The sequence below is a fragment of the Sorghum bicolor genome, chromosome 7 (genome assembly GCF_000003195.3).
Source record: "Sorghum bicolor cultivar BTx623 chromosome 7, Sorghum_bicolor_NCBIv3, whole genome shotgun sequence".
Classification (NCBI taxonomy): Eukaryota; Viridiplantae; Streptophyta; class Magnoliopsida; order Poales; family Poaceae; genus Sorghum; species Sorghum bicolor.
Window position 1 is genome coordinate 2,471,325 of NC_012876.2, and position 60,948 is coordinate 2,532,272.

The 60,948-nt window shown below is 43.6% G+C and overlaps 8 protein-coding genes and 1 pseudogene across 13 annotated transcripts in view; 2 read left to right on the forward strand and 7 right to left on the reverse strand.

Moving 5' to 3' along the window:
- LOC8074063 (putative disease resistance RPP13-like protein 3) overlaps window positions 1-2,937 on the forward strand; it is a 3,868-nt gene extending 931 nt beyond the window's left edge. Inside the window, exons 1-2 of the mRNA XM_002443760.2 lie at window positions 1-84; window positions 815-2,937. The exon at window positions 1-84 is cut by the window's left edge and continues 931 nt beyond it. Of these exons, the coding sequence (XP_002443805.2) occupies window positions 1-84; window positions 815-2,750 (2,020 nt within the window). The 3' untranslated portion in view covers window positions 2,751-2,937. The remainder of the gene's footprint in view (window positions 85-814) is intronic.
- Window positions 10,996-12,820, reverse strand: LOC8066139 (UDP-glucose:2-hydroxyflavanone C-glucosyltransferase). The gene has a single exon (XM_002444941.2). It carries the CDS (start codon window positions 12,714-12,716, stop codon window positions 11,217-11,219), a length of 1,500 nt encoding a protein of 499 aa, XP_002444986.1. The 5' UTR covers window positions 12,717-12,820; the 3' UTR covers window positions 10,996-11,216.
- On the reverse strand, window positions 19,349-21,397 carry LOC8074064 (anthocyanidin 3-O-glucosyltransferase 2). Its single transcript, XM_002444942.2, has one exon. It carries the CDS (start codon window positions 21,047-21,049, stop codon window positions 19,505-19,507), a length of 1,545 nt encoding a protein of 514 aa, XP_002444987.1. The 5' UTR covers window positions 21,050-21,397; the 3' UTR covers window positions 19,349-19,504.
- Window positions 27,374-28,357, reverse strand: LOC8074066 (BTB/POZ and MATH domain-containing protein 1). The gene has a single exon (XM_002444944.1). It carries the CDS (start codon window positions 28,355-28,357, stop codon window positions 27,374-27,376), a length of 984 nt encoding a protein of 327 aa, XP_002444989.1.
- Window positions 28,699-29,685, forward strand: LOC8074067 (BTB/POZ and MATH domain-containing protein 1). The gene has a single exon (XM_002443761.1). It carries the CDS (start codon window positions 28,699-28,701, stop codon window positions 29,683-29,685), a length of 987 nt encoding a protein of 328 aa, XP_002443806.1.
- Window positions 32,182-36,192, reverse strand: LOC8066140 (F-box protein At3g03040). 5 transcript variants are annotated; one of them, XM_021464460.1, is made up of 5 exons: window positions 36,058-36,192; window positions 35,188-35,298; window positions 33,199-34,110; window positions 32,957-33,115; window positions 32,182-32,815 (listed from the first exon to the last, which is right to left on the reverse strand). In XM_021464460.1, exons 2-5 carry the CDS (start codon window positions 35,287-35,289, stop codon window positions 32,453-32,455), a joined length of 1,536 nt encoding a protein of 511 aa, XP_021320135.1. In that variant the 5' UTR covers window positions 35,290-35,298; window positions 36,058-36,192; the 3' UTR covers window positions 32,182-32,452. The 5 variants fall into 5 exon arrangements, with proteins under 5 accessions (XP_021320135.1, XP_021320134.1, XP_021320133.1 ...); XM_021464459.1 differs by having other exon boundaries at window positions 36,018-36,094; XM_021464458.1 differs by lacking the exon at window positions 36,058-36,192 and adding an exon at window positions 35,390-35,512.
- On the reverse strand, window positions 37,676-42,610 carry LOC8074068. The gene is made up of 6 exons (XM_002444946.2): window positions 41,925-42,610; window positions 40,981-41,232; window positions 40,735-40,796; window positions 38,844-38,934; window positions 38,671-38,755; window positions 37,676-38,595 (listed from the first exon to the last, which is right to left on the reverse strand). The coding sequence occupies exons 2-6, from the start codon at window positions 41,208-41,210 to the stop codon at window positions 37,909-37,911; spliced, it is 1,155 nt and encodes a 384-aa protein (XP_002444991.1). The 5' UTR covers window positions 41,211-41,232; window positions 41,925-42,610; the 3' UTR covers window positions 37,676-37,908.
- On the reverse strand, window positions 47,400-52,500 carry LOC8066141 (annotated as a pseudogene).
- LOC8074070 (protein CHUP1, chloroplastic) lies at window positions 54,791-59,816 on the reverse strand. Of its 2 annotated transcripts, none has more exons than XM_021464452.1 (8): window positions 59,655-59,816; window positions 57,738-58,567; window positions 56,686-57,642; window positions 56,442-56,573; window positions 56,165-56,346; window positions 55,947-56,058; window positions 55,367-55,510; window positions 54,791-55,117 (listed from the first exon to the last, which is right to left on the reverse strand). In XM_021464452.1, the coding sequence occupies exons 2-8, from the start codon at window positions 58,518-58,520 to the stop codon at window positions 55,034-55,036; spliced, it is 2,394 nt and encodes a 797-aa protein (XP_021320127.1). In that variant the 5' UTR covers window positions 58,521-58,567; window positions 59,655-59,816; the 3' UTR covers window positions 54,791-55,033. The 2 variants fall into 2 exon arrangements, with proteins under 2 accessions (XP_021320127.1, XP_002444993.1); XM_002444948.2 differs by lacking the exon at window positions 59,655-59,816 and adding an exon at window positions 59,211-59,611 and having other exon boundaries at window positions 54,811-55,117.

The window sequence follows — 60,948 nt, forward strand, 5'->3', positions numbered from 1 at the left end:
GAGTTCCCCAGCCATAGCTAGTATGGAGACATGGGAGGACAGCCAGTTCGTGGACAGGCTCAGAGACAACCTCAAGGACAAGAGGTTTGATTCTGGTTCACCACCTAGCCTAGCTGTACCTATTCTCTTCTTTTATGATCGAGTTTCAGTTGATGTGTAGGGACTAGAGACGCTCTGCAATTCCCTTAGTTAATTGGCCTAATTCGTTGGATTACTGAAACATCGATTGTCTGGGAAGGTTCAGTTCAGATTATTGCTTGAACAACAGCAGGGAGTTACAGCTGGATATGATATATGAAATAATCGGACTAAGTTACAAGCAAATCCTGCTGCATCCTCTACAAAATGCTTCTAACCAAAAATTAATTTACTACTTCTTATAAGCTGTGGCGTTTGCTACAAGCAAGCTTGCCGCTGAATGCATATGAAGATTTAGTACTTCATGCTATTTGTAGGATTAGTAACTTAAAAGAGTTAATCTGTAAGCATTTCGGTTGATTTTTTTTTTTTTAGAATAAGGAATGTAACATTCAGGCCTCCGCCTCCAACGTTCATAAGTGAATGAGTTTTATAGCCGCTTACAGTATAACCCATAGCACTTAGACTACGCTCCACCAATTGATTTTTTATTGATGTTTGTGTTGCAATGTTCCTATTTGTTTTTTTTACAACAATGTTCCTATTTGTTGAACAATTCGATTCATCCGCACATGGATATCCTTAATATGTTATACTTCGATTTATAGTTAGTCAAATATATGATTTCTTTCCTTTTTGCTCATCTAACCTCTGTTACGATGGGATGCAATTATAGGTACTTGATCATCGTTGACGACCTATGGGAAATACCAGCATGGGACCGTATTAGCCGCGCTCTCCCTGACAACTCTCTTGATAGCATGATTATCACAACTACTAGAAACGAGTCTGTTGCCAAAGCATGCTGTTCACGGCATCATCCTGGTCATTTCGTGTATAAGGTAGCATCTCTGAAGCACCTTGACTCAAGGACATTGTTTCTTCGTCGAACTTTTGGCTCCGAAGATAATTTCCCTCATGATTTGGAAGAATTGTCAACGAAAATCCTGAAAAAATGTGCTGGTTTGCCACTGGTCATAGTCTGCATATCGAGCATTTTGGCTACTAAAGGGAAAGAAGCAACAGAATGGGAGAAAGTGTACGACTCCTTAGGATCTGGAAGCAATGATGGTCTCTCTTGGTTGTGGCAAGCATTTGAGGTTAGTTATGATGATCTTCCTCAACATCTCAAGGTCTGCCTACTGTATCTTAGTGCATTTCGAGAGGACTACGCAATTAGAAGGGATCGATTAACACGCCGATGGATTACAGAAGGATTTGTAGATGAAAAACCTGGTATGAGCATGCAGGAAGTAGCCGATAACAACTTCACTGAACTAATTGGCAGGAACATGATCCAGGCAGTGGACGTTGATTGTTTTGGTGAAATTCATGCATGCAAAATTCATGATGTGATGTTTGATCTCATCACCAAGAAGTCATCTGAAGAGAACTTTGTTACATTCATACATGGTAAATCCACATCCACGCAGCGACAATTTGTCCGTCGGTTATCTCTAGACTATGGCACCACAACAGATGATTTAGACTTGACAAATTTCAATGTGACTCATGTTCGATCATTGACAATTTATGGGAACATTAATAAACTTGATTCTGTTCCACTTGGTAGATACCTAAGGATGTTGGATTTTGAATGCTGTGAAGGTGTGAACAGTAGACACCTGAAGGACATTGGTGAGTTAATCCTTCTGAAGTACTTGAGTCTTAAGAGTACATGGATCAGTGAGCTGCCCCGGCAAATTGGTGATTTAAAATGTCTAGAGACCCTGGATTTGACGCAAACAAACATAAGAGAGCTGCCAGTGGAAGTTGCCCGGTTGCAGAGGCTGGTACATTTGCTTGCTGGTGGTGCAGAGCTACCACAAGGTATTGGAAACATGAGACCTCTACAGATATTATGCATTAGGGTAGCCTGTAAGAGGTCTAAGGAAGCTGTGAAGGAGTTACTTAGATTAACCAATTTGAGGAAACTAGACATGACCTATGTGCACCTGAAAGGGAAAGAGGGAAGAAAGTACGAAGATGAGTGTGTGAATACTTTGTCTTTGATAATGAGTGAACTCTTCAAGTGCAAGCTCCAATCACTGCATTTGAATTTATTGGGAAATTATTCTATTAGTTCATTCCTACGAATCTATCTCACTCCATCTTTAATCACTTCACCACCTGATCATCTTCAAAATCTGAGAATAATAGGAGACTACGGTTTCCCTTACGTGCCAAGGTGGATTGGATTACTCAGTAAGCTCACTGATCTGGAACTAACTGTCAGAACTATGTTGGAGAAAGATGTAGAAATAGTTGCAAAATTAGACAGGCTTGTCCGATTCCGACTCACGGTGAAAGAGCCATCTACAACTACAAAAGGCATCATCGTTCTGGAATCCGGATTTCCTTGTCTCAAGGAGCTATTTATCAGTTGTAGGATCATGCCGGTGTCCTTCAATCAAGGTGCCATGCCCAAACTTGAGAAGTTTGTGTTACAGTTCCATGCTTACCAAGGAGATTCAAAACGTACTTGCCCAAGCATTGAGCATCTCAAATCTCTTATTAAGGGATTCCAATTCAGAATAGTAGTTGGCAAGGGTCTCAGTCATCGTGAAGTCAAAGATTTAAAAAATACCTTCAAGAGTGCTATTTTCATATAGCCCCCCTGCAGAGTGGAGTACTGGAGTAGCGGCAGTAAACATGGATGGGTAAAAATAAATAGCAACAAGTAAGAAAACATCACATTCCTTGTATTGTATCAACTGAATTAGCTTGTATCCTGTAACATGATATCCTACTTTCTTTCTTGAATAAAAGTTATGTCGGCATGTTCTGTGAATTTTGGTACCTAAGTTCCTACCGGTAAATGTATATATCCTTAATTCTAGAGATAGAGATATAGACATGAGAGTAACTACACGCGCGTGTAGAAAAACGCATCATATATTGTCACACCCTGGTTTTTAAAAGAAGACTAGAGTCGTCATATGTGTCCAGGAAGTCCACACATATAACAAAAGAATAGAAATATCAGAAACAATGTTATATATAGCGGAAAACATATTTGTAATAACACTTACAACTATCATAGTACGCGGAAACAGTAGCTAAACTTCTTAGGCTCCATGGCTGACGGGGGGCTCCGTACGCCAAGCACTTCTGACAAGCTTCTAGAAACTCCATGACATCTTTGTCCGTCTTCTGAGGTGTGGGGAAAATAGTAAGAGTGAGTTCATGTCGAACTCAACAAGTATAGGCGGAAAATATAATGACATGCAAGACTTAATCAAAGGAAAAAAGCTGACACTGTTTAACTGCAGGTGAGCTTTTTAAGTTGACAAACTTTTATTATAATCTCTTTTATTTAAACAACCTATTACTAAATATGAGTAAAGCATCCCAATCCGTAATAGATGAAAGTAAATTAACAATATTATTAGTCACCATTATAATTATTATTATTAAGATCTCAGATTTAGCAACCTCGGATAGTAACTCGGGGTAGCAACCCATTAAGATTATGGGATAGCAATCCCAATTAAAAACACAGGATAACAATCCTGCCAACACGGAATAGTCATTCCGCCAAAGCACCAACCTAAAAAGCAAAGAAAGCCGAGGATGGTGGTTGCGTGAGAGCTGACCTTGATGGAAAGGACGGCTAGGGTTTCCATATTGGTGCATGGGAACGAAGAGCAGACATGATGGGCACCAACCTAGGTCTGTGTCGTCGTCGGTGCCACCACCACACTGGCCATGGCACTAGGAGCCGCCACCACCAAAGCCACCGCCCTAGGGGCCGTCGCTGCCAGGGCCAATGCGGCTGTCTGGGCCAATGCGCCACCCACGCCGAGGTTGGCTAACCCGAGCTAAAAACCACGAGCGTAGACATCGGCGAGTGCCGGGAGAGGGAAGCTGCGAGAGGGAGAGGGAGAGGGTGATAGGAGCGAGAGGGAGAGACTGAGAGAGGAAGGGGCGATGGGAGCAAGAAGCGGAGGAGTCAAGAGAAATAATGAAGAAAGGTTGGACTGAAAGAGACGGGATTTTTGGCCACCACACGATCCCTTTTTTTTTGCTGGCCGGGACGCCGTACAGGACACGGGGGCACGCCAGCCTCCTGCCGAGCTTAGGCGTCTTAATAAGAGTAAATTTACGGTTTATCTTTCTTTTCCTATTTTTTTTCTCTGCTCGTTACATTTTTTTTACTATAAGTATTAATACTTTTTAATACTACTTCCGTTTGTGTTTATTTGTCACCAAACTTTCACTGTAGCAATTTTGACGATATTCTTTTTTCTAAAAAAGATTTTTAGATACATCAAGTTTTCACATATATAGTTCTTTATTGAACATTCATTAGTGTTATATATATTGAAGTATCTAAGATATTTTAGAAGAAAAAAAAGATGATCAAATTTGCTATAGTAAAAGGTTGGTGACAAGTAAACACAAACGGAGGAAAATATATATTTAGTTAAAGTTATTTCTTGGAAAACAAGAACAACAGACGGAGGGAGTACTTCCCGTTCACATGTTTGGTTTCTCGAGAAATCAAACTTTTTAAAATTTGACCAAATATATATATAAATAGGAAGTACACTAATATTTATCATATGTAATATATATTATTAGGTTGAGCATAAAATATATACTTTCATAATATATTTATTTACATATATAAATACTGATATTATTTAATATATTTCTAGTTAAACTTTAAAAAAATTGATTTTTTGGAAAGGCTGCATTTACTTATGGACGAAGAAAGTATGCTAGTTGGTGACACTGACACCTGCATTATCATCGTGGATTCCAAGGATATGCATAGCGATGCAGCTAACACATACCCCAGTCTTATTCAATTTCTTTTACAAATTATAAAATAAATAAATCATTACTAAATAATAATAAATTAAGTCATAACAAAATAATCAATATTTATATAAATTTTTTAAATAAGACAATTGACACGAGATCCAAAACATCACTTTCAAGGGGTAGGAGTAGCATTGAGCTCCAGAAAAAATGCAGAAACTATATATAATAAATATACATCCCAAAATAAGTATCACTTTTAGGATTCTTGAAAGAGATGAATGTTATTTAAAAGTTACATATTTACTCATCACAAGCTATTTCATCTAATAATTGCATTTTGGGCAACAATATCATCGACCGACTTGTCAGATTGGTTAGTACAGCTATAATGCAGCTCAATCTTCAGCAACTCAGACTCCAAATAAACAATTTGTAATTCCTTCTCCATAGCCTTATTGCGTAAACCTTGGAGCTTTGCCTGCAATGAAAGCTACAAAATAATAAGCATCATTGGATTATTTGCAGATTATATTTTTATAATAAATTAACTTAGAGACATAAATGTTAATAATATTTACTATATACTCGATCAAACTTTAACTTTTTTGATCGGGACATATCCCATAATTGTATTCTTTTATGGACGGAGAGAGTATCTAGATATAACAGATTAACAATATATCTAGATACTTAGAAAAATTGATGTGCCAAACAAGTTAGAGCGACTTATAATTTGTAATGAAGGGAGTAATTCATACACAGTTATGTCAGATCAACTGGGAAACAAAACCACACATATCTTGTTAGTCTGAAATAGATATTTGTAAAAATAGTTTAGCTATATATGGTACTGACTACGTCTTCTTAGTGAAACATATACTCTGAAATACATATTTTTAGAATAAAATTATAAATTGTTAAAAAAAAGCATCATGATTTAGTCCTTAATTAAGGTAGCAGAAAGTAAGGAACAGAAATTACTGGAAATCCCATCTCATGTTTGTACCAAAATAAAAAATGAGAGCCTAGGAGTAATAGGCTAACTAACATTATAATAAAGGTAGTAAGAAAGAATAAAAAATACACGGAAGAACTACTGGTCTTCTAAGGATAAAAATAGGTAGCTGTAATATATCAGTGTATATTTGCGGTGGAATTCTTAGAAAACTACATGTTTTAGCTGCAAACACCAGAGTAAATTTGGTAGAAATAGTAACATAAGTTTTATTAATTGAATTAAATTCAAAACTGTAGTATTCCATATATATTACATGAATTTGGAATCCAAATAAATTTCCAATAAACTGCATGCGGACATTGTGCTCAAATGCAATCCATTTGCATCCAGGGCAGAATGAAACTGAATGACTATTCCCTTGTTACCTCTTCTGACACGCTCTCTGTGTTATACTTGTCATTCCAGTACTGAGTGCATATTTCGTAGTGCTGCTACACACTTAGTACGTGGACAATACCATAATAGATTTAGTGTGCATGAGTGAGAACATGAGTCATGTGTGTGACAGAGAGCACTTACTAGGCAGAGTCATTGACAATCTTATCATATGCAATCCTGAACTTTTTGAATATGATCTAATATATCATATTGCTGTATTGAAAATTCATTTATCAGAATTGTCATATTGAGAATTGAATTGGAATATTGAACCAGCTGATTACCAAAAAGCAATATTGAACCAGCTGATTGAACCAGCAGGTTGTCATTTATCAGACATGTACAACCTAAAAGCAATATTGAACCAGCTGATTACCAAAAAGTAATATCAGGAAAAAGGTAACTAATATATTAAAAGATTCAAAGAAAAATATAAAATTCATGCTGAATAACTATTTTCAATAAAAAAACAGGCTTATGCAGCAGTATAATCTGGTTGCAACAAATGCAGCAGGTCTACACTACAACTTAGAGGAGCTAATGTACTGTTAAAAAGTGCCACTTTAAATCAGCTACAAATCTGAACATTTGTGCAGTATAACAATTTCATAAAGATATATAGATCTTAAATATGCATATTACCTCAAAGAAATATCATTTTGAAGATAACAATACTGATAGACCTATGTCACCAATAATAATTGAAAATACCACGCAGGATAATTGATAAATAAACTCATTAGATCTAAAATAAACAGTTCTGCAATACAAAAATAGCATTCATATTGAACAAAATAAGCACATCTGCAACCTACAATTTTTTTTATATCTGCAAAAGTGGTAGTATAAAATGAATGTTGGCAATTAATAGATGGCTCAAGAAAAACTTTTAAAAAAACTATCTGATACTAAATATGTGAACTCCTGATACGAGTAAAAGATACTAACACACTAGACCTACACCACCCAAAAATGGGAACTCACGCAGACAGTAGACTTGAAGCAGGATACAGAACTAACATCTAAGAAATATAATGTTGTTGTTTGAATTTAGATTTCTAACGACAATTAGTAGACCCCAGTCTAGAAAGATGTTGTATTTCATATAACATAAACATGACAAGTCAGATGAATAAAAAGAATGCAAAATGACAGTGCATGGGAGGTTGAGAAGAAATAGATTGCTACTGAAAAGTGAGTAGACCTAGGGATAATAATACGATTTTGGAACTAATATTAATGTCAATAATTCCTGCACGGACACCACCATTAGGACACCATTTTCAGTACAAAAGTGCGGATCTGACATGTGAGTCAATAAACATATATATATTAAACATGAGATGCATAAGAAATGAGACTGAATTTATTTCCTAATTTCCTACACAGGAATTTTAACAAGAAAACAATAAGCAATGTCAAACTATATTTACTAATTAGTGTTTTTTCGACTGACAAAGAAGCTAAATGGATGAAATTATGTGGAAAGTATACTAAGTTAAGGATACATGCTGTTAAAGCACACACACAAGTTCTGCATTGCCAGGAAGAAATATGAAATATTACTGATGGTAAAAACCATATTCACTCACGGTAAAAACTGCAGTGTTTGAACTACATACACAGATTTATGTCCTCTGAAGTGCAAGGACTATCCAGACGAAAAGAATAGTGAAAAAAACAAACAAGAATCAGTTCTGAATAAAAAAGCGAGGAAGCAAGAACTCAATAGGAAAAACCACCGACCACCGGATGCAGATCCAAACGAACCCAGGCAGCAGCATGCAGATCCAGTCCACCACGAATCGACCCAGTGTGAATCGAACAAGAAAATTAAAGGAGCAGCATATATTATGTTAGAATGTTGAAAAAAACCATGACCGAGCTAGAAGTGCATCTATTTAGTGACTTAGAAAAGAAAAGAATAATCTAGGGGAGATGAAGGAGCACAAAACTGTCGACCAAAATTCTGAAGAAAAAGAACAAAATCATGTAGAGAGAGTGAGAGTGAGAGTGAGAGTGAGACGAGTGTCGGATTCGGATCTGAAAGAGAGAGAGCGAGAGAGGGACAGTGAGAGAGACGGAGAGAGAGGGACGATGGGAGAGAGACACCGAGAGCTCTGTAGAGGGAGAGAGAGAGAGAGAGAGAGAGAGAGAACAAGAGTGCTGGAGAGAGAGGAACAAGAGTGTAGAGAGAGAGAGACCGAGAGCTCTGGGAGTGTGTGTGAGAGAGTGTGGCGACAGGTAGGATCGGAGAGATTGACGGAGTTTGGAACCACGGCGGCGGCTGGGAGACGAGAAAAGACTGTGATGATTGGGAATGGGAACTGTAAGGCTGTTTGGATGTAGTTAGATTCACATCAATTTATATGTGTTGGAGTGGATTGGAGTGAAATTTGAACTAAATTTTATCTCAATCCACTCCAACGGCATAGGATACACGTGAAAACCCGTGGATAGATGAAGGCGGGTGGTGTCCCCCTACTGACAAGCAATTTTGACCACCGTTGAATGCAGAATAGGAGAACATTCATACTGGTAGTTCTAAACCTATTTTTACTAGCACTTTTAACAACTACCAGTGTGAAAGATTAATTAAAGTCAGCTAATTTTATGGGCGTCATCTAAGAACCACCTTTGTAAATATTTACAGTAGCGAGTGAACCCTGTAAATCGATTTACAATCACCGTTGTGAATAAGGCTAAAAAGTTAGCAAAAAATTTATCAGGGAGAGTCGCGGTTGTGAAGGCTAAAAGATTAGCAAAAAAGACTCACTACCTCAGGTCTCGCGGGATACGTCGCCCCTTACCACTGCACCCCTAAAGTCACTTGTGTGACTGAGCACGAGAAACAATCCCTAGTATATTTACTCTGTAAAATTTTCAAATGAAGATTTGAAGCCTTAAGCGAATTTGAATGAAAAAAGTTTCAACTTTGTAGTTGTAGATCTTTTCGAATACTATAATTTTCATTTAGACCATGTATCCATTTGAAAAACTGAAAAAAAAAACTAACTGTATTTACACTGGTGGTTTATAGTAGCGCTAGGTTAAGAAAACAGTCCGTATAAAATTTTTACTAACCTGTATTTCTACTAGCGATAGACTTAAGAAAACAATCACTAAATGTATTTACACTAGTGGTTTATAGTTTGAGCCCACAGTTTATTTGTAATGGCGCCTATATATTATGAACCGCTAGTAAAAAGATTACAACCATTAGCAAAAATTGATTGTGACAAGTGGAAAAACCTTTCGGTGAGATAGTAAGAGAACCATATTCATGAAAAAAGAGTGTCTGGTTATTTTTTGTAGAATGTGTTTGGTTAGTGGTTACTCAGAGCATCTCTAAAAGTTTCCAGAAATTAGTTCCCAAAATTAATGAGTTTTCCAAGTCGTCAAAAAGAATTAGAACCAGCAAAGAAGGCTTTCTCCAACCGTTTCCGGCCTCTAATAATTGCTTGCCAATAATTTATATTTTTTTATTTAAAAAACACTCGCATATAGCAACATATGCAAACATACCATACAAGTCACTACAAAAATTCATTAAACGAGGGGTATATTGGACATCATGTTTAGATTTGAAAATTTTTGGCCAAAGTGGTAAAAATTTTTGTGGTCAGAACTTTAGCTCAAAAGTCTGACGCACGCGAAAAATTTTAGGTATTTAGTTTGTCAATTTTTTTCTGACACGACTTGGGCTGCATGCAGTTGTTATTGGTGGGCTTACATGGGAGTGCGTGCACAGTAGCAGGTTCTGCAGCCCAAAATTTTTGCCCCGTTTAGGCCTTGTTTAGTTCCGAAAAAATTTCGGATTTCGCTACTGTAGCACTTTCGTTTTTATTTGACAAATATTGTCCAATCATAAACTAACTAGGATCAAAAGATTCGTCTCGTGATTTACAGACAAACTGTGTAATTAGTTTTTGTTTTCGTCTATATTTAATGCTTTATGCATGTGCCGCAAGATTCGATGTGACGGGGAATCTTGAAACCTTTTTGGATTTCGGGGTGAACTAAACAAGGCGTTCCTAGACCCTAATTCCACAAAAAAAAATCTTTAGACCAAAAAATTTCAAATCTAAACAGACCCAAGCCATTTATCACCAAACTGGAGGGCAAATGCCTAACCAAAAAGTTTGATGAACGTGATGTACCATCCACTAGTGGAGGACAAATGCACAACCAAAATGTCCTTACCCAGCCATTTATCACCAAACAGAGAAGCTGTTCTATGACTTTTGTACCATCCACTAGTACAAAATACTTTTATAATTTGTTATTTGTTCAATTGTTCTTGTGTTATAACATATCAAAATTTTGTTTTTGTCTGAGTACAAAAGATATATTTTTTAATTGTCTTTGCGCCCACACAAATTAGATCTTATCGGATTTATGATTTTGTCTAACGTGTTTTTATTGTGGAAACCAAAAATTGCTGCCTACACAGATTACAATGACCTACAGCTGCAATTTTCATATAAAATATATGTAATAACCGTCGCACGAAAATAAATTCAAATTCAAGCACCTGAATTTTATTTACGTGTTAGCAGTTGATGGCTACTAGGTCAGCTGCAAGACAAGATGAGCGGTATTCGGCATCTAAACGATACAACACTCCCTCCGTGATCATATTCTCACTTATCAAGATAGAAATTAAACATTTTAAACTTTGAGCAAATATATCTACAAGAGAATATTAATATTTATATAATATAATTAGTAAACTTATTTTGGAGATACAGATATTGTTATAGCGACACTTACGAGAGGTAGTGGAACAATGAAATATGAGCTAAATAAGCACACATAATCACGACTATACGCTCCGGCTGTATACTGCAGAGCATTACTCCATTATATTGCACGACGATCATGCATGTACCGATCGAGATGAGGTAGCTGCTTAGGTAGTAGCCTTGAGCTTGCCGATGAACTCCTGCATGCTCCGGTGGCTGGTGCCTCCCTCGGCGACGGCCATGGCGGCCTCCTGGCTAGCCCTAGCCGCCCTTGCCCTGACCGCGGCGTCAGCCATCGCCGCCTTCACCTTCTCCCCGATCTCCCTGCCGCTCACAATCCCGTCCTCCCCGTCCCAGCTCCAGCGCTCCATCCACACCCCGACGCCGCCGCTCTCCAGCGCCATGGCGTTCACGCGCTGGTCGCCGCCCCGCGGCCACGCCAGCAGCGGCACCCCGCACGCCGCCGCCTCCGTCACCGAGTTCCACCCGCTGTGGCTCAGGAACAGCCCCACGGCGGCGTGGCGAAGCACGGCCTCCTGCTCCACCCACCCTTTCGTCACCATGCCCCGGCCCTTCACCCGCTCCAGGAACTCGTCGCCGAGGACGTCGCGCGGCTCCGCCGTGTCCTCGCGGTCGACCACCGTCGTCTTGAGCACCCACAGGAACCGGCACCCGCTCGCCTCCAGCCCTGCGCCCATCTCCCGGATCTGCTCGTGGCTCACGGCGATCCGGCTCCCGAACGCGATGTACACAACTGACCTCGCCGGCTGCTCCCCCAGCCAAGCAATGACAGGGGAGGCCGCCGCAGCCGCCTGCTTCTCACCGGCCTCGGTGAAGATGGAGCTGCTGCTGCTGCTGGGTGACGATGACGACTTGAGCAGGCCGATGGCGTACACCGGCGGGAAACCAGGGACCACCTTGCCATCTCTCAGGGCGGCGAGCGCCATGGGCTCCAGTGCGTCGAACGTGTTCACCAGAATGCCATCAGCTTGGCTCAGCGCACGGCCGTTGTCGATGAACTGCCTCGTGAAGAGGTGGTTCAGATCGTGCAGCGGCTGCGGGAGCGAGGACTGCCGGATACGACGCACGCCGGGGATGTCAACGTCGCCGACGCCGCCGCCGGCACCTGCGTCGTCGTCGTCCTGCTTCTTGTCGAGGTGGATGGGGAAGTAGGCGACGAGGGAGAGCATGGTGGCGCTCGAGATGTACAGGACGTGGCATGGCAGCTGCAGCTGCTTGGCGACTGGGATCACGTGGGAGGCGAGGGTCACGTCGGTGACGACGGCCGAGACGCGCGGGTAAGCGCCGGCGATGAGCCGGTCGAGGAGGTGCGCCGAGCGGCGCAGTGCCTCCCACCGGAGCAGGAACGGGTCGGTGCCCGGGAAGGCGGAGGCGTCCAGCGGCAGGAGGTTGAAGTCGACGCGCTGGATGCTTGGGAGCGCCGCGAACAGCGCCGCGAAGTGGTCGGCCTCGGCGTCGGAGACTGTCGGGAGGACGGTCATGACGGAGCAGCGGACGCCGTGGCTCGAGAGTGCCGTGATGAAGCGGAAGAAGGGGACGAGGTGTGCCATCCCGGCGCTTGGGATGAACATGACGTGCGCAGCAGCGCCGCCGCCGCCGTCGAGCTCTCCGGGGATCGCCATTGACCGTGGTGTAGAGGCGGGCATGGAGTGGTCGAACACGTACTCGTGGTTTTTTTTTTCCTTCGCGACGAGCTCGCCGTTTCGTTGTATGCGTGTGGTTTTTGTTTCCAGTGGCAGCAGAGCGTGGAACTATATATCTATAAATTAAAGTAGTAGGCGCCATATGCACACATGCGATTAACTTGTACTCGCTCTATCTAAAATATAAAACTTTTGATTTTTTTTAACCTCAAATTTGACCACTTATCTTATTCAGCAAATTTACACAAATATAATCAAATTTAAATTATTTTTAAAGAACTTTTATTAATAAACCAAACTACGATAAAAGAAATAATATCTTACATGAATTTTTGAATAAGACGAGTGGTCAAATTTGTTAAATAGTTTGAGGATGGATTGAGTACTCTTGTAGTAGGTCTTTGACTCTTTGCTGTGACTTCAAAAAAAATAGAATTTATAAATTAAATTTATGAGCTTAGCATTAGAAGTTGTTATATTTCAGGTGCCTAAATTGTTGACACACGCTGGCGGATTGAGCTATCCCGCATATTTTGTTCCGGAGAGCCCACGATGGCAAAATCCATTTCACAAATCATCATTCAAACGTAAAATTGCTCGACTTTATTTCTCTATAAGCCCTGAGGTAGTAGTTTGAGCAACAAATTTGATCGTAAACTTAAATTAGGTACCTTTGTGGGTAGAATAGAACTAAAAAAAGGCTAATTGTTTTAGGCCAGAAAAATCCTGACCATCCACGACCATCTCACTGGACAAGCTGGCCCGGTCTTAGACCAAGCATGATCGGGGCCATTCATGCAATTTCTAATGAGAAAAAAAAAGACTTGAAGCTAGGCCAAGCCAAGACCTGCCCGGGCCACACACACACACACACGTACACGTACTTGTGATTTCACGGGTAAGGCCTTTTTATTTCCTCCCAAAACCTAAAATTTTTCAAGATTTTCGGTCACATCGAATCTTTAGACACATACAATATTAAATATAGATGAAATTATTGCACAGTTTATTTGTAATTTGCAGGACGAACTCTTTGAACCTAGTTAATCTGTGATTAGACAATATTTATCAAATACAAACGAAAATGCTATATTTCTAAAAAAGTTCGTTAAGGAACTAAACACAGCCTAAAAATGACGACTGGTGAACGTTAGAAACTACCCCTCCATCCTGTTCAAAAGGTCATTTTTGTCTTTTAGATTCCTTATTTGACCGTTTATTTTATTTATTTTTATGTAAATAGTAAAATAACTAAATCATTGCTAAAGTATTTTTATTGACAAAATAAGTCATAATAAAATAAATAATATTTATAATTTTTTTTGAATAAGATGAATAGTTAAATAAGGAGTCCGAAAGTTAAAAACGATACTTCAAGTAGGACGAAGAGAGTAACTCGTTTCATTGCGCATGTGTCTTGGTTTCTAGGGCGAGCCGAGTGAAATTATGAATGTATTTAGAACTATTTCACAAACTTTATTAAAGAGTAGCTTCATAAAAAAATTGTGGAGTTTATAGAGCACTTATTTAGGTGATATCACTGACTCCACCTTTTCTTCGAGCAGAGAGTGCGTGAAGCTGATTCTGTTTAAAAAAAAATGAGGCGCAGTGGTGCCAAACACTAAGGCCAGTTTCGGTGATGTTTTATCAGAGTTTTATAGACATTAAATATGTTAATGTGACAATGTATTAATGAAGAGAGGGGTGATAAGAATTTTATGATAAAAGTAGAGAGAGTTTTACGTGAATAAAACTATTCTACATTGTTTCTAAAATATATATGTGTTAGAAACTGGATTATAAAACCCCACTGAGGATCAGACGCCATGTCTACATCTGGATTAACTCATAGTCTGGTACTACAATATAATGATTGTTATTACGATTTGGAGTAGAATAATGCTTATTTTTTTAGAAGTAGACAGTACAACATACTCCTACCAGATACTTCCTCTATATCCATAAAAAAAGTCGTTTTGAATAAAATTTCAATTAAACATTAAGAATATAAATTATGAATAACTTTTAGGTTGTTGAGATTGGAAATATGAAAACTATATGAACTAGGTGAATTCTCCGCGCGTTGCTGCGGGAATTTCTAAAAAATAAATCATTATATACATAACATTACTATATGATATTCAGTCTATTATGTATGTATACATATGAATTTGACTTGCATGTATTTTATTGTATTAGATCTAGTAAAAATTTGCTAAACTAATAGAACAAAAACTAATATATGGTTACATTATAGAGGAATTAATTGGTGATGAAACAAATAGTGTATGTACATGACTTATATGTTAATAGATTAAAGATTTAAAGTATTTCACATGATATAGATGACATGGTCTTTTTTTATAATTAATATAGGATGACATGGACTTAGTGGGGAATGATGTGGACACCTGAAGAGAGAATTCATCTAGTAGGGTTTAGCTTTAAGAGTTATAGATAGATTTGTTTTGAAAAATACTTTCATAAAAATATATATATACTGTATTTTGATAAATTTTTTTATAAAAATAAAAAGACAAAGTTAGATTTGGAGCGTCTGTTTGATACTGCTCCAAACAAAACGCACGCTAGTATTTAGGTGGTGCCTTTTATAGACTTCCCGTGATTACCCAACAGACAGATATGTCGATCGGTACGTCCCCACCTAATTATAATTATTAAAGTGCGTAGAACGTCCTTGTTGCGGCCGGTGAGACTGTGATAGTACACATTTAAAGATAAAGATGGGCAGATGCAATAGTAATGCACTATAATTATTAAAGTGCGTAGAACGTCCTTGTTGCGGCCGGTGAGACTGTGATAGTACACATTTAAAGATAAAGATGGGCAGATGCAATAGTAATGCACTATTGTCTCGTCTCCTACCGTGCCAGCAACAATTAATCACAGTAGGCCTACGTGATTTGGACGTATACGATAGTAGTATGCTGATGATGATTGTTGCATCTCGATTATAGGGAGCGAATTCGGGTACTCGCCCATAATACATCAACACGACATAGATCAACTAAATTAAGTTGAAATTTTTAAATGTATCAACACAAAATTTAAATTTTCAGTTGTGTACACAATTAACAGTACACATCAACTAAATTAAGTTCAATATATGTATGCATAGGCGCCGGTCTCAAGCAGCAGCTAGGATAAAATGCATCCTTACAATAGCATCACAGATCATCGATATAACTATTGTTGCTGTGATCATCAATATAACTATTGTTGATGAGACTACCAGCAGGGTCATGAAACGGACCATCTGGGTGGATGATTCACTCCAGAATGAATTTGGAGATCCTCTCTCTAATCTCGCCCATGCGAATAACCGTTGTGTTCAAGTCAAAGCCCTGTAAAACACCAGTAGCCAAAGAGATAAGGTTTTTCTTACAAATAAAAGCATTTATTCACTAGCATTTATTCTTTGATTAAAAGTAAAATAAATTAGAGACTTAGCACGTGTTTGCAAAGCAAGCAAAGCCCTTACTACTGTTGTTGGCACGTAGACCTCGTAACTTCTCGGTAGAGTATATTCCAATAGCCCCAAAATAAGTATCACTATACGTGGTCTACGTGCTAATCAAACTTTCTTAAATTTGACTAGTTTTATAAAAAATATTAGCAATATTTATATCTTTAAATAAATTTGTTATAAAAAATATTCAATAATTTATCAGTGATACTAATTAATTGTACATCATAAATATTAATATTATATATATGGTTAAAGATATTTAACTTCTCAAAAATAAGAATGTCACTTATATTTTATGACGCGCAAGTATATGGGTTGGGTTATATGAGCATAGCTCATTATATGATGCCTCTCATTTGGTTACATCAAACTCACAACATCAAGCCTTACATGTTGTTTTCTTACCGACTCAAAATCACTTCTTATTAAGTGATTGATACACTTACTTTGAATTCATTTTAGTAAATATTATAGTGTTATTTGATACTCTAAACAAATTCAATTGTAAAAACCTTAAAATAAAAAGTTTTAGAGTAAGGTTCATGGTTGGTCCTCTAACTTGTAGAGGTATGTCATCCTGGTCCCTGAACTCAAAAAGTATGTTATTTTGGTCCTTAAACTCTATTTTAGTCTCATATTCATCAAAATAGATCTGATCCCACATGTCAGCTATGTCTCTAACCTCTCATCATGGTCAGCTCATCGACACGCTGTTGTTCAGCTTATGCGGCTACAACAGCGGCGGCTCGCCTGCACACCAACAACAGCCTTAATGGCAACCCTAGCCTTGGCCTTATTCTCCTGATCGATGAGCACCATGGTCGACTCTTTCATCAGCCTTGAAGCTACGTTGGTATGGACATGTAGCCCGTGGCATGATGGTTCGATTCGAAACCCGCATTTTGGTCTGGCCCAAGCACAGCTCAACCTAGTATTTGTGCGGGCTCAGGCTAGCACAACCTGATGCAACAGGCCGTGCCTAGGCTGCACCCTAGCCACGCGGGCTGGCACGACACAACCCACATTTTAGTGGCATGTGAAAGGATCAAGATGTCTAAGGCCCTGTTTAGATTGAGAACGAAAATTTTTTGGGTGTCACATCAAATGTGTCGGAAGGATGTCGGGAAGGGTTTTTAGAAACTAATAAAAAAATAAATTACATAGCTCGTCAGGAAACTGCAAGACAAATCTATTAAGTATAATTAATCTATCATTAGCACATGTGGGTTACTGTAGCACTTAAGGCTAATCATGGAGTAACTAGGCTTAAAAGATTCGTCTCGCGATTTTGAGCCAAACTGTGTAATTAGTTTATTTTTTTATCTACATTTAATGTTCCATACATGTGTCCAAAGATTCGATGGGATGGATGAAAAATTTTTGGGTGAGTAACTAAACAGGGCCTAAGAGAAGGTGAATTGGGCTTTTCTTGCAATAATTAAGCCCTACACTTAGCCTATTTTACCCATAGTGCCTAAATGTGTTCTCTATTGTTCTACCACACAAATGTTTTGCACCATATATTCGAATCCTACTCTAGATAACAATTCTAAGAAAATAAAGACATGAATTGAATTGCTCAAAGTAAATGCTCAAAGTAAAGAGAGAGAGGATTGCGATAATGTTTTTTCAGGTATCAGAGAGTCACCACTCTTTACTATTCCTCGTTGGAGCACCCGAGCAAGGGTGTAGCTCTCTCTTGATCCATGCAAGAATCAAATGCTCTCTATGGGCTAATTCTTCAACACTATGTTATGGTAAATTGCCCAGAGCCGCTCACATGATTTTTATATTGATGACTTGAAATAAAAAACTCAAAACCAAAATTTTAGACGAAAACTTTTATATAAAATTATCTTCACTTTGGACGAAAACTCCGCTATACCTACCTCAGAGCACGTAGCACATGCTCCGCCACTCGTTTTACCTACCTCGGTGGTCTTCGTTTTTAGGCTTTCTTTAGTTCTAAGAAATTTTAAGATTCTTCATCACATCAAATCTTGCGGCATATATAGAGCACTAAATATAGAATAAAAAATAACTACTCCTTCCATTCTAAATTGTAAGTCATTCCAAGAATCTTGGAGAGTCACAATTAATTTTTTACAGCTCCCAACTTCTCAGATTCACAATCTCAGTCTTAGATCATAGAGGTGACATCAAAAGATATGTAACATAAAAATGAGTTGTGAGGATACGCCGGGAAGAGAATGAATAAAAATGGGGAGAGAAGAGAATAAATTAGAAAAGAAAAAAGAAATAAAAATAAGAGGGGTATTTTTTTCTATCTCAAACTATATTATTAGTGTAGAACGAATATGTTGATATGATTAATATATGAAGATGATAGGTCATTTCCATGAGAATGAGATAGTGTGCCGTCACATGTGTTAAAGCTTAAGATTAGTTGTCTGGTCATATTGCTTGGAATATTGATCTTACAAATAGACTTTGTAATGGTACCAGACTTATTATACGGGGTTCCAAAAGAATATCATAGATGCAGAAATTATGTTAGAACAACATGCTGGAAAGAGGAATTTTCTACCTCGTATAGCCTTATGCTCGTTGAACGATGAGATGTTCCCATTCTAATTTAAAAGAAAATAGTTTCCATGAATTGATGTTAAATTGCGTGTCAAGAAAAATTCAAAAAAAGAGTACATATTGATAAACACATATGACGAATTGATGATTTTTTTAGAAATTGAACTTTTTTATTTGCAAGTGGATCAGAATAGTATGTTTGTCTATATATTTTGACTCGACGTAGTTTTTTATATTATTGTTGTATTGAAATTTTATTCCCGCGTAGCAACGCACAGGCATATGCTAGTGACTCAAAACACTAAGATTAGATAGAAATTAGCTAAGTATATAAATATTACTTGTTGATCTTGCAAACGGACTAGTGAAAATCTATTTATCCAATGGTTAATAGGAAATGAGTCATAACTCTTCTAGTATCTTCTAGTATCTACTACGACCACTGAGAGGGCTCTTGCAGGAAACTTGTCAAGACACATAGCAGAAGTATAAATGGTTGTGTGCATAGCAGTAGATCGGCCTTTTTTTTTTTCTCTCGAATGCATTAAGACTGCTGGAGGCTGTAAATGGTTGTGTGCCTTGCGAGACTGGAATGAAATTCTTCTCTAAAATGCTGAACATATTATAATTTATTTCGAACAGAATGTTCTTACAACATCAACAAATCCTCGATTATTGAGTTGGGCTGAAAACACACACATGCACACAACTGAAACAGGAACACACCTCATCAGTCACATTATTCCAGCTATTATCATGTATCCTGAGGAAACTTTCTTGCAGGGAGCACTGCACCTTGATGGAGTGCATCACAGAGTCTCTTCAAGGACGCATCCGACGACCCGCCCTCCTCGACGGCCCTCCGGCAAGCCGCCTTCATCTCCCTCGCCTTCTCCCTCGCCGCCGTCCCCTCGGCGCCTCCCATGAGAGCTCGGACTGCCCGCTCCAGCTCGGCAGCCTCCACGAAGTTGTCCTCCTTCCGACACACCTCCATGGCGACGGCGACCCCCATGCCGGCCACCAGCGTGAAGGCGTTGTAGTGCTGCTCGGCGGCCCACGGCCACGGCAGCATGGGCACGCCGAACCACAGGCTCTCGAGCACCGAGTTCCAGCCGCAGTGCGTGACGAAGCCTCCGACGGCGGCGTGCGCCAGGATCTCCTTCTGCGGCGCCCACTTCGGCCACACGAGCCCCCTGCCTTTCGTCCTCTCCAAGAACCCCGGCGGGAGCAGCTCGGCCAGGTCCCCGTCCGAGGACAGCTTCGTCCCGTGCTCCGGCGGCCCGCGCAGCACCCACAGGAAGCGGTGGCCGCTGCGGTCCAGGGCGTGCGCGGCCTCGTGCGCCTGCCGCGCGCTGAAGAACCGCGCGCTTCCGAAGCAGAGGAACAGCACGGACGCCGGCGGCTGCGTGTCGAGCCACCGCACGCACTCGTGTTCCTCCTCCTGCTGCTTCTCCGCGTCGGCCGGCGGCGGAGTAGTAGTAATGGTCGCGGCGAGGACTGGCCCGATGGTGTACACCGTCGGGGCGCGGTTCCCGCGCGTGCAGCACCGCCCGTCGGCGATGGCGGCCAGAACGTGTGGCTCGAGCTCGGCGACGGTGTTGACGATGATGCCGGCGGCTTCCGTGTAGCGCCGGCCGTTGTACAGGAACCAGCGGTAGGTCGGGACGTTCCTGTCGACCAGTCCCGACGGGAGGCATGACGCCGGCACCGGCGGGAGGCCAGGGACGTGGACTACGCCGCCGTCCATCTCCTCGAACTCGACGTCGCCGGCTGCGGCGGCCTCGTCATCGAGCGCAGGGGAGTGGAGCAGGAGCGCGCACATGGCCGCGCTGCAGATGAGGTACACGTAGGCGGGCACGGCGAGTCCGTGCGCCGCGTCGAGCAGCGGCGTGCAGAAGATGTCGACCACGACGGCGGCCACGGGGCACGTCAGGCCGGCGACGGCCGCCGTCACGTGGGGCACGTACGGGTGCACGTTGAGGGAGATGAACTCCTCGGGGCCCGAGTAGTAGGTGGTGGCCACGGCCGGCGGAGGCTCGGCTGCCGCCGGGAGGTGGTGGAAGCGGATGGCGAGACCGAGGGCAGCGGACTCCGCCTCCACCTCGCGGATGTGGTCGGCGATCTCGGACGCGCGCTTCTCCGACGGCGCCGGCATGATGAGCACGGTGAGCGTGAGCCGGCGGGTGCTGCGTGCCAGCAGACGCTTGCCGGCCTCGATCATCGGGACGAAGTGGCCGACGCCCCAGATTGGAACCAAGACGACGGTCGGGTCGGCGTCGGCGTCGGCGCTCGTCGTCATGGCGTGGGTGGTGGTGTTCGGATTCCGGGTGGAACGGAAGGATAGACGACGACCGAGGAGCGGAAGGCCTCCCCTGTGGATGTGCTTGTGCCTGTACTATGTTGTCATGGGTGAAAAAAAAAAGGTTTGAAAGAAAGCGGGCTGGCAGTGGGCTACAACTGCAAAGCAGCAGCTGCCGACTGTTCGGTTGGGCGAAACGAGAAGAGAAGAGATGGGAAGAGTTAGGCACTCACAATGCAGACTCTATCATAGAGTCTAAAATCATTTATTATCTCGAACAATATGGACTTGAGTCTAAATAAGACTTGGAGTCTTATTTTTTTCTACCTCTTTCTTCAATAAATATGGTGCCACATCAACAAAATACCATAAATAATATGTAATTAATTGTCTTGGACTCCATGATAGAGTCTTGAATTGGGAGTGCCCTTACTCAGCGCGCATTGAGAGTTGGGAGAGCAGGCCTCCAGAATCGTTGTTCAAATAGAGCCAGGTTTTTGGAGAGCGCCTCTGCGACTGCTTGCCATCTTTTTTGGAACGTTACATCTCCTTTCTAGTGGTGCCTTTTCTTCGTCGGATCGGCTTCGTCTACTTCCCCGTGGGCGTTCGAGAGATGGCACTGCGTACATCTTTCCGTACCAATTGTAGTCCGTGGACTTCAAGCTTTCCATGAGTGGGAATGGAGCCACCGGTACTTTGAGCATGGGTCCTTCCACAGGGTATATCTCTATTCTCAAATGGGTTAAATTCAATGTCTTTTTCGCTATGATCAGTATGTTGTTCATGAACATATTTGCTGCTAATCCAAGTAGTAGTATAGTCACACACATGCATATATTTGTCATAAAAAATTTACTACTATATTTCTTGATTAATTTTAACATAGAAATAGCTAAATTTCTAACAGGGAGATAGGATATTTTTATGGTGACCACTGGCCACTAAAACATCAGAGCTATTGCAAAGCTGTTGGAGCAATAAAATTACTTCATCTTCCCTAATATGATAGGTTTATGGATACGAGGGATCGTATTGGGAGTTGTTGAATATGCTTTTAAGGATCCAAATTGGGTTGCCATGTTATTAGGTTTTAGTAGTCCGTTTCAATGCACTATTTTCAAAACAAATCCGCTGACAGGGCATCAATGAAACGAATAATGAAACAACCTCCACAATGCATGAGTTTCACCTTGACGTTTCCTAGGCTGGGCAAAATATTTAATTACTGCAGAATGATTGGATCACATGCAAGATGGTGAAACGATTTAGCCCTCAGTGGAGATTTCATCCTGTTTCACCGCGTGGGAAACAACGCCCGCAGGGTTTCACCATGGTGAAACTACTTCCTTCTCTCTCCTCTTCGTTTCATGCAAAAAGTGCAATTTTGCTGACATGGCGCTCTAACAAATATGCATGACATCCTGATGAAACCCCCACTGAGACTGGCCTTACTCATGAGGTCGGTTATTAGACGAAAAAGGATTATAAATACTAAATTTCTCATAAAACTAAAAACAGTTGACTATCAAATCGTAGACTACAATCACAACTGATAATAATAATAATTATGTTATTAGTTCTATTGCAAATAATAAGATTGTAGTCCGTGCGTGATAGATATATTAATATAATGGAGTACTAGTATAATCCCCTAATAATAAAGCAATGAGATTAAACCAGTCTCAATACATGTTTCACATTAAATAAAGTGTCACATGAGCAAAATTGCTGACTTGGCAGGGTCATTAAATGAAGTAGTTTCGTCGGATGAGAGAGGAGTTTCATCTCCATAAAACTTATGTGACACATCGGTTACCTAGTTTGTAGTCTTGGTAACTGTGCTATGAAGACTCGCCCTACCGTCACGTGCCGTACAAGGCGCTCGCCGTGTGCAGACTAAGCGCACGTCCGAGCTCCGATCCCCGGCCCTGCATGCATGCACTGCACAAGCTTTATTTCAACCTGCGATCCCGCCGCCGGCATGCAGCCGTCGAGCAGACTTCGAGGACACATTCTATCTTGAGGCAGTCGCCGCGGACGAAGCCGGTGCCCTTGATGCCGCCGGTGCCCATCATGTCGCACCTGTACGCGCTCGCCGCCGCGTCGAACCGCGTCGGGTGATGGTCCCAGATAACGGTGTCCGAGAGGCCGGTGGTCTGGTCCAGACGCAGGAGGCCGACGTACGCCCGCGCCACCACGCCCTCGGTCAGCAGCATGACGAAGACGCCCAAGTGTCCGTGCTCGCCGTCGCCGTCGGAGCAGCCGGCGGCCGGGTAGTATGATCGGATTCGGATGGCCCAGTGGAGGCCGGCGACGGCGAAGGCCGGGGACTCTACGAAGCCGCCGCGTGCGAACTGCTGCTCATGTAGCCTACTGAATCCGCGGACGTGCACGACGTGCGTGCCGCGGGCCGTTCTTGTCACGCGCACCGGCAGCCGGGGCGAGTGTCGCCGTGCGCAGGCTCGCCAATGGCGGCAGACGGCGCTGAGATGGACGCGGTCTCTGCAGGAAGGGAGACGAGGCAGGATGTGGCCGAACAGGTCCGAGGGCAGATCGCACCACCTCATCACAACTCCCGCTTCTTGCTCCTGCAGCAACTGCAACCCGCTGAAGCCGCGGGCCGCCGCCGTTCGAGTCACGCGCATCGGGAGAGTGTTCGACGTCGACGCCGACGCCGCCGACGCCATTGTTTCGCAGGTAATAACGTAGTGCTGTTGGCCTGTTGCTCGATCGATGTGTGTGCCCATGCACAGCCCACGCGATGTTGGTTGTGCCTGTGTGTTATTTTATGTGCCAGCGGGAGAGAGCCCCGCCCCCGCCCGGCCGAGTATGATTTTTTTGAAACTGATACGGACGTCCTGTCCTCGTACTGGTACAAGAAAAATCTGAAACGGATACGTATATGGTACTGATAGATATCTGGGACACGGAGTAAATAGTGTTGCTCGGCCTGAACAATGAGCTCCTGCATGAATATTTTCAACTTTAGGGACTGCTAAAGAGAGCATGCACCTGAATAATATTGTTTTCTATATTATTAACCTGTACTATGTTTCTTTCTTCTTTTTTATTTTTTTATACGTACAACCAGAATTTTCAATTTCTTCTAGTAACGTGGGGTTCTTATAGTGTTTTAGTATTTAAAATTTAGTATAAACTTTCCCTAGTAAATGTCTCCTAGTGAGGATTTCCTAGTGTTTAACTAGTGGTAGTGTTTTATTACTAACTAAAAACACTAGGAGAACTCCACCTTTTGGTAGTGGATGGTAATAATATGTATAGATGTCTAAACAGACGGACACCATTGTCCACTTGTTTTATCCGCTCTCGATTGCTGCCCCCTTCTCTCCTCACATCTCTTTATCCACTCTTTTCCATCTCCCTCTTGGCTTTCGTCTCGCTGCCCCCGCCACTCATGCCGTCAGCATCCGCACTCCTACCGTGCCACTGGCAAGCTGTCCCTCCCCCTCTCTCCCTCACCCCGCTACGACCTCCACGCCTCTATGCCACCGGAGTGGGGGCGACGATGGTGGCTTGCAGCGAGCGGCATGCCTCCCTCCCTCGCTCTACAACCTCCATGCATCCGGAGATGAGGACGATGGCGTAGCTCCGACAAGGTAGGCGGGGAGGGCCGGATTTGGATCTAAGGCCGCCCTTTCCCCTCTCTCCTCCTGTGGGTCTAGATCTGAGCCCTCCTCATCATCATCTTGCTCCTCCTCCTCGTCCTCCTCTTGCTCTTCCTCCTCTGGGTCTGGATCTATATGAAATATGGTAGTGGCTAAGGTTTCGGCAACCTCTTGGGCTTCAGCGCTCTCGCGCGTGTTGTAATGGTGTTATCTGGTTGTTGCAGTACGTTTTCAGGTGATGTTTCAATAGGGTAGGATTTCGGCGAGCTCTCAGGTTCAGGTCTCATCATTATTGCAATGGTTCTCTCTAGACGTTGCAGTAGGTTTCAGTCGTTTGTTGCAGTACTGTGTTTTAGATGTTGTTTCAGTTGCTTCAATCTGGATGTTGTGGTAGTTTGTTTCATGTTGTTGCAGCAGTTGTTCGGTGTTATTATAGTACTATGTCCATGATGTTTTAGTTGCTCCATCCAATGCTTCAATTTGCACTATTATATTAGTTGTTGCATGTTATTGTAACAATTGTTCGTGTTATTATAATATTATGTTCATGGTGTTTCGGCTGCTCCGTCCAATGCTTCAATCTTTATTGTTGTATTAGTTGTTACATATTGTTGCAGCAGTCGTTCATTGTTGTTGTAATACTAGGTTCATGGTGTTTCAGCTGCTCCATCTAATGCTTCAGTCTATATGTTGTAGTAGTTGTTTGCATGTTGTTGTAGCAGTTGTTAGGTGTTTGTTGTAATACTATGTTTTATAGTGTTTCAACTACTTCAACCTATTGTTGTACCAGTATGTCCGGTTCGGTGTTGTTGCACAGTCATGCACATTGTGTTACAGCGTTAAGCGTATGGGGGTAGGGTGCGGGGATGAGTTGGCGGCAAGCGGATGTGCTAGGGGCCGGCAAGGCGAGGGGCAGGGTGGATCCCGTGCTCATGGGGGTGGGACGGGATCCTTGCGTGGGAGCGGACAAAGAGTGATCCTACGTGCAGAGCGAGTAGGGCATGGGCGAGTTGGTTGGAGGCAGACATGTTTCCTTTTCATTTTATTTTTTTTCTTTTCTTCGTGTGGCACGGGTGGAGGGCTCAGCTCGTGGACGCGTTGTTGGCGCCTTCTTTTTTTCTTTTCTTCATGTGGCGTGGATGGGGGCTTAGCATCCGGACGCGCTGCTGGCGCCGAACCTGCTGGCGCTAGTAGTACCGTTTTTCGTATACTAATTTTTCAGTTACAACTATGACATTTTTTTCTCGAATACACAAGAGATCTGCATATCATTATATTAAGAAAAAAAGTTTATAATACAACCGACGCGCAACAAGCGCGCTAGGTGATCACTAGCTGGACTGACCTAGCAAAGAGTTCTGTGGACCGGTATTACATAAATGGATCAACCATAATACGCTCAACGTCACATCCTACGAGTCCTCCTCCTAAAAGAGCTTGCGCGCACGCCCGTTAAACACTGAACGACAAGGTCCCAGTATGCTGGGCGTCGAGTATCCCTCTTGGCGCAGGCAAATCCGGTGCGGTTGGTGGAGTGATCCCTAGCCGCCTGTTTAGGAGAACCTCGCCTCACTTGGAGGCCGGGACGATGTGCGCCAACGGTTGGGCGGCAATCCAACTGCTCCTAGGCCCTACAGGCGGGGGCCTCCTGATAGCCGTCCTCTGCTGTGGAGGGGTTAGATTTAGTGATTTCATTAGTAATGTCATTAATAGTTATAGATGATGTGGACCTTATGTAAGGACATGCATAAACTTGTTCCACGGATAGGTATACCTCCGTCTCAGAATAAATTATAGAGATGTTTTAAGTGATTTTTTTAAGTTTAATCAAATTTATATAGAAAAAGTATAATTATTTGTAAAAACAAATCCTCACATTATGAAAATATAGTTTATGGTGTATCAAATCAAATGATACTAATTACTGTTAATTTGGGGAGTCTCAGGGACTTGTCGGCACCAAGCCAACCTGTCTTCAGGTCAAGTGGCCAACAGAATGTAACACGGCATGGTAACTATCAGTTCACCTGCAATTCCTTTTAACAAAAAGTTCACCGTAAGTCATGAAGAAAGATAATTTTCAGTTTGGAAACTTTTATATATATGTCCATTTACTTTGTTTTTTTATCGATAACACAAAAAGTTTATACGTCTTTGTATTACTAAGGTAGAGAAAAAAGTTTAATATACAGAGTATAAGTGTATAACACGCCTTAGCAGCGCCCTAGGTGGTTAGACTCTCGGACCCTCACGGCCTCACTAGTGTACTGGAAACTTGGTATACTTGTGTAACTCAGCATACTAGCAACAAAAAGTGGTTCATGTTATTGACCAATGCTTAACCTATTGCTAATTCACCTGACGCAAATACATCAATGTGTTGCAACAGAGCCCAAAACCAGAAAGCGAATCAAGGCCAACTCAAGTCATCAGCTTGTGTTCAGATCAAATCTCAAATCTAGCAACCCTATAGTACAATTGAGGACATCGAAGCACATGCATTTTCAAGGGAGAGGTCGGAGCTGTGAATTTGTGAAGTAACACAGAACGCAAACTTAACACAATTGCCAATAGATAAAGATTAGCAGACCTGATGATCATATCAGTTTCAGACTTTCAGTTTTTTTTTGGATGTTTAACGTCCTTCAGTTCACTAGACGAATACATGAAATTTTGTTTCCTTGATACGATCCTACCATCATCCATCTAATTCAAGGGACTTAAACTGAAGGCAAACATCTGTTAGCGCCTCGCAGTAGTGTCGATCAGCCAAGGCGAGCGTCGTCTCCACCGTGGCTCCATCGACGCTCCTGCACAAGATGCTCTCGCAGATCAGCTTCAGCCGTTCCATGCCGTACCGATCCGCCGCCTCGAGAAGATGCCGCACCATCTCCCTGTAGTCGTCGTCCCCGTCGAGATCGCCGGGGAGCAGCAGCACGTCGGTGTAGATGAAGTGAAGCAGAGCTCTAAAGACCACCGGCTGCATGTCGTCGACGGCGATGCGATCCATGGCCTTCTCCTTCATATCCCCGAAGAGCTCCGCCATGAACACCGGCGACCGCGCAGCCAGCACCACCCTGTGCGCGCGGAAGATCTCTCCTTGGACGGCGAGCGTGACGTCCGCCGCTTGGTCGCCATGCTGCTGGTTCAGCAGCAGCTCGCCCAGGTGCTTGGCCAGGTCCGACGGCGGCAGTCTGAGTTTGCACAGAGCTACGGCCTCTGGCACCCGCGCCTCGTCGGCGACGACGTCGACGACGCACTCGATCGTGAGCCGGTCGTCGCGCAGGTACGCCGACGCCTCCAACTCGCTCCGCGGCATGAACTTGCGGGCGCCGCGCTTGGGCTTGCACTTGCCGGGCGGCGGCGGCGCCGAGTAGACGAACACGACGGGCTCCGCGGCGTGGTGGACGGAGCGGGACAGCCCCGTGCACCGGTCCACCAGGCGCAGGTCGTAGCGCGCCCACGCCCTGGCGTTCTTGCTCGTGAGCTTGACGAACGCCGACACGTACGCCCGGTGCGGCGCCGAGAAGCCGCCAGGGTAGAAGCGGACGGACCACCGGTAGCCGCCGACGGCGAACGAGCCCGACCGCACGTACTCGCCGGCGGCGAAGCCCTTGATGAGGCTGTACCCGACGATCTCGAACTGGTGCGTCCCGCGGACGGTGCACGGCGACGGCGCCATTTGTGAATTTGTGATGGATTGGATGTTCAAATTCTGACGCCGCCGTGTGCGTATATAGATGACGACGGTGCAAGTTGAAGAAGTTTAATCGACGATCACTGAGTTTCTGGCTGAGAATTCCCATGTCTTGGGAACATGGCGCGACCTCCTCGACTTCCAAACCGCTGATGACTGACCCCTCGTGTTCTTCACTCATCCATCGAGTTCTGGACTCTGAAATCCGCTCAAATTCATGCACCGAACACATTCTTCTCTTCTTCTATATATATATAAACATACGTACACACACAGTGATCATGAACACGAACAACACGAGTGCACAAGAAGTCCTTGGTGAAAAAATGGCTCTGCCAGCGAACACCAAGTCGACGAACACGACGGAGACAGTGCGCGGCGAGCACCGGTTCGACATCGACGGGTACAGCGGCAAGCTCCGGGCTGGGCGCGTCGTGACCTCCGAAACCTTCGCCGTCGGCGGCCTAGACTGGGCGATCCGCTACCACCCCGCCGCCGCCGAGGTGGGAGACGAAGAGTACGTGTCCGTGTTCGTCAAGCTCGTGACGCCCAACGCCAGAGCGTGGGCGCTGTACGACCTCAGGCTTGTGGACCGCGCCACGGGGCTGCCGCGCTCGGTGCGCCGCCGCAGGGAGCCGGTGGCGTTCGACGCGAGCAAGGCGAGGAAGCGCGAGAGGGGCTCCCGCTTGTTCATGACGGTGAGCGAGCTGGCGGCGTCGCCGTACCTCCGCGACGACCGACTCACCGTCGAGTGCGTGCTCGACGTCGTGGAGACGTTCCTCTCGGAGACCACGGCGTCTCCGGGAACCGCCGAGCCGCCGCCGCCCGACCTGTCGAGGCACCTCGGCGCGCTGCTGCTGCAGACGCCGGTGGGGGCGGACGTGAGCTTCGCCGTCCAAGGAGAAACGTTCCGCGCGCACCGCGTCGTGCTCGCGGCGCGGTCACCTGTGTTGAAGGCCGAGCTCTCCGGCTCGGCGCCGGCGAAGGAGGACGACGACGACGATGCAAGTGAGGTGGTAGCCGTCGACGGCATGGCGCCTCCGGTGTTCAAGACCCTGCTCCACTTCGTCTACACCGACACGTTGCCGGAGGATCTGCTGGGTGATCTTGGAAGGGAGGAGCAGCAGGAATTTGTGCGGGATCTCCTCGCAGGTGCGGATCGATACGGCATGGATCGGCTGAAGAAGATATGCGAGCTCGTTCTTAGGAAACCACTTGATGCCAAGACCGTGGCAGCTGCGCTAGATCAGCACCGCCATTGCCAATGCCAAGCTCTCGGAGACGGCAATGTTCAGTTCATGCCATCCGCTTGACTGCAAAGATGAGCGAACGACGCACCGTCAGAAATTGTTATGGTTTGGTCCAGTTATATATGTTCTGATGCTTGTCAATCATATATATGTTTTTTTTTAAATAATTAGTTAAAAGTATCGTTGGACTCATTCGTTTCCGATGCTCGGTGCTTGATTTCAATTCAGATGTTAGAAATTGGAATTTGTTTGTTTATCCTTGGTTAAACTTGTCTAAGTTGAGGCGTGGAATTTGATTAGCAACCAAACAACCTCTTAAAATTTAAATATTTAAAATTAAGTTTTATACAAAAGTACAAGCAACTTTATATCATTTCAACCGTGGTTGATGTTAGATGTTGTCCGGAGGACACACCGCCCTTTCTTAAGGCAACCACAATATGTATAATATTTATCATAAAAATAACTTGTTAATAGTTTTAAATTATCATAAATTAAACTTAACCTTTATGATGGCCTAATTATCTATAGAGATAACTTTTAAATAGTTTAAAATATAAACATATTAAAATATAAGTTAACTAAAAATTCAGAAGAATCAGACATTAATATTGCCAATCCTAGCATGTAATACAATAATAAGTGGTGCTTCTAGATTACTAGTGCACAACATCAAGTAGTAAGATAGTACCTCCAAGATCTCTCATCTCTTGATGGCCATAAACTAGTCTCTAGTGACGTAATGTAACTTAATTAATAGTGTTAACTGCTGCTAGTGCAGAGCATATGTGAGTAGCTTAAGCTAAGAACTGAAATCTCTAGTCAATGTCGTCTATTAGGGACGCTGGACTTCTCCTCATGCTGGTTTCCAAGTCATCTCTCATCTCCTTTCTAATTGCAGTTGTAGTCATTGTGCATGTTTCTGTATCTCCAAAGCTACCAGCCAGATGTTGCTTCAACCTTTTTATCCCTCCATAAATGAGTGACCACATAGGGTGCATGTCGCCACATCTTTGTTACAAAGGTTTGGTAGTAGGCATACTTCCACCCTGGATTGGATCCGAACTTGCCATTGTGCTATCAACTGTGAAAACAAAGAATTAAAGAACAACACATGGAAAGGAAGCAGCAGTCCAGTCCACTCCACTCTGCATCTATATACTAGAGGAGCAGCCAGTAGGAGTAAAACCAGAGTAGCAGAGAACAGAGGACAGGAAGAGGGAGAGAAGAGGCATACAGACAAGCAGGTGGGAGCTGGGCACCCTGAACCTGAAGAACAGGGGACCGAGCTTCTGGCCAGTGAGGAGGCAAGGACGAGCAGGAGCAGTCCACACGGGAAATCCTAGCCCTGGGCCCGGGCAAACGACGCGAAATCAACGGACGGGAGGACAAGAAGACGACTGAAAATTGATGTGTAGTTGGCCAAACGGGCGGCCTGGCCCGGCATTATGCGGCACTATGTCTATCGTGTCGTGCCGTCTCGGACCATCGTGCCAAACTCTCGGTCCAGGCACGGCACTATAGCTTCTTAACCGTGCCGTGCCGTGCCGATAGGCACTGTGGCCCATCGTGCCCGTGCCGGCCCGTGGCTTCGGGAGAAGTCGAGAAGCTCATTGCGCCCTGCCTCAAGGAGAAGATGAGCGCTACCGCTGTCGTATAGTCAGGCGGGAGAAAGTGTGGCCGCAACAAGGATGTGTCTGCGCCGCCGACTAGAGAGTTAGGGTTTGAAAGGGTTGTGTGATGCTTATATACATGACTCACTATACATTCAATGGTCATGATCTATCCTCAAAGCATCAGATGATGAAAATAATCGTGCCAGCGTCGTGCCAGCCTATTAATCGTGCCGTGCCCGTGCCGGCACTGCGGGCCGAAGTTGCGGCCCAGGCACGGCACTACCACCGGACCGTGCCGTGCCTGGACCGTGCTTTTTAGTGTCGTGCTCGGGCCGGCCTATCGTGTTAGTGCCAGATGGAAATCTATAGATGTGTGGGGATGCATCAGAGAGCCACACGGGATGTGTCGGCAGGAACTCACTGTGAGTGCGCAGGGAAGCAGGGATGTGCTGCCCGATCATCCTGCTTGAATGTTTTGGGACAAATTTGGACTGATTCCTGTTTTATCGTGACTGATTTCAGTTTCACTAGGAGGGGGAGGAGACGATGTCCCTGTTTTATGTGTCCTGCAACTTTGATTGTCGTCGGTGGAGGGCATGATCTTAAAACTTCTCCCATAAAATGGAGTTAGTTTGTAATATGTGCCGCATAAGAGCTCAAAACTGAACTGGTTGAACTTGTTTTTTTTAGTTCTCTTAGAACTATGTATTTTCAAGTCTTGCTAGGGATAATGCGTATGCAATGTAGCTACGCTGCTTATTTTTGCTTATGCCAGTTTGTTGTGCTTGCAGTTTTCATGCACTGCATAGATGCGATGCATCAACTGATTTCGTAACGCTGAACCTGTTCTCTTTGTCAGATTTATATATGCCTGAATATGCGGGCTTCTTGTGTCGGCCACTCGTAGGAGGGCCTGCATGCATCCTCAATAAACGATTATGCATTTGAGCTTTGTAATACATTAATTAAAGCACAAAGTGATCTGAAATTCAAAGTTACATTACCAACAAAGAAAATGGAGGTATACACCAATCTAGACGGCTGGATGATAGTAGCCAATCAAACTCTTACTAGATCCGACGATAAAACAAAATTAAATAACTCACTCCAGGAGTCCAGGTCTTCCATTATCGTATATAAATCTTAACTCAGACGACATAATTTACTGTCTCTCATGGAAACATTAGTACACAGCACACCTTTGCTTATAATACTTACTTAGCCTTAATACTCCAGCCACCAACCCATTTACAAATCCGCCGTCGAGGGGCTTTGACGACAACAATGTCTTTACCAAAGCGTTGGGAAGCGAGGCGTGCCCAGGCACAAATACTGTCCTCAGGTATGCCTATATTTATTTTGTCATCAGGATTTTTATCTAGTTTCACCATTGGTTCAATGGTTACATGCTCAAGCACATCACCGTTTTCCAGAATGCCAAGCAGCAGCTCGATCTGAGGCCGGTAGCACCTGAACCCGCTCATGTAGACCGTTTTGAGGTGATCAAGTCGGCGCATAGGGAAGACTTCACTTTCGTCACACCAGCAGCTTCCGCCAATCTCGACAGAATAACACATCTGTTTCCCAAAGATTTAGAAATCACATGTTAGTCTGCCTAAATTAATAGGAGCCTAATGTTGTTCGTCACCAAAGAAAGAAAAGCATTATATGAAAAAAGAAAGAAAAGCAAAAAGAAAACAGAAAAAAAAATTACTCACATGCAGTTCTAGTGTCTCCAATCGGGGTGCAAAATCCAAAAACTGAGCAATCTGAAAAATTCCATCGTGGCTATTTGGGCCATTAGTGAGAATAGTTATTTCACAAGTCAGCTTCCTTAATTTTACAAGCATGCATGTTGGCCTTGTCATCCCACGCACCTGAAACATGATCAAAACAAGTAATTAAACACTAACAAATCATTTGAACAACTATGGGCCAAGCAAAGATGAACACTAGGTACCTGCAAGGACCAGAGCCAGGTCGGATTGTATTCCCGCATAGAGGCACATACATGTAGCTCCTTGACTGCTGAAATACTGGGAATAATTCCAGCAATGGCACAGACGAATCCTTTGTTACTGACTTGTTCAGCCAATGGCATCCGAAAAAATGTAATGGTTACCTTCTCTAGATTTGAGCAACCATGAAGCAATATGGGAATCACAAACCCTTGGTACCCAAAATGAGTAAGACCAGTAACCTGAAAATCAACCATCTTGAGACTCATATTGCAAATTAGCAAATGTCTAAGTTTATCGAGTGGGTGTGGTATGTTCAGCTCTGCGACACCAGAGCATGCAATGAGCTCTAAGTCCTCAAGAATAGGGCAATTTAGTAACAATTCTGGAAGATCTCCAATTATTTCAGCACAGTGCAAATGAAGCTTCACAAGTTTCTTGAAGCCACATATATCCGAACGTGGCTTTATAGAAACATTAGTGAGAAACAAGGATTGGACAAAAGGGCCATCTAGACCATCTAAAGCCTGGAGAGGGAAATGATAAACCTCTTTGGTAGGTCCTATATCTTTCCTTTGTGGCCCCAGGTTGATATCTATAATCTTGGCCGACTTTGATGCAGTGGCAAAGTATACCCACCTATCAAGATGATCTGAGCAGTTCTTCTCAAGGTAGCACCTGATGCTGAACTTATTGAGCCTAGTACCAGTGTGCTTCTGAATAACAGAATTTACTGTCTCAATGAACTTTGCTCCTTTTATTTTGACACTATCCTCATCAGTGGGCCCATCTTCAGTGCCATCAAAGCATAAATTAGGGTACCGTGTCCAGACCTCTCTCCACTTTCTTGATACAATGCTTGTCCTTGCAGCCTCTTTTGGTGACTGTAGGGACAATACCAAATGCTGAATTTCCTGTCAAAAGAAAGGATAATGACAAGGGTTTAGTTTTGAACAAAAGTACAATAATCATGCAGTACTCAGTAGTGGGCACACACCATGATTGAAGAACTTCATGCGCTTTCGCACATGTAAATCGGCCACTGAGCAGATAAGATAGTGCAAAAGAACCAAAGTAGAAAAAGAAATGTGCTCAGCTAATTAATGGCCTTCCACAGGATGCCATTGGTAAATTGGAGTCTTCAAGTCAAGTTCATTGTATTTCATGCCACAAACAACACTCAGAAAACTACGCACAGCAGGGAGAGGTAGATGATTCTTTACTAAAAATTTATGATGCACCTTTTATGTTTCGAGCTAGAGAACAATATAAGCATAGGTCAGGTGTCTCAATAGAAGCACTGAAGAGTGCTAAATATGGATGCCAGGACAAGTCAGGATGGAAGATACAGCAAACATATAGTAGAAGTCTGAGATGAAATTATGAGACTTTGAGAAAAAATAAGTGGGGCCAAGAGAACATTCAAAAAGTATGTGCTACCTTCGTAAGAAAACATCCCATCATCCAGGAGCGAATGAGACGACCAAGATAGTGCTACAGGTTGCAAAATCATAATTGACTAGATCCAAAATATAGTTGCAAAAAAGAAAGATGATTTCTGGATTTTGTGCACAAACTGCAGCAAGGGGACTCCAAATGGCTAGGTTGCCGATTGAATTGTGAATGCTGTTTTTCCTTCCTCTTGTTTGGGTGCAAATGCAGTAGTGCACAATACACAAATTGCTGAACAGGATAGAGTTTTTATGTTAGGAGAAACTTGTACATTCTGCTGCCATGCCCTCTCCCAGGCCTCATAAGTTCTAACCTATACCAGAAGGCATCTTAAAACGCTTTGGCTAATCGTTGCGCAGGTTCATGAAGGAAAGGGTAGCCTACTTATAGCATAAAAACATTAAAGATTAATCTTTTCTTCATGTCCAAAAGAACTGAAGAATGATTGCATTCTTCGTAAACTTATTGTGAATTTGTGATTCCACAACCCAATCGAACAGAGAGGAGACGACAGGGCAGAAAAAAAAGAGGATTTTTACCTCCGGAAGGTCGCCCATTTGGAATGGGGAGAACTCGAGTGCGTCGCTAAGGCATTGGTGGTGGTCCAACCTCCTGATTTTGGCCGCCCCCTGGTCCTCCATACGCAGCTGCTGCTGGAGACGAAACAAATCCTGGATTAGGCACGGCCGGCGAGAGCACCCCACCCCCCTCCCCCCACCCCAGAAGATAGATATAGCCGACCAGGCCCCGGCTCCGGCTCCGGCTCCGGACCGGATACTCCCTTCTCTAGAGCATCTCCTAATATATCTAGCCTTCCAGAAAGAGTATTTGGAATCCTTTTTCCGTTCGGAAACAATCGGGTAAAACCGGGAGATAGATGTAGAGGTTAATATTTACTCCCTCCATCCCAAATTATAAATTATTTTAAAAAATTTATAAAGTTAAAATATTATAAATTTGATTAAATTTATACGGTAAAAATAACATTTGTGATATTAACTAAATAATATTAGATTCTTCATTAATTATATTTTTATAGTATATTTATTTGATGTCACAAAACTTTATAATTTTTTTAGTTTTAATTAAACTTGAGATGTTTTGTCTTCAAGATTCCTAGAATGACTTGTTTAGTTTCCAAAAAATTTTGCAAAATTTTTCAGATTCCCCGTCACATCGAATCTTTAGACGCATGCATTGAGTATTAAATATAGACGAAAATAAAAACTATTTGCATAGTTTGGTCGAAATTGATGGGACGGATCTTTTAAGCCTAGTTAATCCATGATTGGACAATATTTTTCACAAACAAACGAAAGTGCTACAGTACCTGTTTTGCAAAAATTTTTGAAACTAAACAATGCCTTACAATTTGGAACGAAGAGAGTACTTGCTCAAGCAGAGGAGACCTTTTCGTCGGTGGAAGTTCATCGACTATCTCCAACAGGGCCGACCTGAACACGGGACCTATTCATGTCACGCACAGCGAAGAAACAAAGCACCTAAAACTGTTGAACTCCAACAGTGAACGCAAAAACAGAGCTCCGCCACCGAGCTCCGACCCGCCCCCTCCCCGCCGAGCTCTCCACGCGAGCGCCGACCTGCCTCCTCCCCACCGAGCTCCGCTCGAGCTCTCCGCGCGAGCGCCGGCCCGCCCCCTCCCTGTCGAGCTCTCCGCGCGAGCGCTGACCTGCCTCCTCCCCACCGAGCTGCGCTGCTGAGCTCCCCGTCAAGCTCCGGCCCGCCCCCTCCCCACCAAGCTCCCTGCTGAGCTCCGCCACCGAGCCCTTGCAGAGCTCCACCGCTGAGCGCCGGCCCGTCCCCTCCTCGCCAAGCGCTGAGGCACCCGCAGGCAGATCTAGCAGCGCCGGACCGCTTCACCGTCGTCCGGCCCGCCTGGCTGAGCGCTATCCATGGGCTCGCCTGGCCGCGCCTCGTCCTCGCCGCGGTCCTGCCTCGACATCGTCGTTCGTGGTCACCGGACCTCCCCGCGCTCCAGCTGCCGGAGTGGGGGTGGGAGAAGAGGGAGGAGGACCCCAGCGTCGGAGATTTGCGTCGTGCACAGAGATGACGCATGTATGCCTTCTGTTTGGCCTCGTACCTAAAATGCATGCATGTTGTCAGTTGTGTTTGCGTCCTCCATTGGAGCGTGATTAGAGGACGCAAAACAATGTAGAAGACGGATTTTGGGTTTGGGTAGTGTTTTGCCAACTCCGTTGAAAAATAGTCTCAATCCTCTTTACTGCAGTCACCCTTATCGACTTCATTCATCCTGCAGTTATGGGCATCGGACCCTTCGCTAAAGATCCAACGGCTGATGACTCCGATCAGCCTTTCATGCGTTGGGCCTTAGCCTATCTCAGCCCAAGGCACCATGCTAGCTCGCCTCTGTCCTTGTCTTCGTCGTTGCGGAGCGGAGCGTGTCGCCGGAGAATAGGAGGAGAAAGGTCAGCTGTACAGTACTCTGCAGTCAGCTGATCTGATCTGACGGTACACAGTTTCCACGAGGCTCCTAAGTGTTGCATGCCTTCACGTGCTGGGCCTCGGCCCAACAAGGATGATGCCGGCGGCTGCTGTATCCCTTATGTTTTTCTGGGCTTAGATGGGCCACTAGACCAGCCTGCTACAAGTGTTCGATTGGGATAACCGTTGGATCACAGCGGACGTCTACCATGTTGGTCAAACCTTTTCCGCCGGCGGACAATACCTTCGTCAGGTGCAGTAGCGTTATTCAGCCCCGTTATTCAGGATGCTCGAGAGAAGTCCTGCGTGCGTTGGGTGCGTCCTCCTCCACGAACTGAGTTTGCAGTGAACCGAGACTGACAGAACGATATAACTTTGGGGTAGCACTTTCATCTGTATTTAATAAATATTATCCAATTATAAACTAACTACACTCAAAATATTAGTCTAATAAATTACAGGCAATTAGTTATTTGTTTTATCTATATTTAATACTCCATGCATGTGTCGCAAGATTCGATGTGACGAAAAATCTAAAAAAAATTTGCATAACTTTTTGAGAACTAAACAAGGCCTTTGATGCGACATTTTCTTTTCTATCCATTCATACTTCATGTACCAGAATAATTGAATAAATACAGGACAAGAAACAGGATACAAGAAAACGCAGCGTCACCCTAGTTGCCACGCTGCTTTGGCCTCACTTCAAACAGCCAAACACTTGCTTAGGCCAGCACATGGATGAATAACACTGTTGAGCCTAGTTAGTACACATCAAAGGAGCTCAGATTTCAGATTCAGAGCTGCACCACATGACCCAACGAGGACAATTCATCATTGATCTTTGAGGCCAAGTCCTCATCAACCTCCATCCTAGTGCACAACTTTGGGATGGAATAAGGCCGTGCTACTGCTGCAGTCGGCTCTTGATCGCCCGCCTCCGTCTCCATTCTGTCTGGCTTGTCCACAGATGCACAGTTCTCCTTCCCAAACAGCTGCTCAATAAGATCACGGCAAGGCTTCAGATCATCCTCGCTCCGTGCTCTTGTCAGCTTACCAAGCAGCTCGTTCAGTTTCGCGGTTCTCTCCATCTTCTGCTTTGCGATAAACTTCATTGGGCTTGGATGATCATCCTGAGTTGGATCAGATGGTTTGTCATCCTCATTGGCGCTTTGGCTCTCAAGCAGTTTCTTCAGCTTCTGGTCCAAGATAGTGGCAACCCTCTCCTTGAAGCTATCAGCAGTTTCGTTATCTGACTTCAACCTCACCTTTGCCTCCGAAACCAACAAGTCCATCCTCTCTTCTTCTGAAGAAGTTGCTTCAGCTTCTGGCTCAACATCAGCATCTTCCATGGGACAGAATGTTTCCTCCAGTAACCCAACATTCTGTGTATACCTCTCATATGCTTCATTTTCAGCATCAATATCTCCTTGCATATGTTCCTTTAGCTTCATAAACCTCCACTTGTTTATACCCACAACATCCTAGAACAAAACAAAAGTCACAAAAGAAACAAAAAGCGGTTCGAAACAAACAGAGCGCGTGAAACAGCCAATAACCTTTTTGGTAAGCGACTTCTTTGTTTGGAGAGACTTCAGAAAATGCTGGGGAAGCTTTTGCAAGGCAGCCAGCCTTGATGCTGAACTGTGAAAAAGCAACAACCAAGCATTAAAACAATACAGTTGTTTGCAAGAGATTAATTGTCAACTTATGTTTTATATATGAATTTTACCTGGTTGCAGGTAAATTGGTAGACGGCTGTTCTGTTGCAGGAGCAGTAGCAGGTGATGGCTTATCTGGCAATGTGTTGGTCTGCTTCAGAACTATCATGATAGGTAAAGCAAGGCAACATCAGTGGTGTTCAGAGTAGAGTAAAAAATAAACAACATTATGGCATAGCAACATTATGGCATAGCACAGAGCAGCAGACATGATAATAGACAATGTAAAAGAAAGTTGAAAATAAGAAAAATGGAATATACATGCAGATTGAGATAGAAATATCATAAAAATAAAACATCAATGTTCATAAGAAATGATTCTAACATAACCACTAGCATTGCTTGGCTAGGCTGGAAGTTTGGAACTACAAAAACTTCCCATCCCAAACCTTCACTTTTTTCCTTCACTACCCTCTTCCGCCATTTCTTCATGAATCATGAAGAGAATATCTCCATTGACAGTCAATGCAAGGTTTAATCAATAACCAATCTAACACTTCATCCCCACATATTTGACATGTCCTTGAAGCAAGATAGGGTCACACATCCTCTCAGAGGATGCAAGTCCACCATGAAAAATTCCTCTATGGCCTTCTATTACTTGTTTAATTTTTTTACACATTGTATTTCTGTTGGATGTGTGGTGCTTGCAGTTTGTGAAGACTTCTTCCAAACCATAGTGACATAAAACAGGGTCGAAGACATCGACCCAAGACCCGGGAACGTCACCCTGATATGAATACATAGGGTTATTTTCAACCCTGCCGTGTATAAACCCCCCGCAAGTCTCAAGTAGCGAACCATGTTCCTCGGCCCCGTTGACCCAGAAACTTTGTGACTATGTTCCAAACATTGTTCCAGGCATTACTTCTGGATGTAAATTTCTGACTGCTAATAACCAGTTCATTTGTCTAAGAACTTGCCATAAATATTTGAAAACACACAAATAGTAAATCTAAATCATTGCTAGGATGGATTGGTTAAATCTGCTAGCTTGCACCTATAAGCAAGCTCATTTCGTCTACGAAACCAAATGTACCCTAAATATAGAAAGTTCTGGAACAACTGCTGAATGAGGGTAAAGAAAAGCCGAAGTTGTCTTGATAGCATTCTCCACAATCTGTTTTGCTAATACTGATCCCCAAACTCAGTTATCAGTTTTACATTTTAGCACTCATTCCCTTCCTGATTGTTTGCATAACACTGTGTCAAACCTGCTGTCTCAGAACTGCTGGACAAGATGGAGGGTCCTCCAGTGCTAAATGAGAAGAGAGAGGATGTGCATGGAGCACAGCTTCACTCTTGGTGTAGTCCCCAGGAGATGACCTCAAGCAGGTGGCATTGCTTACCTTATGGGCTCAGTGGCAGTACGGGATCTGTGGTTTGGCAGTTGGTCAAGTGCGATGCTCATGGACATCAAGCACCGTGGCGATATCCACTAGAGAGTGCCCTGCACTGAGGACGGTGAGATCTGTGTGGCTGCAGGGGTAGAAGATGGAGAGTAAAGGCAGAACACGACAGGGGATTGGGAGTGTCCATGGAGACAGAATATAAATGTGCAAGTCCTGCATTCCAACCTGTGCCACTGGTTTCCAATTGTGCTGCACAGGACTAGGATGGGGAAAAACGGAGTAGGGACTAGGAAGTGAAGATAGGACACTGAGTTTGGAGAGTAGTATGTTAGCAAAACAATTTCGTGGAGGGGCTATAGAGGCAATTTTGCCTAACCAAAAATAGAAGGGATGCCTGGTAAACTGTCCTGACCAGATATGTAATTGTGCAGATATTTAGATAGAATATCACCATTTACCAAACTGCTTGTGGGTCACTAACTTTAAATTTAGATTATCATTTTTTTATAACAGTGCAGATTATCACGTTAAAGGAGTACATCACACATACCATGGATGTGGCAAGGATTCTGGGCCTTGTAGCAGCAGCTCTTGCAACACTGGAACGGACACCTGAAAGTCCAAGCAGAGCACACACATATAATTCATTACCAAGTCAAAAATTATTGTGGTCTCTATCACATAACCAAAGGTGAAGGTTCTCAGTTGACTGTAAGCTGCCTCTGCACACCATACCACAAGTAGAAGGAAATAATTCTGCTTAATAAGGAAGTATCGATAAACTCTTTCTTCTTACCGGGAACGGGCGACGTTACCACACTGGATGCACTTGGGCTTGTTAAGACCCCGAAGGTTTGGCTTGGGCATGTCAAAGGCGGCGGCTGGAATAGGAGGTGGCTTCTGCGGCGTCCCATTGCTGTTGGCCACCGCCGGCACAGGAGCAGGAGTAGCAGCAGGGGAAGGCGAGTCACCAGCCGCCGCCTTGGCGACTGTGGCAGCAGCAGCGGCGGGCTTCACATCTGGCATGGTTCTCCTCAACCCAGCGAAACTTGTGGGGAAAAAAGTAAAGTCAGCAAATGGGGAAAAAAGTAAAGTGCACTTGAGAGACTAGGATTTGAATTCGTTTGTGAATAAGAGGAAATCTAAGGGGGGGAAAGAGCATGCATCCAAGCAGTGCCAGACACAGGATTTTAACCTGCGGTGTGGATGATCGCAAAAAAAAAAACATAATATACAATATAACAACCATAAATCCTACAATGGTTCGATATAATACCTTAGATTCAACGATTAACAAACTAGAATAAACTATAATGTATAAATTCTACTATAATGTTGTTTCCGTTTCCAAACTCCTTGAAATTTGACTATATAACATTGTTTCTATTTCTGGTAGTATTTGTGAAATTCCACAAAAACAGACTTCAAAAGGAAAGAATGCAATTCAATTGGACACTAGTGCATTCTATTGTTGAGAAAACTAGGTGTTAAATTTGTTCGGTAGAACTTTCATTAGCTAGTCACTATTCACTAGGGAAGGGCAGAATCCAGTATTTCCCCAAGGAACGGGAGCAGGAAATTTTCATATAATTCAGAAACAGACGTTTCAGTGCTTGACACACGAATCTGCAGTCATATTTAAGTGAAGAATCATACGATGCTGCCGCGTCAGACTAACAGTAATTTTGAGAGCTATCTACATTCAAAATCCCTAACCTTAAGAGGGAAGTAGGCACTCACCAGGAACCAGTTGGCAAGGGGTCAGCTGCAGGCCTGGAGGCGCGTCACACGCTGGGGTCAGAGTCAGACTACCCTGCGGGGCGCTGGGAGAGGTGAGGTTCCGCTGGACGCAGCCCGCAAAGCGCAGGGCGGCCGCAGCCCGCAAGGCGACGGGGGAATCCGAGAGTAGCAGATCGGGAATCGGCCGGGCCGGGGCAGTCCCCTCTACGGCTGCGCGCCTACCAGCGGTGCGTGTGGCGTCGTCTTCGCGCGGAGGCAGCTGGCGGCGGCACGTCGTCGTATCTCGCTCCGGGGAGAGGAAGAACGGGCGAACAGGCGTCAGGCGGGGGTCGACGCTGACGGCTTGGGAGTTGAGAGTTATTAGGGCTGGGGCTTTTTCTCGAGATTGGGCCTTCAAAATCTGAGTGCTGAAGTGTATTTTAGGCCAAAATCGACGGCAGGCAAGGCCTCAGGAGAGGTCCGGGGAAGAGAGCAGCGCCTCTCGTCAAGGAAATTGGGTGGGAGGAGGCCTCGCCGGCGACGAGCAAGGACACGAGGTGGCAGCGGCGGTCGGGGTGGCGTGGAACAAGGAGATGACGAAGGAGAAGACGAAAGCCCGAAACCTTACTCTGGGCTTGGGCTTGGGTTTGGGCTTGGGTTGGCTCGGCCGGCTGTCCCTGTACCTGTGCCAGTGCCACGTGACGGATGATTTTTGTAAAATGTAGTAAAAGGATACTGTATATCAGTGCACCGGTTTTAAAAAATACTAGAATATTTATAGATGCGAACAGTGACTATTTATCTCAGTAGAACTTGTATTTTTTTTTACTCATCAAACGAGGTGTAAAAGCGTTAAAAGAACTATCATATTTGGCTTTTAAATTAAAAAAAATGATGAACTTTAATCATACCAAGAGATAAAATTCTTATATAAAATAGTTGTGATGTTTTATAACTATACTGCTCACAGAGGATATTGTGAATTGATATCTTCACGAGAAAAGAAAAAAAAAGGAGAAAATGTCTAGGATGGTTTTGATACTTAAATATTAGAAACTTGTGTGGTTACATTTAGGAGCATCTCCCAGAGTTTGCCAAATTATACTTGGCAAATTTTGTGATTTGCCAACTCTCAAAAACATATGCCAAGTAAAAAACCAGCTCATCTCCAAGAGTTTGTCATTTTTAACTTGGCAAAATTTTAAAAAAAGGCCTACGAACTAATTTATTTGCACAGGATACCATTATCATTCGCTAGTAGCGGCTAGCAGAAAAATAATCATAGTTTTTCATGAGCCTAATCTTTCATATCCTTTAGCAGAGGTGACATAGACCACAGAACCACCAGCAGGGGAGGCGGCATCCAGGTTAATGACCGCAGCGAGGTGGCATGTGTGACAGACCTCATCAGTCTTTCAGTCTCCGCAGCAGAGTGGCATGCAGGCGACAGGCATGTCGCTTTCAGACCCTGCTGAAGAGGTCGTCTGCGCTGCCGCGCACGCGAAGCCAAACGCTATACGCGCGCGCATATTTACGCGTTCGGGAGAGAAATATGCCAACTTCCTATTTTTGCTGCCAAGTTAAGATGCCAAACTGTTGGAGGATGTTTTTTTATATTTTGTCAAAATTTTATAGACAACAAGTTAAGATAGCAAACTCTTAGAGATGCTTAAAATTTGCTTATATTTGAGCTCTCTTTCTCTAGATTTTTTTCTAAGGTTATACATATATGTAGTTGTGATCTCTATTTATTTTGATAGAATTTATGAATTAATTTATATGCTAATATCCATGTTCATAGTCTTCCTTCTTTACATCATACCACTATGCACGTTTAGGCGTTTAGCACACGTCATGTTGTGGGTATGCTACCGTAGCAACCTGCTTTCTATTTTCTATGTTTGAATCTAGTATGATGCTTATATTAACTTATTTGTGACTAGTTCACACATACACCTTTCTAATACCACAAAAACGACCTTAATATTTTTTCTAGATTAAATTAGTATTGAATTTGACTAAATTTCTAATAGTTTGAACATTTGGGTGGGGAGCACGAAAAGCATAGAAAATCAATAAGAGAGAGTGACATAAAGGAAACCTTTTATGACGTTGGTAGAATTCCTATAAACAAGTCATTTCATGGGATTTTTAGGAGCCCAATTATTTGTTCTAAAGGGGTGATATAAAGTTTTTCTATAGGATTTCAATATATTGAGAATTAATTCCTTGAATTTTTCTTTACTCCAAAGTGGGCCTTACTACATTTGCAAAAAAAACAACTAGAATTGGGTATGAAAATTCTAGTGATTTCACCGGCGGAGGAAATTTGCAAGAGAAATAGAAAAGGCTGGCTTTTTGCCATGTTTTCCTTCTTATTAAACTCACCATCTCACTATGCTAGCCACTGTTCTCTCTGTGTTTTAGGTGATGTCCGGATCAAACAAGCCTGACAAATCTTCAGAACAAATGGATGATTGGTTGATTCAAAGTGTGTTTATCATGGAATTATAAGCATTTAGATTCAGATTAAGAGGTAGAATCCAGAAGTCGATGTTGAGGTAGAGAGTGTTGAGAGTTCTAGATAGAATAGCTACCTCTCTAAAATAGAATATAGGGAGAGAGTAAGGAGAAGCTGGGAGAGGAGTCGGGCCTGTCGGCAACCTCTCTATTTGTAGCTCAATAGATGAAGTTCTTCTTCGAGTAAAGTCTGCCTTCCTTCTTCTAGTGTGGTAACTTTGTTCGTTTCCATTACTGAAGCATTACATTATTTATTGTTCTTTACTTGTTCACCGCCTGGTTAAGGTGCTCTGATCTATCATATGTAATTAAAGTAGTAAGTTTATAGTTGCGGTAGTGGCTGGTGGTGACAGCCATGTTCTCCTATGTATTCCACCATATTGAGCCTAGTTATTAAACCATAGGGCTTGTTGTGCCTGATCAACCCTCTAGGTGAGTTCAGGGCAGGTACGCCCCATAGTAAACAACCTTAGTAAAGTCTTCTTTAGTCTTGCCTTAGTCAAAGAAACCACACACTTATTCTCTCTAATCCTTTTATCACCCGCCATTGTTTTATCCTTGGATACTCTTGGTTCTTCACTAGTTCACTTCGCGTTTCCCGTGAAAATTCGATACCTTGGAATACTCCCGAATGACTACACTGACATCTGTGTGTTTGCGGATTTATCTGTTTGCCATATCTAGTGTCAACATGGCGTAGAACCAAAAACACTATAGCTACTGAAATGTGTTTCTTTCTACAAATGTTATATAGAGATGGGTATTGTTCTTTGAAAGTGGAGTTTCTAAATAATCTATCCTCCAGAACCTAATCTGTGTACCATTATGAAGATTAAAAGTGGATAGATGAAGGAAGCGATCTTTGACCTTCTGCATACCTATATTTAGGCCTTATTTAGTTTCCCACCAAAAACTTTTCACCCATTCCATCGAATGTTTCGACACATGCATGGAACATTAAATGTAAACGAAAAAAAAATTAATTACACAGTTTAGTTGCAAAATCGCAAGACGAAGCCATAATTGCTATAGTAATCAACATGTGTTTATGATGGATTAGTTAGGCCTAATAAATTCGTCTCACGATTTTCAGACGAGCTATGTAATTTGTTTTTTGATTAGTCTATATTTAATATTCTAAATATGGACCAGTATTTCTGATGTGACGACATGGGAAAAAATTCTTTTCGTCAACTAAACAAAGCCTTAGTTCCTAGCTACAAGAGCACCTGATCTGAGATTGATTTCTACAGGGTTATGCATGTGGCAATGGAACTGAGCCGCTGCTGATTTGTTCTGTATGTGAGCAGATTCAGAAGTGTTCTGATGATCCTAGTTCCTCGCTCGAGGTGTTCTGATGATGAGCAGGCCGCAGGCGTCGGCCGGTGACGACGGCCGGCGGTGCACGCAGGACATATATACAAAAATTAAAAGTTTGACGTGCGCCTCCACGCGCTCTGGTCGGTGGTCGCAGCGAGCGAGTTTGCCCAGAGATCGAATTGATATCATTGCTTGCGAAACGGGGAATGGTACCACGGGCAGCGCCAGCCACTGCCAGCATATCCGTTCGTTCCAGGCAGCGTGGAGAGGCCGGCGGCCCGCGGGACAACAGCGCATGCAACGGCGACCACCTCCGACGTGTGCACCGTCACCGTCCACGCCGCCACAGTTGGGTGCGTGCGTGGCGCGCCGCGCCGCATCCTCTACGTCATGCATCGTCGGTTCAAGTGATCATGACGAACCACGGCGTGGTGCTCGATCCCGAGGACGCCACCGCCGCCGTAGCGGTGGCGCGGCATTTCTCGTTCCCGCCATCGAGGACGGCAGGCCACTCCTTGCACCGGCGCCGGAGGTGGAGTATCGTCAAGCTCGCCAGGAGGAGGAGGGTGTCGGTGATCGGCGCGGCCAACGTGGGCATGGGCATCAAGCAGATCAACCTGACGCGACACCTCGCCGGCGAGATCGCGCTCCCAGACGAGGCTCCAGCGTCGGCGGCGGACTACGGGACGACGACGACCATGCCGTACCTTCAGCAGCACGAGGCGTCGTCGACGTCGTTCCTGCCTCGCAAGTACTTCTTCGCCCAAGTCACCGGCGGCTCCTCCGACGATCTCGCTAGTTTCGTCACCGAGTGCGGCACGCACGTCTGTGTTCGGGCCGGAACGAGGCTCATCTGTGGGACGACAACGACAACTGCCTCCAGAACGAGTCACAGATCGAGCTGCCATGGCCGCCAGCAAGGTACGTACGTCGTCTATCATGCATCTCTCGTAAGCGTCATCAACATGCATATTAGCATATCCGGTACGTACATACGTACGTTCAATTCCTGGTGATATATGAATGTGATCGACCTCAATTATTCTCAATTAAGGCCTTGTTTAGTTCGCAAAATTTTTAGTTTTTTTTTGGCTATTGTAGCATTTTTGTTTTTATTTGACAAATATTATCAATCATGGAGTAATTAAGCTCAAAAGATTCATCTCACAAATTACAAGTAAACTGTGCAATTAGTTTTTAGTTTCGTCTATATTTAATACTCCATACATGCGACCAAAGATTCGATGTGACAGAGAATTTTAAAAAATTTTGTGAACTAAACAAGGCCTAATTCCATATGCATGCATGCATGGCACATCTTGAAAAGTCTTTCGCCGCCGCATGCGATGTGGAGGTGTACAAGAGAGAGAGAGTGGGATGGCACGCCGTCGTGTGCTTCGCCTACCGCCGGTTCTTCTGCGCCGAGGAGATGCATGTGCTCGTGCTGGACAACCATGACGACAAGACTGGTGGCCCACGGCGCTGGGTTCATGTCGAGGAGGTCGACACGCTCTACGCCCTTGCTGTGTAGTGTAGGTGTAGCGCCTGATTTTTTGTGGCGTATGTTTTCCATTGTTGTGCTTGTTTGTACTGTATATTGCTAGAGTAAATTAAAGGGTATGTGTGGTACGCCTCGAACAAAAATTTGATCAACAATTAGCTGTCCGGTCCGAGCACGACGACGTTCCCGGCCGCATCGGCGTCAACGATCACTGTATCCCCAGCCTTGACGATCTCCCCGTCGAGCAGCTTGTCGGCGAGGGTGTCCTCCAGCAGCATCACGACGGCCCTCCTCAGCGCCCTCGCGCCGTACCACGGATCGAAACCTTCCTCAACCACGAGGTCCATGAACCTCTCCGTCACCCGCAGCTCCACCACCATCATCGTCTCCCTGCTGACACGGGCGGCGACGTCGCTCACCAAGACGGCGGCGATCTCCTTGCCGTCGACCCTCGTCAGCGGCCTGAACACGATCGTCTCGTCCAGCCGGTTCAGGAACTCGGGCCGGAAGTAGCGCTTCATCTCCTCTTCCACCACCTCCTTGCTGCTGCTTCGGCTTCCATCTCCGCTGCCGCCATTGCCGCCGCCGATGTTGGACGTCATGATGATGAGCGTGTTCCTGAAATCCACCGTCCTCCCCATCCCGTCCGTGAGGCGGCCGTCGTCCAGGACCTGCAGCAAGACGTCCATCACCTCCGGGTGCGCCTTGTCGACCTCGTCGAGGAGTACCAGCGAGTGCGGCCGCCGGCGCACGGCCTCCGTCAGCTGCCCACCACCCTCGCCGTGCCCGACGTACCCCGGGGGCGCGCCGACCAGCCTCGCCACCGCGTGCTTCTCCATCAGCTCGCTCATGTCCAGCCGCACCATGGCGTCCTCCGACCCGTAGTAGTAGGCCGCCACCGCCTTGGCCAGCTCCGACTTGCCGACGCCCGTCGGGCCGGCGAACACGAAGCTCGCGATCGGCCGGCGCGGGTCGCTCAGCCCCACGCGGGCGCGCCGGATCGCGCGGCTAACCGCCGTCACGGCCTCGTCTTGGCCGATGATGCGCCGGTGTAGGCCTCCTCCATCCTCAGCAGCTTGGTGGTCTCGTCGGTGGAGAGCTCGTGGACGGGCACGCCGGAGCAGAGCGAGACGATGTGCCGGATGTCTTCTTTGGTGACCACTGGTGGCACCGCCGACATGCCAGGACTCACCTCGTCGTTGCCGATCTGCAGGGTTGTTGTCAGCTGGGACTTGAGCTCCAGTTCACGATCGCGAAGCTCCTTCGCCTGGTTGCATTCAGATGATCAACTTGTTTTTTGATGGAAAGATGATCACGAGATGCCAATTGCCAAAGAAATGAATCTGTAATCGTTACCTTTTTAAAGTTCTCGATACGGATAGTATCACATTTCTCCTTAGTGATTTTCTTGATCTCTGTTACAAAGTCTTGAAGTTCCTTAGGTAGCTTCGGCTGTGGATCAGTTCAACTGAGATTTTGTAAGAATGCATGCGAAAATAGGGGATGAAAGTTACATTTCTGAGTTTGTTGTACCTGGGCATGCCGTAATCTGACTAGGGAACCTGCTTCGTCAATCAAGTCAATGGCCTTATCTGGAAGAAAACGATCACTGCAAGCAAAAAGCAATAGTAATTATGAAAACTGTACAACTGAGAAATCTGCAGGTAGAGATAGATTAACCTGCGAGGAGGAGGATCAACTTCATTAAAAGTCAATAGTACACCTAGCAACTAGCATGATATCAGTATGACAAAAACATGGTGTAAGTTTACTTCATCTTTATTTAACTATAAATAAATGTGAAATCTTGGGATCAACTTATGGTTTTATTTCAGTGTCAGCAGAATCTAGTGTTCAAATTACTCGAAGAACATTTACGAATAGGATTCGGAACAATGGCTGGTACTATAGGTCCACCTTCCTTAATCACAGACCTGATGTACTTATGTGAGAGCTCGGCAGCTGCACTTAGTGCTTCATCCGCATATTGAACTTTATGATGGGTTTCATATCTTTCTCGAAGCCCTTTTAGAATTTCTATGGCTTCCTCAACCATTGGCTCTGGAACCTTCACCTGTCGGAAACGCCTTTCCAGTGCTGGATCTTTCTCAATATGTTTCATGTACCCATCAGTTGTAGTGGCTCCGATACACTGACAACATCGATGCCAGAAAGACATACTTAACAAACAAAAAAACTGATCAAACATAATTCCAACATATGAAGTCCAACGTGATATACTGACCTGAAGTTCACCTCTTGCTAGTGCTGGCTTCAAAATGTTAGCAGCATCAATAGCACCTTCTACTGCTGCTCCTGCTCCTACTAGGGTGTGAAGTGTGAACTTCATCGAGGAATACTATTATGTTGCCACATTGCTTGATTTCTTCCAAAAGATTCTTTAATCTTTCTTCGAACTCTCCACGGTATTTTGTTCCAGCTAGAAGGCATCCAATATCGACAGAGATAACCTGTATTAACAAGTGTTGGAAACATGAATTAACTACCGGCCGCTCCTAATAGTAGTGTACATAGGGCAGCTGAAATAAAGCAAAATAAAATTACCATAGATATTGGCCACGAATCATGTTTTAATGTATTCTTAGACCATTTTTGTGGATCAATGAATTACAGTGTAATAACATGAATATTTCTTCAATTAAATTCGTCAAGGGATAGTGGTTCAAAATTACCTAGTGATTTACTTTCAAAAAGATACGTAGTGATTCAACTGATCATACAGCCAAATGCTTATTATTAGTAAGAAAAATAAGATCTAAATAACTGATCTGGACAGGGAAAAAAAACAGGGAAAAAAAACAGGAAGGCAGCAACTGATAAATCTAACAGACACAAACAGGTACTTTTCCCCATACATTTAACTTTCATGTAAATAAAATGGTTAATATTTGCAAGATTACAACAAATTCAGCTATACCGATAGTTGCAAGATTACAACAAACTCAAGCTATGCCAAATAACAATCAAATAGAATCGAGACAAAACGAATCACAAATGTTGCCCTAAAGAACCAAGAGAAAAACCTTTTTCCCTTGCATTGTTTCTGGAACATCCCCCATGGCAATGAGCTGGGCAAGGCTTTCCACTACTGCTGTTTTTCCAACACCTGGCTCTCCAATCAGGCAGGGGTTGTTCTTCCCCTTTCTGCTTAAAATTTGTACAACTTGATCAATCTGTTTTTGTCTTCCAATAACAGGATCCAACTTTCCCTAGTGTACAACATGATCATGTCCCAGAACATTATATTGTGGATTGCATTGCACTCTAGTATAAAGTAGCTTATAAGTCCAGAACAGTACCTTATTAGCTAATGTTGTTAAATCAGTTCCGTATTCATCGAGTGTGGGTGTGGATATCTTGTTTTTTGTCTCAGCACAAGTTTTACTGCTTCTCTTTTCCAAAGAATCATCATTGCTTCGAGTTTTCAAAGGAGACTCGCTGCTTCCTCTCCTAACTCTACCATTGATTATTTGGAAAACCTGAGATGCAAGATATGTTTATGACCATCAATCAACTAAGCATGATAATCTAATCAAGAGTGTGAATTTGCCTTCTAGCTAGAGGCAGAGACTTTATTTGAATATAGTTTACCTCATTGAGGCCTTGTTTAGTTCCCAAAAATTTTGCAAAATTTTTCAGATTCCCCGTCACATCGAATCTTTAGACGTATGCATGGAGTATTAAATATAGATGAAAATAAAAACTAATTGCACAGTTTGGTCGGAATTGGCGAGACAAATCTTTTGAGCCTAGTTAGTCCATAATTAAACAATATTTGTCAAATACAAACGAAAGTGCTACTATTTCTATTTTGCAAAATGTTTTGGAAGTAAACAAGGCCTGAGTATGAGGTCCAAGAGCAAAATACAAATGCATTGTAAAATGTGGCTCCACAGGACTTGGCTGATTCCAGACTTGAGCGCTAAATGCTGTGTTTCCTCTTGTGCAAGCGCGAAAATGTTCTTAACTTCCCCGCTGAAACTGTTGAGAGTTGCCCTGGTGACAAGACGAGAATTCTTTTGTCCTCTCTGTCTGCTGCGAAATATTGATTTGTAGCCAAGTACTGGTGTCACCGCAGGTCTATGCACTGCTCGTAGACAACCAAATGCTTGTGTCTTGGTTGTGGTTCCATGATTTTGAGCCATGGAAAGTTGGAAACTATTGAGGAAGGTCTCCTGGTGCTCTGGCACTTCCAATTGGTTTTCCTACCTCCAGCTGACGATGGGAAAGAAGTGGATCTACGCAATGTTCCTGCCATAATTGCAAATGCAGCTCCATAGCCTGTTCATGACAAGATGATTAGAGTAAGAGATAAAACATTCTAGATGTTTCTTCTGATAACATTCTATTTGGTATGACGACATATATATAACAAGGATTTCTGAAACCCACAGAACACCACGCATTCACGCACAGTGTCTATCATGAATTCATGATGAGACACACTACAAGAATTAACCACCAATACAGACTGGAGAATCAGACCGCAAAACATTGACATAAGAAGCTGACGCACCTGCGACCCTTGCAACATGTGCCGCGCTTATGTCAGGGCGGACGGCAGCATGGACAGGAGGTAGCTTCAGTGGAAGTGGAGTAGAGGGGCACAGTAAAACCATGACTGCAAATTAATGTGTTGCCTGTGTATGGCAGATCAATGGTTAGAGTAGACGACACTTGTTCGCTTGGCTGATAAGCCATGGCAAGAAGTACTTGGCTGATTTATTGTGAGAGAAAAACACTATTGTATCTTGGACACGCTTTTGTTTGAGCTCTCAGCTCAGATTTTAGCCAAAGGTGATTAATGGCATGTCAAAAGAAACCCAACATTTCATATTTCATTTTTATCAGATTCTTCATGTCACGATAAATTCAGCTGGGTAAGTGATTAACCATTGGCTAGGCTCAGCTAAGCAGAACGATTACTGTTAGGCCATGGATGATCAGTGGCTACAAAGCGAGCACTGAAGCTGAACACAGGTATTGTTTTTAAAAAAAATCTGAACACAAGTACACAGAACCTGAAGCAAGCGCTCGCCCTCGGCGGCGAGGAGGCAAGGTGTAGGTACCTGCTGGGACGTGGCAACGGCGGCGGCGGCGGCGACGTGGAGGACTAGGACGTCGAAAGCGGGGCGCAGGATCAAGGTGTGGCTGCCGCCTGCCGGAGGGTGAGCCGCTGATGCCGATCGAGGCGACGGCGGCGGGCGGAGGCAGGAGCGCGAAAGGAAAGCTCATCCGGCGCGAAGCAACGGGATGCGTATATAATGAAGTAAATTTGGAAATTGATCGCCAATTCAGGAGACATCAGTTCCAATTCCAAATCCGCAGATTTGTTTAAGCGGCAATAGAATCGGCAAGAGAGTAGCAACGAGTTTGCAAGCACCTCCGCTGTCCGAAGGCACTCTCCAACGAATTAACGGCATATTTTTTTTACTATAATAAACCTTTTTAGAAGCTTATAATTTTTTTGTGGTTTAAAAAAACTTAGCAGGTATTTATCAAAATTTCCAACTAAAAAAATGATGAAACTACCTTGAAAATAAATTCTAACCCAGGGATGGAGGTAATTTAAATGGTTTTGAGAGTTGATTGGTAATATGTGTAGTTTCAGAGCTCGGGGAGGAAAATTCAGTTGAAGGAGATATAAGAGATATTCTCACTCCCATAAAAGGTTTCACTTTTTCGTATCCCCATTTTGGATTTGTCCATATATTCTGTTGAGTACTCTCTCTGTTCAGTTTACTATATTTGTAGAAAATACGTGCAATATTTATATCTCTAAATAAATTTATTATAAAACTAAATTCAAAGATCTTTTCAATGATACTAATTATGTACCATAAATATTAATATTTTTAATATATATTTAGTTAAAGTTATTTTTTGAAAATCATAAACGACAATTATTTTGGGATAGAGAAAGTACACGGACAAGCCATATCTCACTCCATATGTCATACTGGCTTATACTTTTTTTGGTATTCAAATTATTTGTAGCAGCATTATTTTTAGCTAGCTAGTTTTCTAATGAGCCAAAACATACTACTTTAGAAAGTTAAAATAATCTATGATGTTTTTTTAGATTTTGTGCATGTGCATTAGGCTAGTCTTAATGCATGTTTCATGAGAGTGTCATGCACATTAAGTAGGATGTCATATAAGCAAAATTGCTGACTTGGCAGAGTCATTAAGGCCCTATTTAGATGCAGCCAAAGAGCCAAAAACTTTTGGAGAAATAAGCACTTTTTGGAAGAATGAATCTAAACAGGGGCTTATAAAACTTAGTTGTAAAGATTTGGAATTTGGGACCTTGGAGCTCCAAAACTGTGTAAACTTGCTTAGGGATCCGTGTCTTGTGTGTTGTAGACCAAAAAATTTGGGAAATATCTAAACACCTATTTGAATGTAAAGTTTTTTTTTATAAAGTTTACAGCCAAAAGTTTTGGGATGTAAAGATTTAGGATCTAAACAGTTTCTAAATGAAGGAGTTTCGTACCCATGAAACTCATGCGGCTCGTTAGTAGAGCAAAAGTTAGTAGAGCAAAAGCTATTGTGCCCAAAAAATTGCATGGCTTTCTTCAAAAGTTAGTAGAGCAAAAGCTTGATTAAAAACTATAAGATGCACTGCTATTGCTAGCAATACCTCAGGAAGATGAGCCGACAGAAACCTGTTAGGATTTTCGAATTAAAACCAGGACACAAAGCTTGGAGCCTGATAACCGGTTAGGTTCGAATGTTTGCTCTGCTAGTGTTTCATGAGATGACTTTGCATATGCTGCATCTTTAGCTGAATACACACATATTTTTTTTTTCTGATGAAAAAATCTTATTTGCTTCAAAATAACAATAGCATAGTAAATTTTGCCTAGCCATTACTGAGAATCACAGGAAATGCTATTTAAAGTCTTGTCCAAACAAAACAAAGTACGCCTCACATTCTACAAGGAAAAAAAAAATGGGACAAGCAGTTTATACAGTAAGTTAAATTTCAGTCATGCAATGTTACAGAACAAGCAATCCAATTTATGGATAATCAAACTAAAGAACATAGCTGCACATTCTGCAATCTACAAGAAAAAAATGGGACATGAAAACATCACCACGTCCATCCTGACGATCTTGAATCTGCTGCCAGATTGATGTCCAAATTCAAATCTCCCAGCTTGATGTCGCAGTCCCACCGCAGTGGTCTCGTATGTCTCTGCCCAAATCCAAACCCATCAGCTGGATGCAAGCCATGACATGGATGCAGCCAAGGACCTCACCAGCCGTGGCGGCGCCATGTCTTCTCACTTGGGTCGGGCGACTGCGAGCGTGGGGCGGGGCGGGGCGAACGCGACCGGGCGTCGATGGCCACGACTGGAGCGTGAGGACACGACACGACGGAGGGAGGGGAAGTTGAAGCGGCGAGGTGGGAGTCGCATGTCTTTTGGAGGGAGAAGCAGGTATCGAACCCTGGCCGCTGGCGCTGGCGCTGAAAAAACAAAAGAACCACCGCACCGCTACTCGGTGCTCACCAGACACAAAACAAAAGCATGTCCCAGTGCATTTTCTATTTCACAGCAACAGCAGGTTACTGAAAAACCCTACACAAGCCAGCGCCGACGGGTCCCTTCAGCCCACCACACGCGTTAGAGAGCATTACATATCTCACACACCACGCATGCAAACATCACACAACCAAAAACTGTGTCTGTTACGCTTACTGAGATGGTAAGCCTGAAACTAATCCTCTTCTTCAACACTACATTCCGGTGCCGCATCCGAGCTATTGGGTGCTATTTCTGACGTGAACAAGGTTCCTCAGCTCTTCAAATGCATCCATGGTCTCCGGGTCGAAACCTCCAGCAAACTGCAAAAATGAGGCCGGTTTTAAAATTTTAAGAACACTTGCAGATTTAAATACTGGAGAGCATGCAAACTTAATGAGACATTAGGTTCCTGTATGTGTCAGAGGGAAAAACAATCTGTTTAATCACATATGGAACTGGCAATGATGGACATGTGAAATGCTTGTGTGTGTGAGATATTGTTGGCAGTAAGGGATGCGCAACGTGCGTGAGAGTTTGCCTTGTCTTAAGTTACAGCTATAATGTGTTACCTGATGCATCCTGAAGGCAAATCTCACAGCCTGAAGCAGCATGTACTCCAGAGCTGGATCCTTATTCAGAGGGCCCATGTATTGAAGCTCCATTGCAACCCTTTTCATGTACATCTTCGCTAATTTCACAGATGCAAACTTTATCTGTAGTCAAGAAGAAAAAAAATAAGGGAGCAATCCAACAATTTAAAGCAGGTCTTTTATAAGACGATACTGCTATATAGATTTTCATGACAGCAACAGAATCTGCAACTGCAGATAAGGAAATAAAGACGGATTCCCAGAGCTGTTTGAGAAAAACATTCCTTAAGCAACAATACACAAAAATAATGTATTCAGTATTCTCAAGGAATAGGACTTTTAGTGGTCATCATACTAAGCACTCTAACTATACTGAAAGATATATATGACAGCAGTGGGAAACTAATCAATAATTAAAGTAGTACTAGACAACAAGCTTTGCTTACTCCACTAAAGTAGTGTGATTCTGCAGGCCATCTGCAGTTTCCATGCCTAATGGAAGTGCACACTCATAATTTATTTAGACCGGAGAAGGGGCAGTCCGACACATAATATTTACCTTGCTAATAAGATTGTTATCAAGCATCCAGTCGGTTGGAATATTAAACTCCTTGCACTGCCTCATCATAGCCTCTCTTGTCCTTAGAAGATTGTAGACACCTCTCTCAGTCCTGAATTAAGAATGCCAATCAAATTTTCAGTATTTTGTGCAACTTTATGGGTAATAATTATTAGGTACTTGCATATTTCATTATATTTCGGTAAACTTGGACATACTTTTCAGATAGTGTAACCATTTTCTTCAGCGCGATTTCACAGGGTAGACGTGGATCATCTTTATAGTTTGAAACTTCCGATTCCAACTTCTTCAGGTCCTGGTAGCCAAAAGCTGCCTCTCGTAGAGTGTCTGCCTTCTTCTCAGGCCAATCAAAATGCTTCAACACTGCTCTCTCATCCACCTGGGTGTAAGGCAATTAAGTTAAAGGAATAATTTAAGTGGCAGCTCCAACTGAAAATGATTACTCAGAAATGAGTGGGATTGTAATAAACATACTAGGAAGCCAAGTTCATCATCTAGCCACTTCACAAATGCAACCACATCTTCGATATCTTTGTAGGCTGCACTAGTCACCTCCTTAATCAATGATTTCACAAATTCACCCTGAGTTTCAACATCTGCCTTGATCTGCAAATTAAATAAAAAGTTAAAGCACACAGTTAGTGCCAGAACCAGCCCCATCAGAGCTATTTGTATGATCACCAGATTTCCAATAAGCTAGACTGAGCTCACTACTTACAGCTTGCAAATGGGACGAGCGGTTCTCGATTTCACCAATCATGCTACTCCGCACATTCGCAGAGTTAGCTGCTTCACAGATTCCACCACTGGAAGTATCCTTTTTGGTGTCCCTTCTCATAAGTGAATGGTAGAGCTCTGCGACCTGAGGTGCCCTCTTCATGACCCCAGTACTTTTTGAGGAAAACTTTGGAGGAGGCGGTGGCGGCGGTGGTCGTGGTGGATTTACAGTCGATCCATTTGATGGACCAGAATTTGACACGGAAACAGAAGGTCTTGGTGGAGGATTAGGGATGCGCAATGCACGCTTTTCAACATCCAGACACTGTGACTTGCATACTTCTGGCTTGCTGAGAACAAATCTTGAACTTTCAGATCGACCAAAATCATACTTGTCCACAAGAAGGTCACGCTTCTCCCTGATTGTAGGATCCTTATTACAGGCAAATGACTCATCTGTTGCATCCAGAAGGCTGATAAAGGTATCAGATTGCCTTCTTTTAATGATGTTGAAGTCTTGTGCACATCCCTTTGGTCCACCAAGTGAATGCCTACGTGTCGGGCTTCGTGCTTCTGCAGCTTCAATCCACGCCCTATCAAGAAGGGCTTCCTTTTTAGATGCTTGGCAACTCTTATCATTCTGGGACCACTGCTTGATGCGTTCTGCAATGCTGAATTTTATATCAGAACTGTCCTCAGCATTTTTTGCATCACCTTCACCACCATCACCCTCATTAAAAGCCATGACACCATTGCAATCTATATCCGTCATTGCTCTAGCTGCTTGATCTGAGTTACAGAGCTCATGGCGTAGACATGAATTGATCCACCGAAGATAAGCAAGCTCCTCAACCTCTGTTAGCCGACTCATTTGCAATCCCTCAACTTGCTTGCTTAGGTTTGCATTTGTGTGCCTCAGCAACGATGCCTCAGCTTGAACCTTGGCAACTATATCACTCTGGTGACAGTATTTAAAGCACACGAAAGAAAAATTAGTTGAAATATTTTCCATACAAAGTACAAACAGAAAGAATAAAGTTCAAGCAATGGTACCTCTGCATTCTTCTCAAGGCCAGCCAATTTGGATTCAGCTGAAGAGAGCTTAATTGCAAGATTTCGTTTCTGAAACTGTAGTTCTTTGTTTAACCGGCGTAGTTCAACAACTTCGAACTCCAAGTTTTCTGAAGGTGTATTGTCCCCATTTACACTAGGTATCCGGTTGCCATGGCCATCTAACCTTACATTTTCTTCATGATGTTCTACCATAGAAGATAGAGCTGATAATTGTTCAGATATGTTTGTTTTCTCAGCTTCTAATGAAGTCTTCAGTCGTGCAAGCCTGTCAACTTCATCCCTCATAGAATCAAGCTCCTTCTCAAGTTCTGAAACTTTTGGGTTTTCTCTGCATTGCCGCAACTCTGACTGTAATGCTAATTCCCTTTCTTTCGACTCACGTAGTTGCTCCCTGAGATGATCCAACTCAAGAAAAAGATCATGGGATGCTGGGGACCTAATATTGTGGCAATCAAAGACATGGGGGTGGACTTGAGCACCAGCAGGTGAACAAGGGAAGTCCCCGATAAGGGATCTTTTCACCCTAGAGTGGTACGGAATCTGTTGGTTGGTCTGATTGACATTTTCGACATTTGCAAGAGGTGGTTTTTTGCTTGCAATTGCTGCTGTCTTCTTGGTTTTCTTGTCTGCTGTAAAACCTTTGACAATTTGGGAACCCCATGAGGATCCAAACTTAGGTTTCAGAGAACTCGAATTGCTTTTGGAGTCAACCCTTGATCTGCATGGCTTTGTTTGGTTGTCAAACATGATTTCCTCTTTCATCTTTTCCCAGGGTTACCAGTTTACCACACTCCAAGCACCATTCAGCACTGCACATAAATGAGGAAAGTTGTTGATATATGTAGCAGGCAATATCACCACAAGAAAAATAGAAATAAATAATATGGTCAGCTGATTTGTGAAAGAAGTAGAGGATTATGTGCCCATTTTCAAACTATATATATAGCCCCACAACATCCATCAAACTCAGTATTCGGGCCAAAGGAGCTCTTATCAGCAACTCTATGTATGGAACAGTTAATACCGGAACAGACCATTTAAGTTTTAATCCGAAAAGCCTTCCCTTCTCTAGTCGCTCCCATGAATTTTTTAAGCCTGGCGAGAGCTGCACGGCATTCCTTAGGGATTAAATTGACTACAACTATCCAAGCACACTTATGCGAAACAAAAGGAGATTACACAGGCCTGAACAGTCAAGTTTAGCACTTTTGAGTAACCATCTCATTGTGAATCGCTGGATTCCAAAATCTTTCTGGCAGAAGAATAAATAAATAATAAAGTTTTTGAGGTAAACCCATGCTTTCTACTACTCCTACAAAGGAAAAGGAAATGAGCAAGAATAGGACATGGATACTGCGATTGAGTCAGATCCGGGTAAAAATAGCTTGCATTGAGGTTTGGGGGTGCCCCCCGTTGAGCACAGAAGGAAAGGAAGAGAGGGGACGGGCATACCAGCATAGTGGTCGTCGCCGGTGAACGGACTAGGAAAGGGGCGTCGCCGGTAGCCCAATCGTCGTCGGCGGCAATAAAGGAAGGCAAAGGGAGAGGGACCAAAATTACAGCTAAAAAAGATTGACACTGAAATCCTCCAACCCCAACCCTAAGCAACTCAAATCTGCAGCATTCCACTCCACCAGAACGAACCTGGCTATGCCGACAAAGAGCCCCGGATCAGCTCAACCTACTTTAGCTACTCCAAAGACCGCAGCCACGACCGCGGTGGCCGCCGGCGTTTAGAATACTGAAGCAACGAGCAACTGGCACTAGCAGTAGTGGCAGTGGCGCTCTAGTAGCCAATAAATAAAGAAGGAAATCGCCCCAGCGCCCAGCGGAGTGTGGAGCCGTGGAGGAGGAGGAGGACGGAAACAAACAAGGGATGGTGCTTCGGATGCTTGCCTCGCCGGCTCGCCCCAAGACGGGGAGAGAGAGAATCCGTCCGTCCCCCACGCGCGGATTTTTTCAGTGGATTCCTCCCGGGTTCCGAGACGCCACCGCGACCGCCTCGAGGTCTCTCGCTCCCCCCCGTGGAGAAGAGAGAGTGAGGAAGGGGGGTTTTGAATTTTGAAATCGGAGATGGGGAAGAAAAAGGTGAGTAGCCGTAGCATAGCTCCACTCCAGCACGCTGTCGCTAGCTGGGGGCAGAGGCAGAGCAGTGGAGCTTACTGACGTGTGGGGTCCTCCGTGTCCGGTGGTCGGCTTCGGCATTTTGCCTGATTTTTCGCTCCTGTGTCCGTCCACCTGTCCATGTCCACGGTGTCACGCTCGGGAGCAACCACAATGCTCGGAGCTTCACGACACGACACGGTAAGGAAAAAGTCCACACACGTTTCTCAACTTTTACGAAAATCTATTTTTCTTTTAAACTTTAAAACTGATTAAAATACCTCTCTTAATTTTTAAAGTCATTCATCTTATCATCCTACCCTGGTTAAAAAGGTTTCGAATGCGACTTTATTTTTTTATTTTTCATTTATTTTAACTGAATCTTTAATAAAATCATAGTAAAACATAGAAAATTATAAAATAAAAATCTATTTTTCTTAGACTTTACATGAGTAGATCTACATAATGAATATACAATATAATATGATTTGATATAAAATTTTGTTGTAGCTTTAGATCTATTCTTTTCTGTAATTAAAAGGAATAATTCATAGGTGTAGATTCTATTGTTCAATTGTGGTGAAGTTTTTATGGTATGCTAATTATTGTATACTTAAGCTGTACTAAAATTCTATACTCATTAGATTATGTATAACTTAGTTATAGATTTTATTTATATTTATACTTGTTAAATATAAATAAATCTATAAATAAACTATACATGATTCAATGAGTATGAATTTTTAACCATAATTCAGCCATACAATAGCTAGCCCACCCTAAAACTTTTCATCGCAATTGGATCATAGAAACTGCAGCTATGAATTAATTACAGAAAAGTATAGATATAAAGACACAACAAAAACTATACTAAAACATATTATATTATATGTTTACTGTGTAGATCTACTCACGTGGATTCCCATAAAATTAGATTTTTTTTTATGATTTTTTCTATGATTTACTATAATTTTTCAAAAATTTAGTCAAAATAAATAAATAAAAAAGATAAAACCACCTTCAAAACTGATTATAACAAAGACCAACTGACCAAGGAGGCAAGATGAACAGTTTTAAAAGTTGAGAG

What these genes read in the sequence shown, in the direction of transcription:
- LOC8074064 (XM_002444942.2), bottom strand. Translation starts at nt 21,049, where the DNA reads ATGACGACGAGCGCCGACGCCGACGCCGACCCGACCGTCGTCTTGGTT.
- LOC8066140 (XM_021464460.1), bottom strand. Translation starts at nt 35,289, where the DNA reads ATGGAGGACCAGGGGGCGGCCAAAATCAGGAGGTTGGACCACCACCAA. An exon ending in AAATGGGCGACCTTCCGGAG is followed by an intron (nt 34,111 to 35,187) that starts GTAAAAATCCTC and finishes TTCTTTTGACAG; the next exon opens with GAAATTCAGCATTTGGTATT. An exon ending in CCTGGCTCTGGTCCTTGCAG is followed by an intron (nt 33,116 to 33,198) that starts GTACCTAGTGTT and finishes ATCATGTTTCAG; the next exon opens with GTGCGTGGGATGACAAGGCC.
- LOC8074067 (XM_002443761.1), top strand. Translation starts at nt 28,699, where the DNA reads ATGGCTCTGCCAGCGAACACCAAGTCGACGAACACGACGGAGACAGTG.
- LOC8074066 (XM_002444944.1), bottom strand. Translation starts at nt 28,357, where the DNA reads ATGGCGCCGTCGCCGTGCACCGTCCGCGGGACGCACCAGTTCGAGATC.
- LOC8066139 (XM_002444941.2), bottom strand. Translation starts at nt 12,716, where the DNA reads ATGCCCGCCTCTACACCACGGTCAATGGCGATCCCCGGAGAGCTCGAC.
- LOC8074068 (XM_002444946.2), bottom strand. Translation starts at nt 41,210, where the DNA reads ATGCCAGATGTGAAGCCCGCCGCTGCTGCTGCCACAGTCGCCAAGGCG. An exon ending in GAATCCTTGCCACATCCATG is followed by an intron (nt 38,935 to 40,734) that starts GTATGTGTGATG and finishes CTATCATGATAG; the next exon opens with TTCTGAAGCAGACCAACACA. An exon ending in AGAAGTCGCTTACCAAAAAG is followed by an intron (nt 38,596 to 38,670) that starts GTTATTGGCTGT and finishes GTTTTGTTCTAG; the next exon opens with GATGTTGTGGGTATAAACAA.
- LOC8074070 (XM_021464452.1), bottom strand. Translation starts at nt 58,520, where the DNA reads ATGAAAGAGGAAATCATGTTTGACAACCAAACAAAGCCATGCAGATCA. An exon ending in ATAACAATCTTATTAGCAAG is followed by an intron (nt 55,511 to 55,946) that starts GTAAATATTATG and finishes TCTTGACTACAG; the next exon opens with ATAAAGTTTGCATCTGTGAA. An exon ending in TTGCCTTCAGGATGCATCAG is followed by an intron (nt 55,118 to 55,366) that starts GTAACACATTAT and finishes TCATTTTTGCAG; the next exon opens with TTTGCTGGAGGTTTCGACCC.